This window comes from Bombina bombina, chromosome 3, assembly GCF_027579735.1.
Source record: "Bombina bombina isolate aBomBom1 chromosome 3, aBomBom1.pri, whole genome shotgun sequence".
In the NCBI taxonomy this organism is placed as follows: Eukaryota; Metazoa; Chordata; class Amphibia; order Anura; family Bombinatoridae; genus Bombina; species Bombina bombina.
Window position 1 is genome coordinate 428,550,520 of NC_069501.1, and position 72,089 is coordinate 428,622,608.

A 72,089-nucleotide genomic window follows, 5' to 3' on the forward strand; every position below is an offset into this window, starting at 1 on the left:
TTCTATTTAAGGCAGACTGACAGTTCAATCAGGGCTCTTGCATTGTGAGGTTTACTCCTGTGTTGGTGCTTCTAATCCTGTCTTACCTGCTTTAAACTTCCAGTCTTTTTGACCTTGGCTTGTGACGTGTCTTTGGTCAGTTTACCTGTCTACTCTTCCAGATTCTACAAAGGTATTTTGGCTGTACTCCTGGTTTTAACCTATAGCCTATCTAATGGACTCTATGTCAGGACTCTTAGTCTGCTTGCTTACAGTTAATAATGCTGCATGTTCATATGGATCCTGAAACCAAGTTCACTTGTTGTGATACTTGCGTATGCACAGCTGGTTTCAAAAACCAAGTTCCGTTGCTGTGATACTGGTGTATTCACAGCTTGTTCCTGAAACCAAGCACCCTTGCTATGATACTGGTGTATGCACAACTTGTTCCTGAAACCAAGTTCCCTTGTTGTGATACTGGCGTATGCACAGCTTGTTCCTGAAACCAAGTTCCCTTGCTGTGATACTGGCGTATACAAAGCTTGTTCAAGAAACCAAATTCCCTTGTTGTTATACTGGCATATGCACTGCTTGTTCCTGAAACCAAGTTCCCTTGCTGAGATATTGTGGTATGCACAGCTTGTTCCTGAAACCAAGTTCCCTTGTTGTGATACTGGCGTATGCACCGTTTGTTCCTGAAACCAAGTTCCCTTGCTTTGATATTGGCGAATGCACAGCTTGTTCCTGAAAACAAGTTCCCTTGCTCTGATACTGGTTAATGCTCAGCTTGATCCTAAAACCAAGTATCTCTACGGTTACCTGCATTCTGCCACTCTGTTTCAGTTTAATAAACATCCTAAACATATTCTGATTGTCTTGGGTCAATCTCCTTTTGTGTACTACTATGCCAAAAAAAAACAAAATCACAGAAGCCTGAACCTGGTACCTCAGTACAACAGTTCCCTATTTCAGAGCCACCTCCCGGGATTATGACACCCTGGATCAAGAAACTGACGACTGAGAAAATCCACTTCCCACTTGAACACCCCAGGGATGTGGACAGCTAAAATTATACAGCAATTGGCCTCTGCCCAAGAGAGAATTTAAAAACGCTACTCATGGCTAAAGGACTGCAAGTCCCACCTTGATGGTTGACATAAGCCACACGTGGGACATTGTCTGACTGGAACCAGAGAATAGATTATCGTTTCAAAAGGGGCCAAGCTTAAAGTTCTAAGATTTATAGGCAACCTTGAGTTCCAAGAAGCCCAAACTTCCTGTGCTGTCAGAGACCCCCAAACAACTCCCCATCCGGAAAGACTTGCATCTGCAGGGATCACAGACCAAATAGGAAGAGCAAAAGAAGCCCCCCGCAAAATAGGCTGGAGATCCAGCCACCAAGACAGAGACTGTGTTGTTTTGAAATCTAGAAATATCATCTGAGACAACAGAGTATGATCCCTGCACCACTGTCAAAGCATACAAATCTGAAGTGGTCTCATATGAAAACAAGCAAATGGAATAGCATCTGATACTACAATCAAAAGACCTAGAACCACCATACAAAGAGCAACAGTGAGAAACTGGAGATACTGATGATTTTTTTTTTTTTTTTTTTAATAAATTTTTATTGAGGTATTGAGCAATGACATAGAAACAGTATATATGTTCAAATACAAATCAGACTTGGGAGGAAAAACCAAAACAAAATCTCTTTACAATTCAAACGGAGAGAATAGGCTAGGTCAAAAGCATCAAGGTACCAATGTAATTGTTATAATTGCCATACCAAACCCACCTATATGTTAAGTGCCTGTGAATGAAGAGATAAACTGTACAAAATGGCGAGGCCACAAGTCTAGCACTGGGAGTATAAGTTCCGGCAGAAGTTACAAAAGTCTGACTAAAATGTGAATTGTAGAACATGTAACGTGGAATTAGAAATAAAACGTAGAGACTTGCGTCCGGTAGAGATCGCTAACTAGAACATATTATAAAGAAACATCATTTTATAACCTTTGGCTTAATAAAGGTGAGAATGGTCCCCAAATTACTGTAAAAACCATAAAGTAAGTTGTCTATTCAAAGCGAATCGTGGTAAGATGGGGGTGAGTGTCGTGGGTTTATTTTGGGGTGGGAGGGATTCAGCGGGCAAGAGCCACTCTGGTTAAAGAAAAAGGGGATGGGGGGGGCGTGTCCGGGTATTTGAGAGATACAGCTCAATTGTTATAGTATGGTTTAGATGGATCACAATTGAGCACATTATAAACTTGGTGGGACGGGCAACAGGGTGGTTGGGGGGCAGGTTCCTCATAGGATATCTATATCTACTCTTAGGCCATACCAAACTTATTAACTAAATATAAAGGAATTAGCATATAAAGGGATCATTATGTGGCCCAGGGGAAGATTGGTTGGAGGTTAGCCCCTAACACGACAGAGGAAAGAATACAGTTGATATTATATATTAGAGCTAGATAGTCATAAATAACAGTACAAAAACCATTGAGTGGTAAAATGTGTAGGGACATGCAGGGAAATACCTAGTAGTGGATAAGTTAAGCACTCTAGCTTGAGAATAGGGCAATGTAATGTCTGAAACCAGAGCATATATTAATGCCTAATAACATAAATGTGGGCTCTACAGTTTATATAAAGAGTAGGACTTGAAACTCTAGGGATTCCCACATATTGAGCACATGAAAAGCTACTCTGAGACCTGCATAACCATGACATTTGTGCTTTAGTTCTGGGCCGAGAGACAGTTATGAAGATAAAGAGATTATATGGACAAAAGCCACCAATAGAAAGCCAAAAGGCTACACTTGATAGCTAATACATTAAAAATTGAGCTAACTTCCATAACGTGGGCCTTATGTTAGGACAGAAAGGGTTTAAGCAATAATATAGGGAATACAATCTTTCTTTATAAGGCTATTAAGAGCATATAGTTCTATGAGAGCAGGGTTAAAAATCAGTGTAAAATTCAGAGCGAACAGTAACTCTAGAGTGCTTGGAAATAAACAACATCATATACGAAGGGGCAAACAATTCTAGCCACCCTCTAGTGGAAATTACTAAACTCAACGAATAAGCTAGAGAGTCCTATGTAAGTTAGATAGAGAATACTCAACCTTACTGTCTCCAGCATAGTTTAGAACTGTCTTATAAGCTGGAAATAGAGCTGACAGTGGCCCTTATACAAAATTATATTCCCACTTCAGTGTGCAAATAAATGATGCATAAAAATACAGTGTGAACCCTAGAGACCTATGATGTGTGCGCATGAAAAGCAAAACAATGGAGCCTACAGTTCTTATCTAACATTGAAAGCGAATAAATCTAATCATTGTCCGTTATGTACAGCATTAATAACCTTTTTGACTGAAAGGGTGATAATACAGAGGAGAAATCTCTTAAGGACATGAGAATTGCACAGGTTAATTAGATCTCATGAACAGGAGCATTTTTTGAACTGTAAATAACTCAAATTATCATAGTAGAGTATATAGATGCTCTAGGAGAAAGGATATTATGCTCTCAAGATCTTTGGATGAAAGATATATGGCATGTTCTGCAAGTTAAATGTTATAAAGTAGGTAGGGGGAGGCATCGCATATTTCTCTGGGTTGACTCCTTATAGAGAGAGTAGGGGGGCGCACATAATATACATATGGGATATCATTATAAATCACACAAATCATCTAGTAAGATATAAAACAAACGGTCAGTAACGTGGTGTATACTGTGCTCAGCTGGAAAATATAATACCCTGCAACATGCAAAGCAGACAATGAGTACACAAAGCATTAAACTGTATAAACTTTAACAGATACTAAGCTATTCTGTGGGTAATCCCATTAGTATGGAGAACATAAGGGAAAACTTTAGCGAAACAAAGTTTTTGTCGTAAGGGAGTGCTGCTACATGTCCCAGGACCAATGTTTAGGCCTTTAAAAGAAGGAGACTGGCTTGGTGTTTGCCTCGTGGAGACCTGTGGTATGGGAAGCTAACCATCATAAGTATGTCCCTTGTTATATAGACCTGTGATGTTGAAGCTTTCCCTGTACAAGCATATTCTCAAAATTAAAGGGTGTATGTCCTACTTGATCTCCAGTACAGAATGGGAGAGTTAGCTTAATGGTCATATGAATAAGTTCAGAGAGTGTGATGTAATATCGTATTTGACAGGACGTTCCTGGTTATTACAACTCTCAAAAGGAAGTACCTTGAGGTTCTAACCGATTCCCCTTCTGCAGCTGGTGAGGGACTCATTATGGTTGCGATCAGGCCTTTGATGAGAGGTTGCGAACAAGGAGACCCCAAGCCCCAAAAAACGACTATGGGGGGTAGTTATCAACGTGTCAACTTTCCTGCCTTCGCCGGCCCAATACGCCCGCCTAAGCTCGCCTCACATCGCCGCCGCGGACCTGAAAAAATTTGCCTAAGTTATCAAGTAAAGCTGTCAAAAAGCCGCGCACCAAGTACGGGGCGATGAGCAGCGGACTGTGAGAGTTATCACATCCGATCTCGCTGCTCTTCGGTTGTTTGACAGCTTTCTTGCTAGCCTGTCACTAAGCACTCACACTAAACTACACTGTTCTACCCCCTATACCGGCGTCCCCGGAGCCCCCAGCAACTAAATAAAGTTACTAACCCCTAAACCGCCGCTCCTAGACCCCGCCGCAAGTCTTATAAATGTATTAACCCCTAAACCGCCGCTCCCGGACACCGCTGCCACCTACATTATACCTAGTAACCCCTATCCTGCCCCCCCTATACCGTCGCCCTCTATAATAAAGTTATTAACCCCTATCCTGCTGATCCCGCACCTCGCCGCAAATAAATAGTTTAACCCCTAAACCGCCGCTCCCTGAACCCGCCGCAACCTATATTAAATGTATTAACCCCTATCCTGCCCCCCCTACACCGTCGCCACCTATAATAAATGTATTAACCCCTATCCTGCCCCCCCTACACCGTCGCCACCTATAATAAATTTATTAACCCCTATCCTGCCCCCCACTACACCGCCGCCACTGTAATAAAATTATTAACCCCTAAACCTAAGTCTAACACTAACCCTAACACCCCCCTAACTTAAATATTAATTAAATAAATCTAAATAAAATTTCTCTTATTAACTAAGTTAATCCTATTTAAAACTAAATACTTACCTTTAAAATAAACCCTAATATAGCTACAATATAAATAATAATTATATTGTAGCTATCTTAGGATTTATTTTTATTTTACAGGTACCTTTCAATTTATTTTAACTAGGTACAATAGCTATTAAATAGTTATTAACTATTTAATAGCTTACCTAGCTAAAATAAAGAGAAATTTACCTGTAAACTAAAAACTAACCTAAGTTACAATTACACCTAACACTACACTTTAATAAATTATTCCTATTTAAAATAAATACTTACCTGTAAAATAAACCCTAAGATAGCTACAATATAATTAATAATTACATTGTAGCTATCTTAGGATTTATATTTATTTTACAGGTAACTTTGTATTTATTTTAGCTAGTTAGAATAGTTATTAAATAGTTATTAACTATTTAATAACTACCTAGCTAAAAGAAATACAAAATTACCTGTAAAATAAATCCTAACCTAAGTTACAATTAAACCTAACACTACACTATCATTACATTAATTAAATAAATTAACTACGAATAACTACAATTAAATACAATTACATAAACTAACTAAAGTTACAAAAAATAAAAAAAATAAGTTACAAACATTTAAAAAAATATTACAACAATTTTAAGCTACTTACACCTAATCTAAGCCCCCTAAGAAAATAACAAACCCCCCAAAATAAAAAAAATGCCCTATCCTATTCTACATTAAAAAAGTTCAAAGCTCTTTTACCTTACCAGCCCTTAAAAGGGCCTTTTGTGGGGGCATGCCCCAAAGAATTCAGCTCTTTTGCCTGTAAAAGAAAAATACAACCCCCCCCCAACATTAAAACCCACCACCCACATACCCCTAATCTAACCCAAACCCCCCTTAAAATAACCTAACACTAATCCCCTGAAGATCATCCTACCTTGAGTCATCTTCACTCAACCGAGCAGCGATGGAACCGAAGAGGACATCCGGAGCGGCAGAAATGATCATCCAAGGGGCGCTGAAGAAATCTTCCATCCGATGAAGTGATCCTCCAAGCGGCGCTGAAGAAATCTTCCATCCGGGCGATGTTATCTTCCAAGAGGCGCTGAAGAAGTCTTCTATCCGGGCGAGGTCATCTTTCAAGCCGGGTCTTGAATCTTCATCCCGCCGACGCGGAACATCCTTCTTTCCCGACGGACTACCGACGAATGAAGGCTCCTTTAAGGGACATCATCCAAGATGGCGTCCCTTCAATTCCGATTGGCTGATAGGATTCTATCAGCCAATCGGAAATAAGGTAGGAAAAATCTGATTGGCTGATTGAATCAGCCAATCAGATTCAAGTTCAATCCGATTGGCTGATCCAATCAGCCAATCAGATTGAGCTCGCATTCTATTGGCTGATCGGAACAGCCGGACTGAGCCCGGCGGATCGAAGTTTATGTCACAAAATTCTACTTTTGCCGGTCTGTAGCCTTTGATAACTAAGGCGAATCAGCCTCGCCACAAATATGCTGCGGAATTCCAGCGTATTTGAGGTTGACGGCTTGATAACTACCCCCCGATGTCTCACCAAATCGGTAGACATATACCAGGTTTCAGTGACCGGTGCTTGTGCGAGTTTTAGAAGTAGAGTAGGCTGTAAACGCTGTTGTCTAGTTGAGCCGTCAAAATAAGTGGCTGTCAGTGAGCTTTGGTTGCCTGTCTTTAGAGTCTGAGGGTTTTTTGCCCACGGTGTATGGCGTGGAGCCTGAATGAACTGTACTGCGCTAAAGTCCGGTCCTGTCACGATTGGCTGTGTCGCAATAGGTACAAGTGAGGCTGCCGTAATCTCATGGCCCAAGCCTGCCTTAGATACCAGACCAATAGAGAGGAACTCTCGAAGATAAACCTCTTCGGTCCGCTTAGGGAACATGCTGGTCTGGGTGAGGGATCGGGTGTCAGCTGTTTCGGTCAGGTGCACTAGCGGTGAGTAACTTACGTCTTCTATCACCATAGAATGAGGTGTTGCTTGAGGGGTCCCATGGTCAGAACAACTAGGCATTCCGGTTCTCAGAAGGAGTATATGATGCGACAAGTCGGCAAATTGCAGGGCCATAGTCCGTTCTAATGCAGCAAAAGCCGGGATGACTTCCACCTCCATTTTGAAGAAATGTTGCATGTGCCTTTTTTTTTTTAAATGTCTCGTCTCTTTGCCTCCTCTTTCAGGAACATGAAAATGATTAGCTGATGTGCAGTTATTCCATTGACTAGTTGAAGTTATTTCTGTAATGCGATGTTAGTTGCGTTACGCCAAGTGACATGGGAGAGTTGGCGGTCAATACAAAGGCCGCAGTTGGAGTCTTGAATAGGCTAAAATAGAGCTCACCACATCGCTTAATTATATAAAATTAGTATTATCCAGGGCAGCACATGTTGGCATTACTTGTCCCTTGGATGTGAAGGTTTAAGGACGCATAGAGCCAGGATAATTAGCGGTTTATTGTAGTGTAATTGAGGAGCTTCCATTTTTCCCTTCTAGTATGGCTGCTGGCCGGACACGCCCCCCGATACTGATGATTTTGACAGGCTGAAATCAACTTCAGTCTCCTTTGATCTGTTAGAGATAATCTCATGGAGACGGAATCTATCTGGAACCCTAAAAACGTAACATTTATCTGAGGAACCAAAGGTCTCTTTAACAAATTGATCCTCCAACCATGTTGATGAAGAACCTACAAAGGTCTGTTGGTGAGAGATTCTGCTAAGTGTAAAGATGAAGCTAGTACCAAGATATCTTCCAGGTAAGGAAACACAGCTATTCCCTGACCTATGATGACAAACAAAAGAGCCCCCAGAACCTTTGTGAAGATCCTTGGAGCTGTATCCAAACCAAACGGAACAGCAGCAAACTAAAAATGTTAGTCTAGAAAAGCAAACCTCAGAAACTGAAAATTATCTTAGTTAATTGGTATATGGAGGTAAGCATCTTTTAAATCTGTTGTGGACATAAACTGCCCTTGTTGAATGAAAGGTAGAATGCACCGAATAGTCTCCATTTTGAGGGTTGTAACTTTTTCAGAGCCTTTAGATATTTGAATAAAATCCCTTACCCTGTTCCAGCAGAGGAACAGGAACCATCAGACCCATGGATTCCAGATCCAGGACTGAAAGAAGAAAAACCTGATCTTTCAGGAACCATCACACCCATGGATTCCAGATCTAGGACTGAAATAAGAAAAGCATGAGCATTCACAGGATTTTTCAGAACATTTGACAAAAGAAACCTTCCTCTGAGAGGTATTACCCTGAAAACTATCCGATAACCTTTGGAAATGATATTCAAAGTCCAAAAATATGACATATTCCAAAACCATGCCTCCTGAAAGAGACAACCTGCCCAATACTAGAGAATCTGGATTTGGGGCCATACCTTTATGGACTTGGAAGCAGGAGTAGACTTCTTGGCCTGCTTAGGACTGTTCCAATTATGAGCTTGGTTTCCAACCTGAGGGACCCTGCTTAGTTGAGGAGGAATTAAACTTTTGCTCCTAATCTGACAAAAGGAACTAAAACAATTAGAAGCCTTAAACTTAGCCTTAGATTTCTTATCTTAGGGAAGAAAAGCTCCCTTACCATCAGTAACAGCGGAAATAACAAAATGTAAATCTTCCCCAAACAATTTCTTTCCATAAAAAGAAATATTCAAGATTCTAGACTGCTTCAGCAGACCATAATTTTAACTATAAGGCTCGCATAGAAAGGACAGACAAGGACATGCTTTTAGCATTAATCCTAATTATATCCAAGATAGCATTTCCAATAAAGGAATTAGCACATTTAAGCAAACCCAAAAGGTTAAGAACATTTTCACTATCAGAATCCTCAGAAATCTGATCAGAAAGACTATCCAACCAAAATGAAGCAGCAGCAGAAATATTAGCAATAGCAATAGCTGGTTTGAAAAGATAACCTGCCTGCAGAAAAGTCCTACTATGAAAGGATTCAAGTTTCCTATCCAAAGGATCTTTAAAAGAAGTGCTATTCTCCAGAGGGATAATAATATGTTTAGCCAAAGTAGAAATGGCACCATCCACCTTAGGAACAGTTTCCCAAAGCTCAATATTGGAAGCAGGAAGAGGATACATTATTTTAAACTTTGCACAGTATCAGCCACTAAACAAATGGTAGCCCCCTCTTCAGTAACAGAAATTGATCTTAAACAAAAAGGAGGAAGAAGCAGGCTCTGAATCAGAGACAGGTCCCTGATCATAAGAAAAAAAACTCACCTTCAGAAACTCATTAGCCTCATGAGACACAGGAATATTGCTACTAGTAAAAGGCATATCTTGTACTGACCTTTTACATTTACTTGAAGGTGGAATGACTGCCAACATTTCAGACACTGTAGATTTAATAAATTCCTTAATGCCAGAAGCAATTTGAGCCAAACCTTCCTGTAATGAACAAACAGAAGGAGCAATAATACCTTTGGAAGCAAGTGCAGAATTAGATTGGTCTGAATGCATAAAAACATTTAGGCAGGACTCACATAACTATGAAAGAGGGTAAACCTCAGCCTGTTTACAATAAACTAAGTAGAAAGGTGTTAAGAAATAACAGCTTCCAAAAGAGGATAAGGGACAAATTCAGAAGATTCCATAATGAACAAACAAGAGTATACAATACCCACTCCTGGGATCACAGCTATAGCTGGAAGCACCCAAACGAATGCCAAATTTACAAAATGTCATAAAAAGCACAAAAATGAGCACACACACATGCACCCGTCGGCCCCCACCCGTGTGCCCTCAAACACCCACGAGCACACATGCGGGTTTCGATCATCCGCTAACTTTTTACTTTTAACATGTGATATGCGTGCTAACCCACCCATTTTAAAAGTTTACTTTGAGCGCAGTTAGCAGTTGGACCACTGTATTTACTATAATTTTAGTGTAACATTCCCTTTGTTACCATCCATGCAATACACTAATTTGAATAACTTTAAATCATCTACAGTGATTTTATTTGATGCTTCTTATTTTGTACTGTACATTGCCTCTGTTGTTCAGCTTTTCACATAAAATAGTCAATTAAAATGTCCAAATAGTTTTGCAGTAAAATAACTCTGTGACATTATTATTTTCCTTTGTAGATTCATGAACCCATATAACTGTCGTTTTTCTCTCATTCTATTCTTCAAACATATTTTTATTTCTTCTCTTATATTCATTAGATAATTTGAGCTTAATGTATTTTGGTGTCAGTTCTGACTCAGGAATAACTTCATTGGTATTTATGAATCACAGTATGACTCTCAAAGGCTGTATATTAATAATTCCACTGAATAATTGTCCGTCCCAATTCCACAAGGTTGTTCCGCATCTCTAGCATATCATTTGTGTGTTAGTACATTTGCTGGCTTCTATCCAGCCTCATCTTATAGACTTTACAGAGCAAATAAGAAATGTGATGAGTCAAACAGAATTTTTTTGCAATTGCTGTAATGAGATCCACATACCTATGGTTTTTGATGTAGATAAGTTGATCATGTTCCACTAGCAGGCTAATAATTGTATTGGCTTGGCTGATATTTCTTTCCCATTTTGCTTGGTTATAATACAATTATTTCAGCTAATTAAGGTCAAGATCATATGTAAGTCACTACAATTGAGCTGTATGAAAAGATCGAACAAGAGCAGAATTTATTTTACCAACTCCAATTTAGCATCTTGTTGATCGGTTCCCCTAATGCTTTAGCCAGTCCCACCACCATTCTGGCTCACCACCATGTAAAGGGACATTGTACTGTATTTTTACCTCCCCTTTAATGTGTTCCTAGTGATCCATTTTATCTGCTGGAATGTATTACATTGTCTACATATAGCTCTTTTACCTTTATGTTGTTTTTTTAATTAGATGTTTTTGCATTAGGAAAACACCACCTATGCTTAAAATATAAAGAGAGCGAGGAGAGAGGAGAGAGAGAGAGAGAGAGAGAGAGAGAGAGAGAGAGAGAGAGAGAGAGAGCGAGCGAGAGAGATGATAACAAGGTCTGCACTTACTACATTATTCCATTATTTTCAAGAACAATAATTTGTGGTTTTGATGCAGATAGATAGCTATTTCAAATACAAAAATAAACATAAATGTGCATTTCCCATGCATTTATTACTCTGCAGCAGGCATAAGAAGTAATTGGAAATGCATTTAGAGGAAACCCATTGTACAAATTCCATTTAATAACTTAACTGATCCACCATCATGATACCACTCCTCTATCCCAATTCCAACACAAAATACCTCCATTTAATCTAAGTCTCCCTACATGATAAGCTTTCCCCAAAGCAAGCCTCTAATATCTTAACCGCCACCACAAAATGACAAAAAATATTAGCGTAAAAATGACAAAATAATCTTCTCTTTAGCCTATACCCAGTCATCAAGTATCAGATCTTCTGCAGCTTCATGCTCACCAGTTATTTGGATTCCCCTTTTATACAGTGAAAATGGTGGCAATCCTGGTAGGTTAATCTGATTAACCAATCAAGGTTACAGATGGACAGGCCCACTGTCCCAGTCCACTATTCTAATTACTCAAGGCTCAAGACAAAAGATTTTAAGGCTGGTTTAACTACTAGTATATGTCTGTTTTTTCTTAAGAGATTAAATGCATAGTCTGGGATTAACATTCAACTCAAACTTTATTACCCCCAACCATTTGAATAAAAAAAACACAAACACAGATATTAAAGGAAAAGATCAGCATGGGTTGCGTTTATTAAAGGTCATATTAACCAATTGTTTGAACTGACTAAACTTTTTAGCTTTATAAATATACATTAAACATGGGGCAATTAAGTCCATACAAAATTTCTAAAGCTTAAGAGGTCAAGGCCCAGATTTAATAGTAACTGCAATGTAGCCATCCCGGGTGGCCCGCCCTAAGCAGTATTGAGGGCAATATAAGGAGCTCTCTAGGCCTGCCTACATGTAGAGAGGAGCACCCTAGGCCTCCACCTAGGGTGGGTTGCTTCTCTCTTCAGCCTGGCCATCACTGCGCCCCAAAAGTTGGTAAAAGGGCCTAGACCTCCCCCTAGAGCGTAATACACAGTACTCCTGACCATAAGTGGCATCAAGCGTAACTAACATTACCATGCATGGTGTTACGAAGGCTAGCTCGAATAACCCTATCCCTACAATGCTTCTACAGTAACCCTAAGGTAGCCGTATAGTTCAAGCCAACCAATGTCAATCGGCAGGGCCGGCGTTTGTGTAAGGCAGCCGCCTTAGGGCGCCCCCAGCAGGAGGGTGCTGGATCTGCCTGGCTGCCGGCACTGGCAAAGGACTGCTTAATGGTCAGTGGCACTGAAGGCAGCCGCAGACTTCCGTTTGCTTGCAAATCCTATCCTACATGTCCTTAGTTGTCTCAGCCAATCTCACTCAGACAACTAAGGACAGGTAGTAGGTAGGTGGGGACCGTAGGGTCAGTGGTCACATCACACCGGGGAATAATAGTAGTCAGTCTCAGTGGGTGGGATAATGGGATAATTGATAGGCAGCCGCACTCATCAGCTGTCAGGTGAGGAGAAGCGCCTCAGCATCATTGATAGCAGACCGCCACACCTGCTCCCGCTCTCTACCTAATCACTCTCCTGGCTGTACTCTGAGTGTGTCTCACAGACAGTCTCTGTGGTCTGCCGCCTGCATGATGCTAGTTTCTACGGACCCGGTACTGTCCTGCTGTGAGCTGCTGCTGCACACCATTTTGCGGCCAGTGGAGAGGACTGGGTTGCACTTTCCACAGTGTGACGGCTGCTACCCCCGGAAGTGCAGTACAGTAATCCTTGGCAGCATGACTTTTAGGGCTGCTCCTCATGAGTCTCAGATTCAGAAGGTAAAGGTAAGGTAAGGGTCCTGGGTTAACATTTACCTTGTGAAATAAGTTCTTGGTGTGTGTCTGTGCTGAATCGATAGCTGTCTGGTTAAAGATTCCTGAGTGTAGGGTTGTTAGAGTAGATACATTCACCTAGATTACGAGTTTTGCATTAGGTTTAAAAAGCAGCGTTGGCCGGTCCTAACGCTGCTTTTTAACGCCCGCTGGTATTCCGAGTCTTGCAGGTACAGGTGTACCGGTCACTTTTTTTTGGCCAGACTTGGAAATACCGCAAATCCACGTACGTAAATTCCGTATCCTCTTTTTTCAATGGGACTTGCATATCGCCAGTATTACGAGTCTGTCAAAAAGTGAGTGGTAGACCCTCTCCTGTCAAGACTGGTACCGCATTTTAAAGTCAGTAGTTAAGAGTTTTACACTACAAAGCCGTAGCGTAAAACTCTTAAAGGGACACTGTACCCAAATTTTTTCTTTTGTAATTCAGAAAGAGCATGCAATTTTAAGCAACTTTCTAATTTACTCCTATTATCAATTTTTCTTTGTTCTCTTGCTATCATTATTTGAAAAAGAAGGCATCTAAGCTTTTTTTTGGTTTCAGTACTCTGGACAGCACTTTTTTATTGGTGGATGAATTTATCCCCAATCAGCAAGGACAACCCAGGTTGTTTACCAAAAATGGGCCGGCATCTAAACTTACATTCTTGCATTTCAAATAAAGATACCAAGAGAATGAAGAAAATTTGATAATAGGAGTAAATTAGAAAGTTGCTTAAAATTTCATGCTCAATCTGAATCACGAAAGAAAAATTTTAGGTACAGTGTCCCTTTAACTAAAGTGCTGAAAAGTACACTAACACCCATAAACTACCTATTAACTCCTAAACCGAGGCCCTCCCGCATCGCAAACACTAAAATAAATTTTTTAACCCCTTATCTGCCGAACTGGACATCGCCGCCACTATAATAAATATATTAACCCCTAAACCGCCGCACTTCCACCTCGCAAACATTAGTTAAATATTATTAACCCCTAATCTGCCGTCCCTAACATCGCCGACACCTACCTACATTTACTAACCCCTAATCTGCCGCCCCCAACGTCGCCGCCACAATACTAAAGTTATTAACCCCTAAATCTAAGTTTAACCCTAACCCCCACTAACTTAAATATAATTAAAATAAATCTAAATAAAAATTACTATCATTAACTAAATTATTCCTATTTAAAACTAAATACTTACCTGTAAAATAAACCCTAAAATAGCTACAATATAACTAATAGTTACATTGTAGCTATGTTAGGGTTTATTTTTATTTTACAGGCAAGTTTGTATTTATTTTAACTAGGTAGAATAGTTACTAAATAGTTATTAACTATTTCATAACTACCTAGCTTAAATAAAGACAAATTGACCTGTAAAATAAAACCTAACCTGTCTTACACTAACATCTAACACTACACTATAATAAAATTATTTCCCTAAATTAAATACAATTAAATTAAATTATCTAAAGTACAAAAAAAAAACACAAAATTACAGAAAATAATAAACAAATTACAAGATTTTTAAACTAATTACACCTAATCTAATCCCACTAACAAAATAAAAAAGCCCCCCCCCCGGGCGAAGTGGTCCTCCAGACGGGCAGAAGTCTTCATCCAGTCAGCATCTTCTATCTTCATCCAATCAGCCAATAGGATTGAGCTCGCATTCTATTGGCTGATTGCATCAGCCAATAGGATTTTTTCTACCTTAATTCCGATTGGCTGATAGACTTCTATCAGCCAATCGTAATTGAAGGGACGCCATCTTGGATGACGTCATTTAAAGGAACCTTCATTCAGTGTTAGCCGTCGGATGAAGAGGATGCTCCGAGTCGGATGTCTTGAAGATGGACCCGCTCCGCGCCGGATGGATGAAGATAGAAGATGCCGTCTGGATGAAGACTTCTGCCCTTCTGGAGGACCACTTCGCCTGGCTTGGATGAAGACTTCTCCCGGCTTCGTTGAGGACTTCGGTCCGGTTGGATGAAGACTTCTCCTGGTAAGGTGATCTTCAAGGGGTTAGTGTTAGTTTTTTTAAGGGGGTATTGGGTGGGTTTTAGAGTAGGGTTGGTTGTGTGGGTGGTGGGTTTTAATGTTGGGGGATTTGTAATTTTTTTTACAGGTAAAAGAGCTGATTACTTTGGGGCAATGCCCTGCAAAAGGCCCTTTTAAGGGCTATTTGTAATTTAGTGTAGGGTAGGGCTTTTTTTATTTTGGGGGGGGCTTTTTTATTTTGTTAGGGGGATTAGATTAGGTGTAATTAGTTTAAAAATCTTGTAATTTGTTTATTATTTTCTGTAATTTAGTGTTTGTTTGTTTTTGTACTTTAGATAATTTAATTTAATTGTATTTAATTGTATTTAATTTAGAGAAATAACATAATTTATGTAAGAACTTACCTGATAAATTCATTTCTTTCATATTAGCAAGAGTCCATGAGCTAGTGACGTATGGGATATACATTCCTACCAGGAGGGGCAAAGTTTCCCAAACCTCAAAATGCCTATAAATACACCCCTCACCACACCCACAATTCAGTTTAACGAATAGCCAAGAAGTGGGGTGATAAAAAAGTGCGAAAGCATAAAAAATAAGGAATTGGAATAATTGTGCTTTATACAAAATCATAACCACCACAAAAAAAGGGCGGGCCTCATGGACTCTTGCTAATATGAAAGAAATGAATTTATCAGGTAAGTTCTTACATAAATTATGTTTTCTTTCATGTAATTAGCAAGAGTCCATGAGCTAGTGACGTATGGGATAATGATTACCCAAGATGTGGATCTTTCCACACAAGAGTCACTAGAGAGGGAGGGATAAAATAAAGACAGCCAATTCCTGCTGAAAATAATCCACACCCAAAATAAAGTTTAATGAAAAACATAAGCAGAAGATTCAAACTGAAACCGCTGCCTGAAGTACTTTTCTACCAAAAACTGCTTCAGAAGAAGAAAATACATCAAAATGGTAGAATTTAGTAAAAGTATGCAAAGAGGACCAAGTTGCTGCTTTGCAAATCTGATCAACCGAAGCTTCATTCCTAAACGCCCAGGAAGTAGAAACTGACCTAGTAGAATGAGCTGTAATCCTCTGAGGCGGAGTTTTACCCGACTCAACATAGGCAAGATGAATTAAAGATTTCAACCAAGATGCCAAAGAAATGGCAGAAGCTTTCTGGCCTTTTCTAGAACCGGAAAAGATAACAAATAGACTAGAAGTCTTTCGGAAAGACTTAGTAGCTTCAACACAATATTTCAAAGCTCTAACAACATCCAAAGAATGCAACGATTTCTCCTTAGAATTCTTAGGATTAGGACATAATGAAGGAACCACAATTTCTCTACTAATGTTGTTGGAATTCACAACTTTAGGTAAAAATTCAAAAGAAGTTCGCAACACCGCCTTATCCTGATGAAAAATCAGAAAAGGAGACTCACAAGAAAGAGCAGATAATTCAGAAACTCTTCTGGCAGAAGAGATGGCCAAAAGGAACAAAACTTTCCAAGAAAGTAATTTAATGTCCAATGAATGCATAGGTTCAAACGGAGGAGCTTGAAGAGCTCCCAGAACCAAATTCAAACTCCAAGGAGGAGAAATTGACTTAATGACAGGTTTTATACGAACCAAAGCTTGTACAAAACAATGAATATCAGGAAGAATAGCAATCTTTCTGTGAAAAAGAACAGAAAGAGCAGAGATTTGTCCTTTCAAGGAACTTGCGGACAAACCCTTATCTAAACCATCCTGAAGAAACTGTAAAATTCTCGGTATTCTAAAAGAATGCCAAGAAAAATGATGAGAAAGACACCAAGAAATATAAGTCTTCCAGACTCTATAATATATCTCTCTAGATACAGATTTACGAGCCTGTAACATAGTATTAATCACAGAGTCAGAGAAACCTCTTTGACCAAGAATCAAGCGTTCAATCTCCATACCTTTAAATTTAAGGATTTCAGATCCTGATGGAAAAAAGGACCTTGTGACAGAAGGTCTGGTCTTAACGGAAGAGTCCACGGTTGGCAAGAGGCCATCCGGACAAGATCCGCATACCAAAACCTGTGAGGCCATGCCGGAGCTACCAGCAGAACAAACGAGCATTCCTTCAGAATCTTGGAGATTACTCTTGGAAGAAGAACTAGAGGCGGAAAGATATAGGCAGGATGATACTTCCAAGGAAGTGATAATGCATCCACTGCCTCCGCCTGAGGATCCCGGGATCTGGACAGATACCTGGGAAGTTTCTTGTTTAGATGAGACGCCATCAGATCTATTTCTGGAAGTTCCCACATTTGAACAATCTGAAGAAATACCTCTGGGTGAAGAGACCATTCGCCCGGATGCAACGTTTGGCGACTGAGATAATACGCTTCCCAATTGTCTATACCTGGGATATGAACCGCAGAGATTAGACAGGAGCTGGATTCCGCCCAAACCAAAATTCGAGATACTTCTTTCATAGCCAGAGGACTGTGAGTCCCTCCTTGATGATTGATGTATGCCACAGTTGTGACATTGTCTGTCTGAAAACAAATGAACGATTCTCTCTTCAGAAGAGGCCAAAACTGAAGAGCTCTGAAAATTGCACGGAGTTCCAAAATATTGATCGGTAATCTCACCTCCTGAGATTCCCAAACTCCTTGTGCCGTCAGAGATCCCCACACAGCTCCCCAACCTGTGAGACTTGCATCTGTTGAAATTACAGTCCAGGTCGGAAGCACAAAAGAAGCCCCCTGAATTAAACGATGGTGATCTGTCCACCACGTTAGAGAGTGTCGAACAATCGGTTTTAAAGATATTAATTGAGATATCTTTGTGTAATCCTTGCACCATTGATTCAGCATACAGAGCTGAAGAGGTCGCATGTGAAAACGAGCAAAGGGGATCGCGTCCGATGCAGCAGTCATAAGACCTAGAATTTCCATGCATAAGGCTACCGAAGGGAATGATTGTGACTGAAGGTTTCGACAAGCTGCAATCAATTTTAGACGTCTCTTGTCTGTTAAAGACAGAGTCATGGACACTGAATCTATCTGGAAACCCAGAAAGGTTACCCTTGTCTGAGGAATCAATGAACTTTTTGGTAAATTGATCCTCCAACCATGATCTTGAAGAAACAACACAAGTCGATTCGTATGAGATTCTGCTAAATGTAAAGACTGAGCAAGTACCAAGATATCGTCCAAATAAGGAAATACCACAATACCCTGTTCTCTGATTACAGACAGAAGGGCACCGAGAACCTTTGTAAAAATTCTTGGAGCTGTAGCTAGGCCAAACGGCAGAGCCACAAACTGGTAATGCTTGTCCAGAAAAGAGAATCTCAGGAACTGATAATGATCTGGATGAATCGGAATATGCAGATATGCATCCTGTAAATCTATTGTGGACATATAATTCCCTTGCTGAATAAAAGGCAAGATAGTCCTTACAGTTACCATCTTGAACGTTGGTATCCTTACATAACGATTCAATATTTTTAGATCCAGAACTGGTCTGAAGGAATTCTCCTTCTTTGGTACAATGAAGAGATTTGAATAAAACCCCATCCCCTGTTCCGGAACTGGAACTGGCATAATTACTCCAGCCAACTCTAGATCTGAAACACAATTCAGAAATGCTTGAGCTTTCACTGGATTTACTGGGACACGGGAAAGAAAAAATCTCTTTGCAGGAGGTCTCATCTTGAAACCAATTCTGTACCCTTCTGAAACAATGTTCTGAATCCAAAGATTGTGAACAGAATTGATCCAAATTTCTTTGAAAAAACGTAACCTGCCCCCTACCAGCTGAGCTGGAATGAGGGCCGCACCTTCATGTGGACTTAGAAGCAGGCTTTGCCTTTCTGGCAGGCTTGGATTTATTCCAGACTGGAGATGGTTTCCAAACTGAAACTGCTCCTGAGGATGAAGGATCAGGCTTTTGTTCTTTGTTGAAACGAAAGGAACGAAAACGATTATTAGCCCTGTTTTTACCTTTAGATTTTTTATCCTGTGGTAAAAAAGTTCCTTTCCCACCAGTAACAGTTGAGATAATAGAATCCAACTGAGAACCAAATAATTTGTTACCCTGGAAAGAAATTGAAAGTAGAGTTGATTTAGAAGCCATATCAGCATTCCAAGTCTTAAGCCATAAAGCTCTTCTAGCTAAAATAGCTAGAGACATAAACCTGACATCAACTCTGATAATATCAAAAATAGCATCACAGATAAAATTATTAGCATGCTGAAGAAGAATAATAATATCATGAGAATCATGATCTGTTACTTGTTGCGCTAAAGTTTCCAACCAAAAAGTTGAAGCTGCAGCAACATCAGCCAATGATATAGCAGGTCTAAGAAGATTACCTGAACACAGATAAGCTTTTCTTAGAAAGGATTCAATTTTCCTATCTAAAGGATCCTTAAACGAAGTACCATCTGACGTAGGAATAGTAGTACGTTTAGCAAGGGTAGAAATAGCCCCATCAACTTTAGGGATTTTGTCCCAAAATTCTAATCTGTCAGACGGTACAGGATATAATTGCTTAAAACGTTTAGAAGGAGTAAATGAATTACCCAATTTATTCCATTCTTTGGAAATTACTGCAGAAATAGCATTAGGAACAGGAAAAACTTCTGGAATAACCACAGGAGATTTAAATACCTTATCTAAACGTTTAGAATTAGTATCAAGAGGACCAGAATCCTCTATTTCTAAAGCAATTAGTACTTCTTTAAGTAAAGAACGAATAAATTCCATTTTAAATAAATATGAAGATTTATCAGCATCAATCTCTGAAACAGAATCCTCTGAACCAGAAGAGTCATCAGAATCAGAATAATGATGTTCATTTAATTCATCTGTAGGGAGAGAAGTTTTAAAAGATTTTTTACGTTTACTAGAAGGAGAAATAACAGACATAGCCTTCTTGATGGATTCAGAAACAAAATCTCTTATGTTATCAGGAACATTCTGCACCTTAGATGTTGAAGGAACTGCAACAGGCAATGGTACTTTACTAAAGGAAATATTATCTGCATTAACAAGTTTGTCATGACAATTAATACAAACAACAGCCGGAGGAATAGCTACCAAAAGTTTACAGCAGATACACTTAGCTTTGGTAGATCCAGCACTAGACAGCGATTTTCCTGGAGTATCTTCTGACTCAGATGCAACGTGAGACATCTTGCAATATGTAAGAGAAAAAACAACATATAAAGCAAAATTGATCAAATTCCTTAAATGACAGTTTCAGGAATGGGAAAAAATGCCAAAGAACAAGCTTCTAGCAACCAGAAGCAATGAAAAATGAGACTTAAATAATGTGGAGACAAAAGCGACGCCCATATTTTTTAGCGCCTAAATGCTTTTGGCGCCAAAAATGATGCCACATCCGGAACGCCGACATTTTTGGCGCAAAATAACGTCAAAAAATGACGCAACTTCCGGCGACACGTATGACGTCGGAAACGGAAAAGAATTTTTGCGCCAAAAAAGTCCGCGCCAAAAATGACGCAATAAAATGAAGCATTTTCAGCCCCCGCGAGCCTAACAGCCCACAGGGAAAAAAAGAGTCAAATTTTTGAAGGTAAGAAAAAATGATTAATTCAAATGCATTATCCCAAATATGAAACTGACTGTCTGAAAAATAAGGAATGTTGAACATTCTGAGTCAAGGCAAATAAATGTTTGAATACATATATTTAGAACTTTATAAACAAAGTGCCCAACCAGCTTAGAGTGTCACAGAAAATAAGATTTACTTACCCCAGGACACTCATCTACATGTTTGTCGAAAGCCAAACCAGTACTGAAACGAGAATCAGCAGAGGTAATGGTATATATAAGAGTATATCGTCGATCTGAAAAGGGAGGTAAGAGATGAATCTCTACGACCGATAACAGAGAACCTATGAAATAGACCCCGTAGAAGGAGATCACTGCATTCAATAGGCAATACTCTCCTCACATCCCTCTGACATTCACTGCACGCTGAGAGGAAAACCGGGCTCCAACTTGCTGCGGAGCGCATATCAACGTAGAATCTAGCACAAACTTACTTCACCACCTCCATCGGAGGCAAAGTTTGTAAAACTGAATTGTGGGTGTGGTGAGGGGTGTATTTATAGGCATTTTGAGGTTTGGGAAACTTTGCCCCTCCTGGTAGGAATGTATATCCCATACGTCACTAGCTCATGGACTCTTGCTAATTACATGAAAGAAAATTTAATTATAGTGTAAAGTTAGGTTAGGTGTTAGTGTAACTTAGGTTAGGTTTTATTTTACAGGTCAATTTGTCTTTATTTTAGCTAGGTAGTTTATTAAATAGTTAATAACTATTTAGTAACTATTCTACCTAGTTAAAATAAATACAAACTTGCCTGTAAAATAAAAATAAAACCTAAGCTAGCTACAATGTAACTATTAGTTATATTGTAGCTAGCTTAGGGTTTATTTTACAGGTAAGTATTTAGTTTTAAATAGGAATAATTTAGTTAATGATAGGAATTTTATTTAGAATTATTTAAATTATATTTAAGTTAGGGGGGTTAGGGTTAGGGTTATACTTAGGTTTAGGGGTTAATAAATTTAGAATAGTGACGGCGACGTTGGGGGCGGCAGATTAGGGGTTAATAAGTATAATGTAGGTGTCTGCAATGTCGGGGGCGGCAGATTAGGGGTTAATAAGTATAATGTAGGTGTCCGCGATGTCAGGGGCGGCAGATTAGGGGTTAATAAGTATAATGTAGGTGGCGGCGATGTTGGAGCAGCAGATTAGGGGTTAATAAGTATAATGTAGGTGGCGGCGGTGTCCGGAGCGGCAGATTAGGGGTCAATAATATAATGCAGGTGTCGGTGATGTCGGGGGCAGCAGATTAGGGGTTAATAAGTGTAAGATTAGGGGTGTTTAGACTTGGGGTTCATGTTAGGGTCTTAGGGGTAGACATAAATTTTATTTCCCCATAGGAATCAATGGGGCTGCGTTAAGGAGTTTTACGCTGCTGATTTTTTTTCAGCCGGCTCTTCCCGTTGATTCCTATGGGGAAATCCCAAATGTTTTCTTACTGAAAATTGCAAACATACAACTCGATGTGTGCACAGTGTTGCTTCAAGTAGTGTTTTGTTTTGAAGCCAACATATTTGGGGGATTGATCCTGTCCCCTTTTAGTCCCTTTATGATTCCCTATTTCTTTCACCACAGATTATCTATACTAAGTACTTCCAGTTTTGGTTAACAGTAGTTATTAATGAAAATAAACTATGTTTAGCACAGTGCCGGTATGGTAGTATGATTGATATCCATTATATTGCATCATAATATATACAGGGTATATATAACACAGTATCTGTTTAAGGTAATTGTTAGAATTGTATGTTATGATAATTTCTTGTTCTGATGAGGGCGTCACACCAAATTGGCTTGACACTGACAGAGAATCACTGGACTATAGATTTAGTTTAAGGTACCCCCCCCCCCCCCCGTTAATTAAATACACTCAATTTTTTAACAGACAATTATTTTTGGGGGGTAATGGGATCTATATAATTTAAAAATAATTGATAAAATAGTTATGTGTCTATTTTACCACATCCCTATAACATTTTGTGAAGAAGCTGCACAAGGATGTTTTTTGTCAGTTTTTTTTTTGGGGGGGGGGGGTTGGCAAAACACATATATATTCGCCCGTGTAGCCTAAAATCCTTGCACCGCCCTGTCAATCGGTGAGGGAAGATGGGCAACTGCAGCAATCTTTAGCAGGAAGCAGAAAGAGGAATGGAGACTTCCTGCATCTCTTTTTAAACAAGCAGGTAAGACCAACCTCTACACATGCAACATTGTTGCTAAAACTCCTCATACACTCCCTACACAGCTTTCATTCCCATCCCCTCAAAGCATTAACCCTTAGTGTCGTTCAAAGCACAGGAAGGGATTTCCTCTTTCATTTTGTAACAGTATTTTTGTAATTATTTTAGATAGGGAATTTAGTTTATGTGGTGATAACTGTTATGAATGTAGGAGTGGATTGCTTGGAGGTTATCTTGTGGTGAACTTTAATAGCTATTTCCATAAGTTTAAAACTTAATGATTTTTATTTTACTCATACTTCTTTGTAACAATTTATTTTGATTTAATTTTTGTTTATATTTTTATTCTTGAAATTAAACATCAACCTGATGAAATCAATGAGATGTAAATGAGTTTATGTGCCCCAATACTTGATTGCATTTAGAAGTATCATTTGGTTGCCATAGGAGATATGTGTCAGGGTTTCATCCTGCTTTGTTTGTTATTTGCTGCTAGCTGCCATTTTACTTACCTCTCTCAGTGAATCTGAGTGTGTAACACTGCTCTCTCATCTGGGCACCCTTTTATGGCCAAACTGGTGAACATCATCAGTGTGAGACAGGTTGCAGTCCCAGGATTATGATGTCACACTTATTATTTAAAGGGCCTCTGTTCAGTATGTTTTTGCCCTTGCGTTGTCTTAGACTTTTTTGTTAGTACCTGTGTTCCAGTTTCTGTGTATTACCTGGCTTGTCTGACGACCCTTCTGGTTCCTGAATCTGGCTTATTCCTGACTCTGCTGTTTTCCTATTTCCTGATCCCGGCTTGTCTCACTACTCACTTTGGCTCCTGACTCGGCATGTCTGACTACCAGCTCTGGCTTTGACTACTGGCTTGTCATTTGGCTTGTGGAGTTTTTATTATTTTTTGTCATTAATAAAGGTGTGATTATCGTTGCACTTAACGTCTCCATCTGATTCCTGGTACCCTGTTATTAGGCAAGGGCAATGAATCCTGACGGTGCTAATAATTCACCTTTACCCACCCTCATTTCCAGGATGGATTAACAGGATCCCCGCTTGGATCAATTTGCACTAGCCCTGCAAACCCTTCTGACTCGCACTGCTTTGATTCAGCGTGTCCCACATTTTATGGCTGCTCCTGTTTCCGCTGCTGCACCTAGTCCTACCAGGAGCTTTTCTGGTTCTGCACCTCTACATCAGCGATATGGAGGCGATCCTAATCAGTGGGTTTTTGAACCAGGTGGGCATTTATTTTGAGATGTTACCTCAGGCGTTTCCCTCTGATAGAGCTAAGGTGGGATTTCTCATCTCATTACTCTCTGACACGGCTCTTGCTTTGCTAATCCTTGTTGGAAACGAATAAATCAGTGATTTCAAATTACCCTGAATTTGTGGCCTCCTTTTGAAGGGTATTTGATGTTCCAGTTCGCTCCTCCTCTGAGATCTGTTGCTCAGTACACCATTGAGTTCTGTATGCTTGCCGCAGAGGTAGGTTGGAACCGAAAGACGAAGTTGCTGCCAGCGATTTACCAGAGGATCTCGAGGCATTGGTGTCTTTTTTAATTCTAATTGACATCAGACTCAGAGAGAGGCCCTCTTTCAAGGAGCGCTTGCAGAAGCCTCCTGTTCCGTTGTCTCCTACGTGTTCGCTCCCACCCATGACTCCCTCTCCTCCCATGCCTTCTGGTCCCAAGTCACCAGGTAATGCTGAGCCAATGCAGTTTGGATTCACGCGTCTCTCCGTGGCGGAGAGGGTCTTTAGGAGGAGGGAAGGGCTCTGCCTCTATTGTGGGTTACAGGGCCACCTTTTAAAGTCTTGTCCTACACGGCCGGGAAACGCTCGCACCTAAGGTCCTGTTGGGAGCAGACCTTGGGTGGTTTATCCTCGTCCCCGTAACCGCTAAAGGAGAAACCTTTGGTCACGGTTGTCCTTTCCTGGGTGGACTCCTCCGTAGTCACCCAGGCTCTTGTTGACTCCGGTGCTGTGGGCTATTTCATTGACAGTGCTTTTGTATCAAAGCACTCCATTCCTGTATTGTCTCGGTCCATTCCGCTTGCTATTAAGGCCATTGATGGCAGGCCCCTTCAGCCTGCTCTCGTTACTCACAAAACCGCTCCATTATCCATGGCTGTTGGGGCTCTCCATTTTGAAACTCTCCAGTTCCAGGTGATAAACTCTCCACATTTTCTAGTTGTTCTGGGTTATCCCTGGCTCCAAAAGCACAATCCCAGTCTCGACTGGTGCAGGTCCGAAATTTTGTCATGGTCTCCACAATGTATTTCCACTTGTCTTTGAAAACCAGTCAAAGTCTTATGCACTTCTTCGGTATCTCAATTGCCAGAGGAGTACCGAGAGTTCCTAGACGTTTTTGACAAGGTGCGTGCCGGTACGTTGCCTCCTCACCGGTCTTACGATTGTGTCATAGACCTGCAACCCAGAGCCATTCCTCCTCTGGGCCGGGTTTACCCTCTGTCTGTTGCAGAGAATTGTGCTATGGAGGAGTATCTTGCCGATGCTCTGTCATGGGGAATCATCCGCAAATCCTGCTCTCCTGTAGGGGCTAGCTACTTCTTTGTGAAGAAAAAGGGTGGCGAGTTAAGACCATGCATCGATTATAGGGGTCTTAATCGTCTTACTATTAAAGGGACACTGAACCCAAATATTTTATTTCATGATTCAGATAGAGCATGCAATTTTAAGCAACTTTCTAATTTACTCCTATTATCATTTTTTTTTGTTCTCTTGCTATCTTTATTTGAAAAAGAAGACATCTAAGCTTTTTTTGGTTCAGAACTCTGGACAGCACTTTTTAATTGGTGGATTAATTTATCCACCAATAAGCAAGAACAACCCAGGTTGTTCACCAAAAATGGGCCGGCAACTAAACTTACATTCTTGCATTTCAAATAAAGATACCAAGAGAATGAAGAAAATTTGATAATATGAGTAAATTAGAAAGTTGCTTAAAATGTCATGCTGTATCTGAATCACAAATGAAAAAATTTGGGTTTAGTGTCCCTTTAAGAATGCTTACCCTATTCCGCTCATTACGGAACTTTTTGACTGCCTCAAGGGAGCTATGGTCTTTTCTAAACTTGATTTGAGAGGAGCGTACAGTCTTGTTAGGATCAAGGAGGGCCACAAATGGAAAACAGCATTTAACACCAGGAGCGGGCATTATGAATACCTTGTAATGCCCTTGGGCCTATGTAATGCTCCTGCTGTTTTTCAGGAATTTATAAATTTATTAATGTCCTACTAGATATGTTGCAACAGTGTGTTGTGGTGTACTTGGACGACATCCTCATACACTCACCCACACTTGAGGCTCATCGTTCTGATGTCACACGGGTACTTCAGAGACTACGTGAGAACGGCCTGTTTTGTAAACTCGAGAAATGTGAGTTCCATCAGACTCAAGTAACCTTCCTAGGCTATGTAATCTCTGTTGCAGAATTCTTCACGGATACTTGACAAGTTGTCTGCAGTTCTGCAGTGGCCTCGCCCAGTTGGTCTTCAGTCTATTCAATGTTTTTTGGGCTTCGACAATTACTATAGAAAGTTTATTAAAAACTTTTCTTCCTTGGTCAAACCTATCACAGACATGACCCATAAAGAGAATGATCCACTCCATTAGTCACCTACTGCCATTAAGGCCTTTGAGAGTCTTAAGACTGTCTTTGCTGCCGCTCCAGTTCTGGCTCATCCTAACCCTGTCCTGCCTTTCGTTCTTGAGGTCAATGTGTCTGAGACTGGAGTAGGTTCCCTCTTGTCTCAATGTCCTGATAGGTTGAAACATAACTTTTTCTTTCCCCATAAACATCAATGGGGCTGCGTTACAGAGCTTTTGTTTCCGCAATCGCAGGTGTTAGACTTTTTTTTTGCCGACTCTCCCCATTGATGTCTATGCAGAAATCGTGCATGAGCACGTCAAAGCAGCGCTTGTATTTCGGTGCGGTATTGAGCTCAACGCAACCATATCACCCGCACAAGCCTGCTTTTTTAAAACCTGTAATAGCAGCGCTATAGGGAGGTGAAATAAGGACGCTTTTGTGGCGCTCTGTAATTTCCCTATAGCGCTCAAAACTCGTAATCTAGCTGATTGTTTTTTAATAGCTAAACTCCTCCCATTTGGAGGAACCAATCTTGACATGTTTCTGGAGTAGACACAGCTAGCCATTGTCATTTTGTTAGTAAAACTTGCTTTGTTTTACAGTTCTTATCTTATTATCTCTGCTGATACAAATTAAGGACAGATACGTGGCAGGGTTAGGTTTGTGAAGCCTGTTATGTGCACTTTGATTTCTTAGAACTGGAAAACCTTCCGTTTTTAGACTTAAAGGGACATAAAACAAGTTGGGATAGAGACAACATATATATATATATATATATATATATATATATATATATATGTACTTTAATTACTTTACCTGCAAATTTATAATGCAGTTCCTCGCAATTAACCCTTTCCTTTCAATTTTGTACAGCTCTAGCTCCCCCCACACAATTCCTTATATGGCTGTATCTATCTCCACCTTTGCTTTGATAGAATACAAGACTTTAACACTAAGTTTCTGCTGGAGCATGCTTAGAAGTAAATAAGCTGCTGTTAACTCAGTTGAAATACAATGCCTGTGTTTCTGATGCTAAACACTGATACGGAGGGGTGGATCCGACTACACCAGACAGCATGGCTATGTTACTAAATTTGCTTATTTTTGAAAATTATTTTAAAATACTTACCAGCAATTTTTAAACTACTTTTTAATGCAAACTATTTTTACTTAATTAGCCCTTTTAGAATATGCACAGATCCCAACATGTTTTATGGCACTTTAAACTACTGGAAAAAATGGGGTAAAAATAAATAAAGTATATAATAATAAAATTGTTCTATTACACATAATTACACATTTTCTCTTCAATGGTAGCCTAGCCACTGTGTTTCCATTATTCCATTCATCACTAGCTAATTAATCCATATGGAGACAAATGCTCAGAGATGCAAATGATAAAGTTGCCACCTTCACAGAGAGCTTTGAACTCTAATAGTTCAGCACACTCTTTATGTTTACATTCACTTTATCCTGAGGGTCTTCTGTGTACATTTCCTACTGATCTCCTCCTAACTACAGATCCTGAATATGTATGCGTGCTGCCCTGCTGCTTTCTCCAGTAGTTAATTAACTGCTCTTTGGGATCAAGTAGTTTATTCTAAAATTATAAAACACCCAGGCAGGGGTGTGAGAACACCCTGGGGTGTCGCAGAGGGTAACGCAGAATTAGTGCTAAAGATGAAATTGTTCAAAAGTACTTGTGCTGTCTTTTGTTCCAGTGTTAAAGGGACATTAAACTATTGGTTACAATCAGTGCTAACCTCCTTAAAGGGACACTAAACCCAATTTTTTCTTTAATGATTCGGATAGAGCATGCAATTTTAAGCAACTTTCTAATTTACTCCTATTATCAATTTTTCTTTATTATCCTCCTATCTTTATTGAAAAAGCAGGAATTTAAAGCTTAAGAGCTGGCCCATTTTTGGTTGAGAACCTGGGTTATGCTTGCTTATTGGTTTGCTAAATGTAGCCACCAATAAGCAAGCAGTATCCATGGTGCTAAACCTAAAATGGGCTGGCTCCTAAGCTTTAAATTCCTACTTTTTAAATAAAGATAGCAAGAGAATGAAGAAAAATTGATAGTAAGAGTAAATTAGAAAGCTGCTTAAAATGACATGCTCTATCTGAATAACAAAAGAAAACATTTGGGTTTAGTATCTCTTTAAGGGAATACAGAGTGCAGGCTACACCAGTCTGCACATGTGCAAACAGAGTTTGTGCTGTATCTGAATATTAGTTTGTGATTGGTTAGCAGGGGTTCTTTTGTTCTGGGGGACAGGGAAATCAGTGAAAAGAATAAATATAAAACAATATACTCAGTATTCATTGCAAAATTATTGGTATATATGAAGGTTCATAATCATGTAGTTTACAGTTTGTGTATAATGTACCTTTAACCCATTTCAGAAGCCAGTTAGAAAAGCTCTGCTTCTTTACACTGGGCTGCCATCTTGTAGCATGCGTATTGATAGAAGCAGTAAGCTTACACATAGTGATGTTACTGGCTTTTAGAGAGCTGTACCTTGCACTTTGGATGATCTTGCACAATAAAATACAGAAGCTTTACATGTTTCTATTTTTAAACACAGTTGAAAACATAACGAAAAAATAAATAAAACAAATTAAGCGTGTTAGGACCAGTCAACAATGGGACACCTTGTAAGTTGGTGACTGGCTTAAGCAAAATATGGCCATAATGTGTGACTAAGATCACAATTTTAAAATATGAGCTTAGGTGAATCTTTGCAATATTTAAAATGTTTTGATAATATAGAAGTGGATGTGCGGCAATATTCTATTTTGTGTGTGTATGTGTATGTGTATATATATATATATATATATATATATATATAATGTCATTGGGAATAATATAGAAAAAATGCAACCACTACAAAAATGTACAGTTCCTGCTCTGTATTGCGCACTCTAAACTAAAGTGCATGATATGGCTTGTCAAAAAGACAACAGTATCACAGATCTGTGAATTCACGCTGCTTCTGTGTGCATGAAAACTTTAACTCCAAGATGGCCGCGTCCAGTGTGGAGATGAGGTTTCACTAACCAGCACTTGTAAAGAGTTAAAATAAGAAAATGGCTTAGAAGAGAGCTGCAGGCACAAGATTAAAAAAAAAAAAACCCTAGGGCATACTAAGTAGTAGCCAAAGTAAATTATTTGTGCCTAATAGTTTAACCTCTTCGCTACTGGGCATTTCAGAGAAAAACTTGCCCAAAGTACCGTAGAATTTTTAGCATTTTTCTTATCACTCTGTTCAAACAGAAATAGAGCCTCTGGGTTTTTTATATCCCACAGAAAACTATATATATTTTTAAAGTAGACGACCCAAGGTATTGATCTAGGCCCATTATGTTTATATAAGTATTTTTTCTCCACTTTAATTAAATTGGCCAAAAATTTACCAGATTTATCTCCTTGTGTATAAAATATTCCATTAGCTTTAATACATTGCTGACATGTTATTTTACAATAAGAATCTTGTTTTCTTTTATTATTATACTCTTTTCTATTTACCAAAGATGGGATTTTAAGATATTTATTATATGCTTTAATTAGTTTCCAATTGCTGATTCATTATCTTATTTAGCTTAGTCAGATAAGAGGTAATTTCCACTCCATTAAATCTTTCCACCAAACCAAGAAAGCTCAGGTGTTACCTTTATGTTGGCTATTTAATGGTTCATATTCATTCCATTTATGTTGTAAAAACTGCATACAATTTACATATTTTGCTAAATATCTTGGAAAGGAAAATGTTCCCAATCTCACTACTATAAATTCAAACTAAATCGGAGCATGATCTGAAAACATTATTTGAAAAATATTAACTTTTTTAACATTATCAATTAACCCTTTAGGGATAAGAAAAAAAATGTATCCTAGAGAAAGTATTATGGGTTTTGGAATTACACATAAAATCCTTTTTTTTTCTGGGTTTTGTAATCTCCAAATAATGTTTAAACAATTTAGTTTCTCTTTTTGCATGTGAGAACCTTATTTTCTTACTCATAGTAGCTTGAGGATCTTTAAAACTGTCCATATCAGAATATGGTGTCCAATTTAAATATCCCAATAATATTAACTTAAAGGGACACTAAACCCCAAATTTTTCTTTCATGATTCAGATAGAGCATGCAATTTTAAACAATTTTCTAATTTACTCTTATTATCAATTTTTCTTCGTTCTCTTGCTATCTTTATTTAAAAAGCAGGAATGTGATGCATAGGAGCTGGCCCATTTCTGGTTGAGAACCTGGGTTATGCTTGCTTATTGGTGGGTAAATGTAAGCCTCCAATAAGCAAACACACTGTCAGAAAAAAGGGTACGGTCAGGGTCCGTTTGTAAACACTTAGGGTACAACTGCTGTGTTTGTACCCTCAATGAATCATAATTACACCTTAAGGAACTAATATGTATCATTTAGCGGTAAATAAGGTACAAATATGTTTCCAACTGTCAAAGGGTCCATGTCTGTGCCATTTAATCCCCCCAAAAAGGTACAATCACTTGTGTGACTAAAAGGTTGAGGGGGATGGATGGTTCAAGGCTGCCAAACCGTGCAAGTCCATATAATTTGTACAGCTCAATTATTCATATTCACATAACTGTCATTCACCCAAAATAAATGCAACATACATGGTGTACAGCAAAATAATTATGTTCAACCTTTGGCCTCGCTTCCATTGAGTCGTTAAAAATGGAGCCGTAAGCTACTGAAGCGGCCGACAGCTAAAAGTAATTTACGGCTCCATTTTAGTACCAGGTTTCCATTGAAATATTTTGCGGATAGCGTGCAGTCGCTCTTTTCGTGTAGCTGTAAGTTAACGTTGTGTTAACGCTTCCATCTGATGTCGGATTTCTTGAAAATCAATTAGTTGCTAAGGTAACCCGACCTTACGCTATAGAATTTACGTTTAATGTCCGTGCTCCTTACCGGTGATCACCTCTCAAGAAAAATAAAGATACACTTATCCATATTTTTAATAATCAAATACTATTTTCTAATATAATTATATTTACCACTTCATTAATATAAGTAATATTTATTTCTGCCCTAGGCATAGGTCTAGTTTGCATTCTGTAGATATGTTCTTGCATATATTATTATATTTAAATATATACTGATATTTCTATTAGAATATAAGTTCAACTATTTCTATACATGAGACAACAATAAAAATTACTTAAAACAATTTATTTCTACATTAAAACACTTGCATTGTTTGCAAGTTTTATAATTTCAATAGAAAATAGGTCTCAAAAAGCACAATTTTCCTCTTTTACACCTAGTTGAGCTGGGTGTAATATTTCTCAATGTATCGACAGACTCCGACAGTGTATTAACGGTTAGCGCTTTCATTGGAAACCTGGTATAATTTATCGATTAACGGCTTCTATTACTTTCTATGGGACGCGAAGATCTTTTCGGCAGCCGAAGTCCGGCTGCCGATATTGAGGTATAACGCGCCATTGGAAACAGTCAATAAACGATATTGCTTCCGACAGCATATTTATCGGTTTGCGAGTGCACGCAAACTGAATTACGACTCAATGGAAGAGAGGCCTTAGTTGGTAATATGCAAGAAGTGGGCAAAGCAAAAAAATACTTAAAGGGACAGTCTACACCAGAATTGTTATTGTTTAAAAAGATGGATAATCCCTTTATTACCCATTCCACAGTTTTGCATAACCAACACAGTTATATTAATATATGTTTTTCCTCTGTGATTACCTTGTATCTAAGCCTCTGCAGACTGCCCCCTTATCTCAGTGCTTTTGACAGGCATGCAGTTTAGCCAATCAGTGCAGACTCCTAAATAACTACATGGGAGTGAGCATATTGTTATCTATATGACACAGATGAACTAGTACTGTTTAACTGTGAAAAACTTTCAAAATGCTGTGAGCTAAGAGGCGGTTTTCAACGATTTAGAAATCAGTTTGAGCCTACCTAGGTTTAGCTTTTGAAAAATACCACCAAGGGAACAAAGCAAATTTAGTGATAAAACATAATTTATGTAAGAACTTACCTGATAAATTAATTTCTTTCATATTGGCAAGAGTCCATGAGCTAGTGACGTATGGGATATACAATCCTACCAGGAGGGGCAAAGTTTCCCAAACCTCAAAATGCCTATAAATACACCCCTCACCACACCCACAATTCAGTTTAACGAATAGCCAAGTAGTGGGGTGATAAAGAAAGGAGTAAAAAGCATCAACAAAGGAATTTGGAATAATTGTGCTTTATACAAAAAATCATAACCACCATAAAAAGGGTGGGCCTCATGGACTCTTGCCAATATGAAAGAAATGAATTTATCAGGTAAGTTCTTACATAAATTATGTTTTCTTTCATGTAATTGGCAAGAGTCCATGAGCTAGTGACGTATGGGGTATCAAATACCCAAGATGTGGAACTCCACGCAAGAGTCACTAGAGAGGGAGGGATAAAAAAAAAACAACAGCCAAAAGCTGAAAAAATAACCCACAACCCAAATATAAGTTATTCTCATGAAGAAAAGAAAAACTTAAAACAGCAGCAGAAGAATCAAACTGAAACAGTTGCCTGAAGAACTTTTCTACCAAAAACTGCTTCAGAAGAAGCAAGTACATCAAAACGGTAGAATTTAGTAAATGTATGCAGAGGACCAAGTCGCTACTTTGCAAATCTGATCAACTGAAGCTTCATTCTTAAAAGCCCACGAAGTGGAGACTGATCTAGTAGAATGAGCTGTAATTCTCTGTGGTGGGGCTTGACCCAACTCCAAATAAGCTTGATGAATCAAAAGCTTTAACCAAGAGGCCAAGGAAATGGCAGAGGCCTTCTGACCTTTCCTAGGACCCGAAAATATAGTAAATAGACTAGAAGTCTTCCTGAAATCTTTAGTAGCTTCAATATAATATTTCAAAGCTCTTACCACATCCAAAGAATGTAAATATCGTTCCAAAGGATTCTTAGGATTAGGATACAAGGAAGGGACAACAATTTCTATACTAATGTTGTTAGAATTCACAACCTTAGGTAAAAATTTAAATGAAGTCCGCAAAACCGCCTTATCCTGATGAAAAATCAGAAAAGGAGATTCACAAAAAAGAGCAGATAGCTCAGAAACTCTTCTAGCAGAAGAGATAGCCAAAAGGAACAACACTTTCCAAGAAATTAGTTTAATATACAAAGAATGCATAGGCTCAAAAGGAGGAGCCTGTAACACCTTCAAAACCAAATTAAGACTCCAAGGAGGAGAAATTGATTTAATGACAGGCTTAATACGAACTAAAGCCTGTACAAAACAGTGAATATCAGGAAGATTAGCAATCTTTCTGTGAAATAAAACAGAAAGAGCAGAGATTTGTCCCTTCAATTAACTTGCAGACAAACCCCTATCCAAACCATCCTGGAGAAACTGTAAAATTCTAGGAATTCTAAAAGAATTCTAGAAGAATTACTGAGTCAGAGAAACCTCTATGATTTAATACTAAGCGTTCAATTTCCATACTTTCAAATTTAATGATTTGAGATCCTGATGGAAAAACGGACCTTGAGACAGTAGGTCTGGCCTTAACGGAAGTGGCCAAGGTTGGCAACTGGACATCCAAACAAGATCCGCATACCAAAACCTGTGGGGCCATGCTGGAGCCACCAGCAACACAAAAGATTGTTCTATGATGATCTTGGAGATCACTCTCGAAAGAAGAACTAGAGGCGGGAAGATATAAGAAGGTTGATAACACCAAGGAAGTGTCAGCGCATCCACTGCTTCCGCCTGAGAATCCCTGGGCCTGGACAGGTATCTGGGAAGTTTCTTGTTTAGATGAGAAGCCATCAGATCTATTTCTGGAAGACCCCACATCTGAACAATCTGAGAAAACACATCCTGATGGAGAGACCACTCTCCTGGATGTAAAGTCTGACGGCTGAGAAAATCCGCCTCCCAATTGTCTACACCTGGGATATGAACCGCAGAAATTAGACAGGAGCTGGATTCCGCCCAAACAAGTATCCGGGATACTTCTTTCATAGCTAGGGGACTGTGAGTCCCACCCTGATGATTGACATATGCCACTGTTGTGATATTGTCTGTCTGAAAACAAATGAACGGTTCTCTCTTCAACAGAGGCCAAAACTGAAGAGCTCTGAGAATTGCACGGAGTTCTAAAATATTGATTGGTAATCTCCCCTCTTGAGATTTCCAAACCCCTTGTGCTGTCAGAGATCCCCAGACAGCTCCCCAACCTGAAAGACTTGCATCTGTTGTGATCACAGTCCAGGTTGGCCGAACAAAGAGGCCCCTTGAACTAAAAGCTGGTGATTTAACCACCACACCAGAGAGTGTCGAACATTGGGATTTAAGGATATTAATTGTGATATCTTTGTATAATCCCAGCACCATTGATTCAGCATGCAAAGCTGGTGAGGTCTCATGTAAAAACGAGCAAAAGGAATCGCGTCCGATGCTGCAGTCATGAGACCTAAAACATCCATGCACATAGCCACTGAAGGGAATGACTGAGACTGAAGGTGCTAACATGCTGCAACCAATTTTAAACATCTCTTGTCTGTTAGAGACAGAGTCATGGACACTGAATCTATCTGGAAACCTAAAAAGGTGACCCTTGTCTGAGGAATCAAAAAACTTTTTGGTAAATTGATCCTCCAACCATGTTTTTGAAGAAACAACACAAGTTGATTTGTGTGAGATTCTGCAGAACGTAAAGACTGAGCTAGTACTAAGATATCGTCCAAATAAGGAAACACCGCAATACCCTGTTCTCTGATTACAGAGAGTAGGGCACCCAGAACCTTTGAAAAGATTCTTGGAGCTGTTGTTAGGCCAAATGGAAGAGCAACAAATTGGTAATGCTTGTCTAGAAAAGAGAATCTCAGGAACTGATAATGTTCTGGATGAATCGGAATATGAAGGTAAGCATCCTGCAAGTCTATTGTAGACATATAATGTCCTTGTTGAACAAAAGGCAGAATAGTCCTTATAGTCACCATCTTGAAAGTTGGTACTCTTACAAAACGATTCAAAATTTTCAGATCCAGAACTGATCTGAAAGAATTTTCTTTCTTTGGGACAATGAATAGATTTGAATAAAACCCCAGGTGTTGTTCCTGAAAAGGAACCGGCATAATTACCCCTGAAACCTCCAGATCTGAAACACACTTCAGGAAAGCCTGAGCTTTTACTGGATTCACTGGGATGCGTGAGAGAAAAAATCTTCTCACAGGAGGTCTTACTCTGAATCCTATTTGGTACCCCTGAGAGACAATGCTCTGAATCCATTGATTTTGGACAGAATTTGCCCAAACATCCATGAAAAACCTTAATCTGCCCCCTACCATCTGAACTGGAATGAGGGCCGCACCTTCATGCGGACTTAGGGGCTGACTTTGGTTTCTTGAAAGGCTTGGATTTATTCCAATTTGAGGAAGGCTTCCAATTGGAAACAGATTCCTTGGGGGAAGGATTAGGTTTTTGTTCCTTATTTTGATGAAAGGAACGAAAACGATTAGAAGCCTTAGATTTACCCTTAGGTTTTTTATCCTGAGGCAAAAAAACTCCTTTCCCCCCAGTAACAGTTGAAATAATAGAATACAACTGAGAACCAAATAAATTATTACCTTGGAAAGAAAGAGATAGTAATCTAGACTTAGATGTCACATCAGCATTCCAAGATTTAAGCCACAAAGCTCTTCTAGCTAAAATAGCTAAAGACATGGATCTAACATCAATTTTGATAATATCAAAAATGGCATCACAAATAAAATGATTAGCATGTTGCAGTAAGCGAACAATGCTAGATATGTCAGGATCCAATTCTTGTTGTGCTAAATTCTCCAACCAAAAAGTTGAAGCAGCTGCAACATCAGCCAAAGTAATTGCAGGCCTAAGAAGATGACCTGAATATAAATAGGCTTTCCTTATATAAGATTCAAGCTTCCTATCTAAAGGATCTTTAAAGGAAGTACTATCTTCCATAGGAATAGTGGTTCATTTAGCAAGAGTAGAAATAGCCCCATCAACCTCGGGGATCTTTTCCCAAAACTCTATTGCAATTGCTGGTAAAGGATACAATTTTTTAAACCTTGCAGAAGGATTAAAAGGAGTACCTGGCTTATTCCATTCCTTAGAAATCATTTTAGAAATAGCATCAGGAATAGGAAAAACCTCTGGAGTAACCACAGTAGGTTTAAAAACAGCATTTAAACGTTTACTGGTTTTAATATCAAGAGGACTAGCTTCCTCAATATCCAAATTAATTAACACTTCTTTTAACAAAGAATGCATATACTCTATTTTAAATAAATAAGTAGATTTGTCAGTGTCAATGTCTGAGGAAGGATCTTCTGAATCAGATAGATCCTCATCAGAGGTGGATAATTCATTATGTTGTCGGTCATTTGAAATTTCATCAACTTTATGAGAAGTTTTAAAAGACCTCTTACGCTTATTAGAAGGTGGAAATGCAGACAAAGCCTTCTGAATAGAATCAGAAACAAATTCTTTAAAATTCATAGGTATATCATGTACATTAGAAGTTGAAGGAACTGCAACTGGCAATGTACTATTGCAGATGGACACTCTATCTGCATGTAAAAGTTTATCATGACAACTAATACAAATGACATTAGGAGATATAATCTCCACAATTGTACAACAAATGCACTTAGCTTTGGTAGAACCGATGTCAGGCAGCAAAGTTCCAGCAGATACTTCTGAGGCAGGATCAGATTGAGACATCTTGCAAAATGTAAAAGAAAAAACAACATATAAAGCAAAATTATCAATTTCCTTATATGACAGTTTCAGGAATGGGAAAAAATGCAAATAGCATAGCCCTCTGACATAGAAAAAGGCAAGAGGCAAAAGCAATGGGGCAATAAATAATGAAAAAAGTTTGGCGCCAAGTATGACGCACAACGTAACTGAAATTTTTTTTGGCGCCAACCATGTCCGGAAATGACACACTCGCGTCACTAACGACGCAACCCTGTGTGAAACCCTGTGTCAACTAGAACGCCGGAAATGACAAACTTGCATCAACGGACGTGCCTTTCGCGCCAAAAAATTCTTGCGCCAAGAATGGCACAATAAAGTGTAGCATTTAGCGCACCCGCGAGCCTAAGACAGCCAGCAATTTGAAACAAGTAGTCAATTGAAAAAAAGACTAAACCCCAGGTAAGAAAAAATATTTCTCAATATTAACATTCCCAAATATGAAACTGACAATCTGCAAAAGGAAATACATGAACCTGACTCATGGCAAATATAAGTACAATACATATATTTAGAACTTTATATAAATGCATAAAGTGCCAAACCATAGCTGAGGTGTCTTAAGAAATAAAAACGTACATACCAAAAGACACCCATCCACATATAGCAGATAGCCAAACCAGTACTGAAACAGTTATGAGTAGAGGTAATGGTATATGAGAGTATATCGTCAATCTGAAAAGGGAGGTAGGAGATTAATCTCTACGACCGATAACAGAGAACCTATGAAATAGACCTCCGTTAGGAAAATCATTGCATTCAATAGGTAATACTCTCCACGTCCCTCTGACATTCGCTGTACTCTGAGAGGAATCGTGCTTCAAAATGTTGAGAAGCGCATGTCAACGTAGAAATCTTAGCACAAACTTACTTCACCACCTCCATAGGAGACAAAGTTTGTAAACCTGAATTGTGGGTGTGGTGAGGGGTGTATTTATAGGCATTTTGAGGTTTGGGAAACTTTGCCCCTCCTGGTAGGATTGTATATCCCATACGTCACTAGCTCATGGACTCTTGCCAATTACATGAAAGAAAAGTCAATTGGAAAGTTGTTTACATTTTCATGCCCTATCTGAATCATGAAAGTTTAATTTTGACTAGACTGTCCCTTTAATAACCCATATATTCAATGATACTGTGTTGCTGGTTCTAAATAGCAAACAAGCACTTAACATTTTAATGTTTATATTTAGAGCATCAAGATGTTAACCCTTAAACATAAAGCAAATGTATTAACTAAAATTACAAAGAAATTTTTTTTTAAACTCTATAAAATAAACAAGAGCTGTTTAAGAACCTGTTTTTAAAAGAAATAAAATAAAATTCAATGTATGGTTGTGAGTTTTATCGTTTACCCCTCCCCCGAATCCCCCTTCTTTTCGTTAGTTATATTTTATTATTATGTTGTTTTCTATATGTTTTCTATATATTTATGTTTTATGTGGCATGTCACCCTAAATTAAATGGGGTATTTTTAGAGTCTAGTACAGAGTGATACAAAACACATTGATTAGCCCTTTTTGGAACTGGTTGTTTAGCCTTGCTCAATCAGGTGGTTCTGCAGCAGTCTTTGAAATTGCTACATGGCTACAGTTAAGTAGATAAACTTTTTTTTAAAGCTGCAGTGTGGCTATTGTAATACTACCTGAAAAAGTACACATTAAATGAATGCATATTAGAAATATGTTATATAAAACATTTAATGGAACAACATTTGTAATATGCTGTGTTGAGTACAAATTTGCCATCACAAGGTACAAAGGGCTTATCACTGGGGCAGTACCCTTAAAAGGCCACATTTGCACCATTTTTTAAGGATACAATATGGTACCATAGGACTGAGGTCCAATCTAGTCACCAAAGGTACATATTTGCCTTTCAAAGGTACCATCTGCAAGGGTACCAATTTGTACCCATTTTAAAGGGTACAGCAGGTGTACCTTTGAGGGTACTGCCCCAGTGACAAGCCATTGTACCCCTAAAGGTACAATTTTTGCACATTTTTTCTGACAGTGCACTATCCATGGTGCTGAACCTAAAATGGGATGGCTGCTAAGATTTACATTTCTGCTTTTAAAATAAAGATAGCAAGAGAACGAAGAAAATTTGATAATAGGAGTAAATTAGAAAGTTGCTTAAAATTTCATGCTCTATCTGAATCATGAAAGAAAACAAAATTGGGTTCAGTGTCCCTTTAAGATTCATATGTGGAAGTAACATTTTGTACACTGTACCAAAATTCTAAATCCTATCTATTTGGACCATAAACATTACACAATACAAATCTCTGTTGCAATTCTACTCCCAAAATAACATTAATTCAGGGTTAACATCTTTAAACAATACTTTATACATAAGAACTTTCCTAAATTAGATCAAAACTCCCTTACTTCGCATACTATAATCAGTATAATATTTATCATCGATCCATCTAGCCTTCATTTCCTTAAACTCTTCTTTTTTAAGTATATTTCCTGGAGAAAAGCAATATCCACTCTCATTTTAGCTAGATTGTTTTTCACTTGATAAGAAATTAACTTAAAGGGACAGGAAACCCCCAAATTTTATTTCATAATTTGAATTTTAAACAACTTTAGAATTTACGTCTATTATCAGATTTGCTTCATTCTCTTGTTATCCTTTGATAAAGGAACAGTATTGGACTAATTTAGGAGCCGGGTCATTTTAGGTTTAGCACCCTGGATAGCACTTGCTTATTGGTGGCTACAGTTAGTGAATAAAGAAAGAAGCATGCAGGACAGATTACAACTGGGGCACTTCACAACCGTTTGGCATGGATCCTCATTTACATAACAGTGAACAGATGTCTTTGCTTTTTAAAATCGTGTCAAGCAGCCAGAAATGGGTGAATCAAGAAGATATTGAGCAACAAGAAAAACAATTGGCCAAGTGACACCTCCATCTACAAACAATTCTTTTTTTTTTTTTTTTTTATTTTTTTTATTTTATTAATGTAGAAAAACATGATACAACAATGAATAATAAGTTGCAGACAAAGAAAGAAAAAGAAAAATATTACATGAAATATTGTCACTAAGGTAACTAAGGATCTATATTTTTCTTCTGAGTCTTTAACACCAAGGTTAATTTAATTTAAAAGAGGCACGGGTGCCAAGATCAATTCAGCTTAATGGAGGAGAAAAGAAAGAGAAAAAAAAAAAAAAATTAAAAGGAAGTCCCCCCTCTCCGCCTCCCCCCCTCACATTTTTACGCAACTAATTTTTTGTATATATTCTACAAAACTAATATCTTGATAAAGAATGAAATCTTTCCACGTTTTTATAAAATTATTGTTCTTCTTATTTTCCATTCTATAGTCATAGGCTACTAGAATTACCTCATTTTTTAGCAGGTTTATTACTTTCTTAATAGAAGGTATTTTGGGAGTAATCCAATTATTAAACAAAAGTTTCCTAAGCACTAATATAGTCGTTAGGATACATTTTTCCTTATTTCCCCATTCCTTATTACCTAGTAGAAGAATTATAGATTTAATCGAAAAAGTTACTCTAAATCCAACCACAAGAGACAGATAATGGGCTACTTTTAGCCAAAACTGGTTCACCTTGGGACAGTCCCATAGTAAATGGGCTAGGTTTGGGTCAATATAAGAACATTTAACACACTGATTCTTCACTTTGGGGTTCCATTTGGCCACCCGTTGTGGTGTTAGGTAATCTTTATTAAATAACCTAAACTGGGTTTCCCTTAGATAAATTGATTGTGTTAATGATTGCACTCTTTTTAAGCTCCAAGAAAATTCGTCAAAGGGATCCGTAATATTTAGAATCTCCTTCCAGTGAAGGACTACCTGAAATATTTTATCTTTTCTCTCTGTTGTTTTCAATATTTTATAAAAATTAGAAAGTGATGGTTTTTCTGGTTTAATAAAATCTAATAAAGGATGTTCCAAAAAGCTATGTGGAGCCAGTTTTAGAGTTCTATAGGCATAATTTTTAACTTGAAGAAAATAGAATCCATGTTTATTTTGAACCCCTGGATTCTTTTGCTGAAATTCAAAAAAATTGTATAATCTCTTTGAGTTGGGGACAAAAAAATCATTAAGAGTAAGATCTTTAAATGGAGACCATTTTCTATAAATATTAACTGAGTTGCCTAGCGGAAAGAAAAGGTTCCCTTGAACAGGTAACCACTTAGAAAAACTAGTTGATTGGCCTAAGGATTTCATCACTTTCCTCCAAGATATTAAGATATCTTTATATAAAATATGGTTGGAGATTCCTTTCCCTAAGAGTTTATTTGGAGCATGGACTATAAATCCTGGGGCATGAGGAAAACATATATGTTCCTCGATTTCTTTATCCGATAGTTTAAATGATTGAAATAACCAGTCAATTGGAGTTCGAAGAATAGTAGCTAAGTTATATTTTTCCAGACTTGGTAAGTCTAGACCTCCCTTTGAATATTTCTGATATAATACGTCTAGTTTTATTCTTGGTTTTCGTCCACTCCAAAGAAAGTATCTCAAAGCCTGATTAAATCTCCACAGATCTCTCTTCTTAATTAGTAAAGGAAGCATTCTACATGGGTATAAAATTTTTGGAATTATGAACATTTTAAAACAGGTTTATCTTACCCGAGAGTGTAACCGGAAAGAGTGCCCAGCTCCTCAGTTTTTCCTTAGATTCCTGCAGAGCTGGGAGAATATTATCTTGGTACCAATGAACAGGATCCATAGAGAGTCTCAATCCCAAATACTCCAGCACCTCTGAATCAAGGAATTGATAATTGGTTTGTACATTTTTCTTATTTAACCAGATAACTTTTGATTTGGAAAAGTTAGTCTTATATCCTGATATAGCACTATATACATTTAAGAGATTTGTTACCCCATCAATAGATTCTCTTGGATTAGAGACAAAGAGAAGAAGATCATCTGCAAATAAAGAGATTTTTAGTACCGAATTACCTATGTTTATTCCTGGAAGTGTGTCTCTCAATCTAATGGCCAAAGGTTCCAATACTAAATTAAAGAGCAATGGGGAAAGTGGACACCCTTGACGGGTGCCTCTTGAGAGTGTAAAAGATTCTGTAGTATCGCCATTGATTAAAAGTGATGCCCTGGAGTCAGAGTATATCCTGTCAATGAAATTGACAAAGTTATCTCTAAATCCATAGCTCTTTAGGGCCCGGATCAGAAAAGGCCATTCCACTCTGTCGAAGGCCTTCTCTGCATCCAAGGATAGCAGGAAGGCCTCGGGCAGAGCGGAATTAGTGGTCTTAAAATAAGAAATTACCTGGAGAATTTTCCTTATATTTTTCTCAGATGTTCTACCAACTACGAAGCCGACTTGGTCAGAGTGGATTAACTTTGGTAGTATTAATTTTAATCGCTCTGCCACTATCTTCATTAAGATCTTGTAATCAAGATTCAGTAGCGATATAGGCCTATATGCAGTTACTTCCAAAAGATCTTTATTCGGTTTAGGAATTAGTACTATGTTAGCTATTTTAAAATCTTCTGTAATCTTAACATTGTCATCAAAATAAGAGCTGAGAAGATCTTTTAGAACTGGAACAATCTCATCCTTTAATATCCAATAGAACTCTAATGGCAAGTTATCTGGACCCGGAGCCTTACCTTTAGACATTGCAGTAATAACCTTAAGTATTTCCTGAGTCGTAATAGGTGCATTTAAATTCTCGCTTTCTTCATCTAAGATCTTAGGGAGAGCCGTGCCTTTGAGGAAAGTATCAATATCTTTTATTTGGGGATTTTGTGAAGAGTAAAGTTCAGAGTAATAGTTTTGAAAAGTACTAGCTATTTGTTTTTGGTCCAGGGTTATGATATTATTATTTTTAATAGCTACTATTGATTTCTTTTGGTCTTGCCTTTTAAAAATAGAGGCCAGTAATTTCCCTGTTTTGTTTCCGTACCTCTTAAATTTTGCTGCTCTTTTATATAGTGAGTCTTGTGCGTTTACCAGGAGATGTTGATCTCTTTCTTTTTTACTTGCGAAATATTTATTTCTATTAATTCTATTTGGTTTACTTAAATAGCATGCATAATCATTTTTTAAGTTATTTGATAACTCATTAAATCTTTTTGCTTGCTGTTTTTCAGGTTTGCCATATAAGAGATCATTTCTGCTTTGAGGTATAGTTTAGCTGTTTCCCAAAAAATGGGGACATTATTTCTACTATGTTTATTAAAATTGCAGAAGTCTTGCCATGCTTTAATTAAAAATACTTTAAATTTAGCAGAATTCATTAAGTATGTGGGAAAAAAAAAAAGAGTTAGATGTTCTTGTCTTTTTTAACTGAATTGTTAGGGTTACTGGAGCATGATCTGACAAAGTGGGTTCCAAGATAAGTGTTTTAGTAACTCTAGATACTAGTGTTTCGGATATTAAGAATATATCTAATCTAGAGAAGGTGTTATGGGTTTTGGAATAACAAGTAAATTCCCTAGAATTGGGGTTTAAATTCCTCCAGATATCAACCACATTTATTGTCTCCGAAAGCATTTTGAATATTTTTTTCTCGAATTTAAGATGATATTTGGTATACTTAGGATTTGATGTCTGTTCTCTTATTTTATTTCTATCTAGAAATGAATTTGGTGTGACATTAAAGTCACCAGTAATTATTAAATTATCTTGTGCATATTTAAGTAAAATCTTCACTAAATGGTTCCAAAATGTTTCATTTGGGTTGTTAGGACCATACAAGTTTAATATTAGATAGTTTTGTTGTTGAACCTTAATTCTAAGGAGCAAGTATCTTGCTTCTTTATCTTTTATTACTTTAAGTACCTCGTGTTCAAAATTTTTATGAATTAAAGTCATAACTCCTCTAGTCGCCTTTTTATAGGAAGAGAAGAAAGTTTCCACATAGCCCTGGACTTTAAATTTAGTATGTTCATGATCAGATAGATGCGTTTCTTGAAGACATATTATATCCATAGCCCGTTTATTCAAAAAGTTTGCTACAGCCTTTCTTTTAATTGGAGAATGTATACCTCCTACATTCCATGTAAGTATCCTAATTGTCTAAATAGTCTATTGGGACTTTATGTGTGGAGGGTGGGGCCGGAGAGGAAGGAGAAGAAGAAGAGGGAAGAAGAAGAGAAAAAGAGAACAAAAAAAAAGATAATTCTCTTTAAACTTAATACTAAATAAATATTTCAATCTATTCAATATAGCATTCCTATATAGACATTCCCTGTGACCGGGTTGTGTGATTCCACAATAATTATAACATTTAAGTGTAAAACATTTATAGATATTTTCTAATGAGACCAACGAGTGTTCAAAAAGAGAGAGCCTCTTCCCAGAGTCTTTAAAGCACAATAAACATCTCTCTTCTATAAATAAATCTTGTGTCAAAATTATGTAAGTCCATATAAACTTGTAAAAAGTGATTGAATATCTACACAACATTCTACATAAATAGTTAACTAGTGAATAAACAAAGACAGTAAGATGCAAAGTGCGAAAAACATAAAAATGAGTCATCCATATAATATATTTACACATCTCCACTGTGTTTATGAAAAAAGGAACAAAAAAAAAAAAACAAAAAAAAAAATTCTTAAACACCCTTTGCAAATTCTAAACCAAAGCAAAAGGAACAATAAAGTGGTAAATAGAGCCAAAAGTGACCTTTTTTTAAAAAAAAAACAAAAAAAAAAAACTATTTACCCCAATTGTTAACATTAGCTGAGTACCATGAGCAGGATGAAATATAGAAACTTAGGCTAGGGCATCTGAAAAAAGGAGAAGCTGAAATCCAGGCAGACTTTGAATGATTGGAAAGGGTTTGAAATCTTCACATACGAAAACTTAAAATAATTAATAATGAAGAAACTTCACAATTTAAAGATCACCTTACGCTGAATGATTATTACTTCTAGTAGGTCGAGGTGGGTTTTAGTGAAGTGTACAAAACTTTTGATTTTTTATGAACAAAGCTACGCTGCTGTGAAAATTAATCAACATAACAAAAGCTGGTGAGATGAGAAGGAAAACTACCACAAGCGTGCCTGCAGAGAGTATAGAATACACAAATAACGTGAGCATCCAAGAATAGTTAAATGATATGATAACTTTTCATTGGATACAGACACGTTTTGTACAGTGCTAGCATACTGTGAAGGCAATGACCTTGATTTCTATTTAAAGTAATATAAGTTAATGACTAAAAAGAATCTAGGTGAATTGTAATTCAAATACTCAATGAACTATGTTATCTCAATGAGATCAAACCTCCTATAATCCATTATAATTTGAAAACAGGAAATACCCTTCTTGTTGACAGGACGGCGTGTGGACAGATAAAAATAACAGACTTTGGTTTGTCAAAAATTATGGATAATAATAGTTATGGGGTAGATGAAATGGACTTGACTGCACAAGGGCAGAAACATATTGGTATCTTACCCTGAATGTTTTGTGGTGAGCAAGGAACCACCAAAAATCACAAGTAAGGTTAATTCTAAGACAAACAAAACAAAGGGCACTTCCTAGTGCAGCAAACTTGTACAATCTTTCTTGTGATGTATAGAATGGATGAATTATACTCACAGATTTGAGGGCACAACAATGTGCTAAACTCACATGCTGGGATATTTTAGTGTCCCAGCTCACTAAAACTCTCGCAACCTCCTTCCTGCAGGGTTTGACAGATGAGAAGCGACTCCAAAGTGTAAGCCAAAGTTTTTTAATAAAAATATACAAAATGTAGCATTAAAAACTGATAATTAAAAACAACAATAGTTGCAATATTAATTTAAGATATGGCTCATGACGATTGTTAATGTTAATGTTGTTGTTCTTTCTTTCTTTTTCTCCTTTTTTTTTCTCCTTTATTCGTTTTCTTTTTGCTTTCTTTCTTTGTCATCAACTATTTATGTACAAGAAACAGGTATAAACCCCAAAGACTGATAAACTCAATTTTGTACAATTCTATCCTGTTTTTATATACTGATTGTAACCACTTGATGAAAATAAAGCTTGTTTAAAATGGGGAAAAAAAGATATAACTTTCACAAAGTGAATAAATCCAACGCGTTTCTCAGCGTCTCCGCACGTTTTATTGTTCTGTGGTTCTTGTTTAAATGTTGCGAGCTATCTCAATTTTTCATTGTACATAAATTTACATTAGGAATATACAGGGGTGTATTATGGCCTAGGCCAACAAGGCCGGTGCCTAGGGTAGCAGAATTGTACTGTGTGCTGGCTTTTAGAGAGAGGATAGGGCAGTGAGCGATAAAGTGCAGGCTTTTACAGAGAAGACAAGGCACGTGCACTGATTAAGGTCGCTCTTCACAGGCAGTGCTCTTTTAAACCATTGCTTCATTTAGAGCTGCCAGCATTTTTGCAGTGGAAGCATTCTTGGTAAGAAACTTGCCCGGGGATAAACTTACAAAGTGAGGCTGGAGGAGAAGATCTTGTGCCGATATGCTGCCTCCCCTTGTCAGCTGTGGTGGATCTGCGAGCGCAGTGCTTATTGCAGGTCTTAGTAACTAACAGACTGGATGTGTATGTGCACTGTTTAGATCAGCTTGTGATGTATAATCATAAACTCTGATACCTAGCTTTCTCTGCATTCATGAACCCATGGAGTAAATAGTAAACGGACACTTAAAAGGTTTCATTACTTGAATGATGGCAATTACTGTATGCTGTTGCATGTGAAGGGCAGTGATTGTTTCAAAGTGTATTCTTCTTTCCCTCCCTTCCTCTTCTCTCTCTTCTTTCCCTTTCTCCCTCCCTTCCTCAACTCCCTTCCACCCTCAACTCCCTTTCTCCATCAACTCACTCCCTCCCTCCCTCCCTCAACTCCCTCCCTTCTTTCTTTCCCTCTGTCCCTCCCTCCTTTCTCTCAACTCCCTCCCTTGCTCCCATCTTTCACTCCATTCTTTCCCTCCCCTTTTCTCTTCTCCCTCCCCACTTTTCTCTTCTCTCTCTCTCTCCCTCCCTCCCTCCCTTTTTTCCCCTCTCCTTCTTTTCTCTCCCTTCTCTCAGGGTGAAAATGGTATGAGATGCATGCAATTCAACCCACCTGTATGCAAGTGCTTTGCTAGCCCATTTTCTTTTGAATTGTTATGAAAAAACAAACAAAGAAAACATTTTACACACTGACCCAAAAAAATGTTAATGGGAAAAAAGACCTACAATCTTTGAGGGGTTGGGGGGGGCAGCAGAATTTTGAGTGCCTAGGGCAGCACAAAACCTAAATACGTTACTGGGAATATAGGAGACACAAGCGCATCTACGATTAACAGTGGCTTCAAATTTTATTAAAACATATGCGCAAACAAATGCACTTACTAAAACAAACAAGCAATCTATCGTGTATCCACATCAAACTTGAGCCGTGCAGTCTCGACCGTCTCTCTTAGTGATCTGTATGAAACATATACAGCTCATACGGAAAAGCGAAGACAACACGCTGCACCATCCGATTTAAACCAAGGGCGTCACAGGAGACGGATCGATCCCAATACAAATAGTGGACACAAAAAAAGAGGCATCCCTTTCCTCGATAACAAAGGACTACTGAGTTCAAGTATTCTTTTATCCTGTTCACGGTGACTGTTATCCGTTTTGACCTGTCTTGACTTGATTCAATTTTATTTATATTATCGGGTTAGCATTTGCATTGACAGGTGATTCTTCTGCATAATATTTTACATTTTGTTCACATATTATATTTTTTTACCATTTCTAGCACCTAACTTAACAGCGCTTTTTGTTCTTCATTATTTCATAAATATACATTAACTGTCTCTTTACGATGTTGCTGAATCTGTAGAGAATGTAACCAAAACAGAAATAAACAATGAGAGTTGAAAAAAAAGAAAAGAAACGTTTTACATTACAATCTCAAACTGTTAAATGTCCAGGTAATATAGTAAAAAGTATGTGTGATTCAATGACAGGTAACCTAGAGCATTTGGATCACTGTGGTCCATCATTTTCTCAGGGGTGAAATTTCAAAATAACTCAATTCCCCTTGTGCAGGATTCTTCCTTCTTCCTTATTTTTACTGTTGCATTAATGTTTGTGTTGACCAGCTATGGATATTATTTTTATAGGGCATGAAATAATGACTCCAGTAGTAAAGGATGTGGGATTTGTTGTAACATGTCCACTAATTCAGGTAAGACCTGTAGCACTGACTGCTCAATATACTGGGATGGCATATTTTCATAATTGCTGTGTGTTTTTTTGCAACAAAATAATGGTGTGACATTACTGGTTAATTAAAGGCACATTGCACACTAAATACACACAATGTAAACAATAGCTGTAAAGATATATTAAAAGCAAAAATGTTGTTGGATATTACATAGTTGTATGTTTTAATTACTTTAGTTGTTTAAATATGTTGTAAACCTAGGTTTAAAAGTCTGTTCTCCTTATCTCATTTATATGTATACCCATTCCAGTTGCCAAGTTGTACCCCCAACTGTTGCTAAGTTGTACCCCCAACTGTGTTAAAACACATAGAGCTGGGAATTTCCCTCATTGGGATCCTAGTAATGCCAGTAACACACTAATTAGAGATTTTTAAAACTCCCTTATAAGTAATTTTGTCCCCTGTTGGTTGACAGTAACAAATGCAAATCAGCGATTTTGCACCTTTTTGATACCAGTGATAACACAGAGCAATATTTGAATCTGTAGTAACACAGATTAGTAACTTAAATTAAAAGTTATTTAACTAATTGAAGGCTAGATTACAAGTGGAGCACTATGCAGCACTTACACTTGTGCATAAACTTCGCTAGATGGAAGCTTTTTGCGTGCGTCGGGTAGCGCACGTATTACAAGTTGAAAGTAAAAAGTTTGCATGCAAGCAAAATCCATCACACGCTAACCAATTATCGCAACCACATTAACATATTCTCTCAATAAAAGTCAATGTAGAGCGCAGAAGAAAGAAACTTAACACTTGTTGCTCGTGCGCTAACCTGACAGGAGTAATAAATACTTCCCATTCCAATGTCCTTCACATACAGAAAATTGCAATTATTATTCTAAACACAGTATATATACACACACACAAAATAGAATATTGCCGCACATCCACTTCTATATTATCAAAACATTTTAAATATTGCAAAGATTCACCTAAGCTCATATTTTAAAATTGTGATCTTAGTCACACAATATGACCATATTTTGCTTAAGCCAGTCACCAACTTACAAGGTGTTCCAATGTTGACTGGTCCTAACATGCTTACCAACAGCTTTATACATTAAAGTATTGCAGATAAATTTTATGTAAAAGCTTCCATTTCCAGAACGCCGCTCCTTGCTCTAGTGAGCGGGTCTGGTTTTTCCACAGCGCATCGCGGCAACGCTGTCTAGTCATAGTGTGCCCGGTCGCGCCATTAAAATAAATGTAGCTCGCTCCCACTCTGGTCTAGTAGCAGGAGCGAGCTACATTCATTTTAATGGCGCGACCGGGCACACTGTGACTAGACAGTGTTGCCGCGATGCACTGTGGAAAAACCAGACCCGCTCAGTAGAGCAAGGAGCGGCGTTCTGGAAAAGAGAGCTTTTACATAAAATGTATCTGCAATACTTTAATGTATAATGCTGCCGGTAAGCTAATGTTATATAATTCTGCACTATGTGCAGAATTATATAACATTAGTTTGTAAGTTTACTGCCCCTTTAACATTATTAGAATAATAGACATATATTTTAATAATAAAAATTTAATTTTTTCTATGTGAAGAACATTGGAATGTAAAATATGCGTATTTTGCACTTTAGATCTAACACAGTGTAATTTTTTTTTTAATCATTTTTATCAGATAGTGTTTATATGAGTGTAACTACTCTTAAGTGTTTTTATGTTGTGTTTTATGCAACTTTTTTTCTTTCCCTACACTTTACGCAATCTCTCAAGTCCTGCTAATCCGATGAGCATAAATCACGATTGCGCTTGAGTTTTTTTACTTTTAACTCGTAATATGCACGCTATTTCCGTTGCCTGCCAAAAGCCGGCAAAATAAAAAAAGGCAAAATTTAGCAAGCCACTTGTAATCTAGCCCTTAGTAGCTAGTAAAACAACCTAATCAATGGGACATTAAACACTTTGAGATGGTAATATAAAATGATAAATTGTATCTATAACAAAAAGTCTGCAATATACTTTCATTATTTATTTTGTCCTCTTTTCCTGTAATTTCATTCTGAAATTGTGAGCATTTCACTTCCAGTTAGAAATAGAAGTGAAGAACACTGTTATATTCCACACAGCGATTGGCTGCACACTCTAGTGACCTATTTATAACTGTGCCCTAATTGGCCACAGCAGAGAAGGTAACCTATGTTACAACATGGTAGCTCCCATTGATTTATAGACACTAAGGGCGAGATTACACATGTGGCACAGGTTTCAGTGCAACTGCTGAAACCCGTGTCGCCCGTAAGTTCACCTCGCACATTGGGTGAATCACATATACGGCGCAGGCAGTTCATATACTGCCGTAAGTCGGATAAACTGGCGTTGTTCAGAAATGTGTGGAAATAGACAATTCTGGAGTCGCCAGTGATTTACGTCAGTTTATAACCTGCCGACGCCTAAGTAAAAAACAAAAAAAATGTTACATCGCCCGTAAAAGTCTAACCCGCCTCCCAAAAATAAACCGACACCTCAAAACCCCTATATCCGTAATCCCCCCACATCGCAAAAAAATAATAAAATGTATTAACCTATATATGTAATAAAAAAATAATAAAATGTATTAGCTGTCATCCCCCCACAACGCAATATACCTAATAAATGTATTAACCCCTAATCCGCCATCCCCCCACATCGCAAAGTATCTAATTACACTATTTACCCCCAATCTGCCATCCCCCCACATCGCAAACTACCTAATAAATGTATTAACCCCTAATCGGCCAACCCCCACACCGCAAAGAACTAATCTAATCACTAAGCCCCCAAACCTAACACCACCTAAGTTAACCCCAATTACAAAAATAAAAAAAGACTACCTTACTAATAAATTAATTAAAATTGACCAAAATAATAAAATCCTAACTTAAAATTAAAATAAATAATCATAACATTACATAAAAAAAACTAAGATTAAATTAAAAAAATCTAATATTAGCATGTCAGTGTATATAAAGTATTATGCGTGTACGTGAATACAGCAAGATTTACAACTCACAGTTATGACACCTCTTCTCCTGTCACCGGTAGCCTGATCGAATGTTCTGCCTTAAGCACTCAGACCCAGCACCTCTGAACACAATCCCGGTGCTCACTGCTCTCCAGCTCCGCCTCCACCTAGCCTCTGACACCCTGCAAACCGCCCAAGGAGTTCCAAAGTTGCGACAATACTCAAAAAAAAAAACAAAGGGGCAGGGGACAGAGCAAAATGTAAAAACTTAACGTTTAATAAAAGATAAAAGGATATCATTCCAGATACATCACTGTAAAAACGCCGGTGTAGCAGCAGTCTTACGCGTTTCAGCTATCGCCTTACTCATAGACCGTGCTAAACCTGGCACAATTGGCTTTTTAAAAAGAATTCTATATGATTACATCATTAACAACACCGGTAAGAAAAATGTAACCTTGTTAATCCCCCCTTATCTAACACTAAACTACCAATAGCCCTTAAAATTGCCATTTGTTGGACATTGCCCTAAAGCAAACAGCTCTTTCACCTAAATAAAGTACAAATTACCCACTAAAAGTAAAAAAACACCCCCCACCCAACCCCCCAAAATAAAAAACCTAACTCTAAAAAAACTAAGATACCCATTGCCCCTAAAGGGGCATTTGTATGGGCATTGCCCTTAAAAGGGCAATGAGCTCTTTTGATGCCTATTAAAATAGGTATCATCATTCCTGAAGTCCGGCGGTGAAGGTCTTCTTCCAGGCTGCTCCATCTTTATCCAGCGCAGGGACATCTTTTTTCTTCATCCAGAGCGGAGAGCTACTGAAAACCTATTGGCTGTTAAAATCAGCCAATATGATTTCAGTAGCTCTTATCCTATTGGCTGATTTGAAAATTTCAGCCATTAGGAATGCAAGATACCCTAAATATAAAACGGGTACCTTGCATTCAATCTTAAGTGTGCGGTGACGATCGAATGAAGAGGATCCTCCACGCTAGATGTCTCTGTGGCCGCTGTTCCTGCTCCGTCACCGCCTCTGCTCCGCGTCGCCTTCGCTCCAGATGAAGAAAGAAGATGTCCCTGCGCTGGATGAAGATGGAGCCGCCTTGAAGAAGATCTTCACCGCCTGACTTTAGGAATGGTGAGTACCTATTTTGGGGTTAGACATAGGTTTTTGTTTTTTGGGTGGGGTTTTTTTTAGATTAGGGATTTTTTATTTTAATGGGCAGCAAAATAACTGATTGCCCTTTTAAGGGCAATGCCAAACAAATGCCCCTTTAGGGGCAATGGGTAGCTTAGGTTTTTTTGAGTTAGGTTTTTTTTTTATTTTGGGGGGTTGGGTGGCTGGGGGGGGTTTACGTTTAAGGGGTAATTTGTGCTTTATTTAGGTAAAAGAGATGTTTGCTTTAGGGCAATGCTCTTACAAAAGGCCCTTTTAAGGGCTATTGGTAGTTTAGTGTTAGATTAGGGTTTTTTTTATTTTGGGGTGGCTTTTTTATTTTTATAGGGGTATTAGATTAGGTTTAATTTTTTTTATTTTGGATAATTTTGTTTATTTTTTTCTGTAATTTTAGATTTTTTTGTAATATTAGATTTATTTATTTTATTTAATCTTATTTTTTTTTTAATGTAATGTTAAGATTTTTTATTTTAATTGTAAGTGTGATGAGAGTGGGAAGTGATGTCACCAGATTGGAGGCGGGGCTTAGGTCCGTTTGTCTGTGTCGCAGTTAGTTAGTGAGATCAATGCTACCAGATGTATATTCCCATGCTCTACAATAAAATAGAGTTGTACCATCTTTGCTGTGTCCTGCATCTCATGACATGGTGTCAGAAGTTCGTAGAAATAGAGTTCAGAACAGCGCCTAGATCTGTTTACCTGCTGCACTATAAAGGACCCCCTAATAAGGTCCTGGGGAGTTAAACAGTACAAAGAATTATAGGAGCGCCAATAAAGGCTAGAGTAAACTACAGGTACCTTAATATAGATTACATAAAACAATATCACCAATTAGATGAATCCAATAAGTTTAAAAACAGTATCCCCAATTTAGATGAATCGAATAAGTTCAAAAATATAACAAAAGAAATGAGTAAAATATATCCTTTTAATAGTACACACTAATTTAAAATCACAGTAGATTAATACCACCTGATCAGATAACTTCACTGATCACGACTTTATTCTTAACGTGGGGGTCACTGATAGCATAAGAAAACTACTATTCTGGTTTGTTACAGCCAATTGAAGCGACTCTGTGTAAGCCTAAAAAGTGCATAAAAATAATATGTGATGGTGAATTGAAATATAAAAATAATATTAGTTCTTAGGTGGGTGTACAATATACACGCAAATATGTGAGAAAAAAGAGAAAAAACAAATATATTCACTTGTGAGAAAAATATGTACCAATAGATGTGTACCAAAAAATGTGTACAAAAAATATAAAAAAATATATATACCAAAGAATATATATAATACGATCTAATACCAGTATGATCTGTAAAAATCAAAAATAAAATGTGAATCACATATGTGTCAGAAAGACAAGGTGGATAACTAGAGCTGTCCTTAGCTGTTATATCTAAGAACCAGGTCTGGTTATGTCAGAAGCTGTTAGTTTCTTAAACAAATTTCTGAATGCTATAACTGTCAAAAGCTGTAAGTATCCTAAACAAATTCCTAAATGCTATAAATATCAAAATACAATATCTGCCAACATCTAGGAAAGACAAAAAAGAAGATAAAAAAAAGATAAAAAATGGGTAATAATAAAACGATGTTTTGACAATAATAAAACCCAATTTTGTGGGAGAACAACAAAAAATAAAAAATTAAAAAGCAAAGTCCATAGTCCAATAAATGACTAATCCAAATGACAGCCAAATGATGAAGATACTTCTTAGGTCCAAAGGTCTCCGGAAACCTGTGGAAAAAATAAAGTGCACTAAACAAAGGGCTTAAGGGGACTGAGCCTAACAGGTAATGGACTCACCCAATAAGCTGATCCTGGTGATATATGAGCCTCACAAATCTCTCCAATGTCGACGCGTTTCGGCCCTGTGATGGGGCCTTTTTCAAGACAATAGTGAGGCTCAATTGAAACTGACCTTAAATAATATTGATTTACAAAATTGGCGCCAAGATGCTAGAAAAAGTGCGCCAAAAATTCGCGCTCGCGAAACCGGAAGTGGCCGAGACCGGAAGTGACGTATTAGTCACATGGTTTGACCGGAAGTGGCTGCGGACGGAAGTGACATTGTGGTTCTTACCGGTATTACCGCCAGCTCCATCTTTGAAATGGGCATATGCAGGCAAATGTGGGCAATTTATCCCAATAATAGTATCTATTAGGGATATTATATTAAAAATATCTATTAGGGATATTATATTAAAAAATTCTTACTCTGTAGATTTTTATCAGAAAAATGTTATAAAAAATGTTATAAAAAATGTTATCAAATGATCTATAGGGAAAAAAACGCTCTGTTTTAAATGAAACATAGCAGTATTGGGATCTGAATTATGATTATTAAAAATAATATATAATATAATAACAGAGAAGAAGTAAGAGTGTCTCTAGTCCTACTAAAGTATGATAATTTTTAATATACAATTTTGATTTTAGGCTCATATACTACCAGGATTTACAAAAGTTGCATAGTTAAAATCACATAATCCATGCTTAAAATAATTATGACTGTACAAATATATTCGGATATAGTTTTAGTGGTAAAAGAGTGGGGGAACCATTATTGTTGGGACAGACGAATTTAGGGTAGAACAAAAAAAGTGTATCTAGTACATTTAGATTTCATAACTAAAAATTCTTATATACAGGGACATTTCGGGATTAGCTAATAGAAGGAATCCAAACAAGGTCTTGGAACACTTATAATTACTACAATTACTAACATCTTGGAAAGAACCCTAAAGGAACTAGCATATAAATTCGTGATGGATGTTGTCTCTAGGTAGTCAATAACGCTATTAATCACAATGTCTAGAGTTAACTGATAGGACACATCTAAGGGGGTCTTAGATCTGGAAACCAACAATACACAACTCATGACGGGGTGTTAGGGTGGAAATGGTGGTGGGAAGTACTAAATCTGAAACAAGTGCTACCTCTGGGGTAACAATGGGAGTGGTCAAAATAGATGTACTATTTCAAAGTTGGCATTTAACCCTCTAGGGTAGATGCAGTCCATTTTGAAAATCCATTCTGATTCTTTTTTGAGTAGTTTGGACTCAATGTTACCTCCTCTCCAATCTTTGGTCAATTTGTGAATCCCCATATATCTCAGACTCTTACTACTACCTCCATGTGCCTCAAAAAAGTGTTTGTATAGAGGTACATCAGTTTTTTTCCACTTTATTTGAAGTAGATGTTCACGGATCCTGTCCTTCAACTTGCGGGTGGTCTGACCTATGTATTGTAGACCACATCCACATTCAATCAGGTAGATAACGCATTGGTCCGTGCATCTAATAGTTTGTCTGATCTTAAATAATTCCTGAGAGATTTTTGACTTGCAGGTGTCTTTCTTCAATCCATGAGTGCAGGCCTTGCATCGATGACACGGGAAAAAACCTTGTAACCTCATCCCCATGACTCCCAAAGTGTTATTATTTCTTTTATTTTTGGGCACACTGGGAGCCAGGATGGACTTCAGATTCTCTGTTTTTCTGTAAATAAAACTGGGATATGTGGGGAGGTGTTCACCCAAGATGTCATCATCCCTCAAAAGGTGCCAGTGTCTTCTTATTATATCTTCAATCCTTTTCTTATCCTCACTATATGTAGTGATGAAGGGGATTTTCAGATTCCCACTCTCTTCCATCGATGTATTCTTTTTCGGTTTGTAAGTCAGAAGAGTGTCTCTTTTTATAGCACTGATTTCTTTGATGGTGTTATTGATAAGGCCTTCCTCGTAGCCCCTTTCCAAAAACCTATTCTTTAATGTCATCGATTGTTCCATCCACTTTTCTTCGCTTGAGCAGTTCTTTCTTATTCTCATTAGCTGTCCCTTCGGTATGTTGTCAATCCATTTTTTATGGTGGCAGCTGGTTTGGTGGATGTAGTTGTTAGAGTCCACTTCTTTGAAGTGGGTAGATGTTTCGATTTTCCCATTGATGACCTGGATGTTTAGGTCAAGGAAGGTTATGGAGTTCTTACTTGTGAAGTTTGTGAATTTGAGATTTAATTCATTTAGATTCATGACCTCTAGGGTGTGTTTCAGATCATTTTCATTCCCTCTCCATATAATTAGGAGGTCATCTATGTAACGTTTGTAGAGGACCAGATCCGCGCTAGCTGGGCAGGATTCCCAAAATCCTAAAATATTTTGGGAATCCTGCCCAGCTAGCGCGGATCTGGTCCTCTACAAACGTTACATAGATGACCTCCTAATTATATGGAGAGGGAATGAAAATGATCTGAAACACACCCTAGAGGTCATGAATCTAAATGAATTAAATCTCAAATTCACAAACTTCACAAGTAAGAACTCCATAACCTTCCTTGACCTAAACATCCAGGTCATCAATGGGAAAATCGAAACATCTACCCACTTCAAAGAAGTGGACTCTAACAACTACATCCACCAAACCAGCTGCCACCATAAAAAATGGATTGACAACATACCGAAGGGACAGCTAATGAGAATAAGAAAGAACTGCTCAAGCGAAGAAAAGTGGATGGAACAATCGATGACATTAAAGAATAGGTTTTTGGAAAGGGGCTACGAGGAAGGCCTTATCAATAACACCATCAAAGAAATCAGTGCTATAAAAAGAGACACTCTTCTGACTTACAAACCGAAAAAGAATACATCGATGGAAGAGAGTGGGAATCTGAAAATCCCCTTCATCACTACATATAGTGAGGATAAGAAAAGGATTGAAGATATAATAAGAAGACACTGGCACCTTTTGAGGGATGATGACATCTTGGGTGAACACCTCCCCACATATCCCAGTTTTATTTACAGAAAAACAGAGAATCTGAAGTCCATCCTGGCTCCCAGTGTGCCCAAAAATAAAAGAAATAATAACACTTTGGGAGTCATGGGGATGAGGTTACAAGGTTTTTTCCCGTGTCATCGATGCAAGGCCTGCACTCATGGATTGAAGAAAGACACCTGCAAGTCAAAAATCTCTCAGGAATTATTTAAGATCAGACAAACTATTAGATGCACGGACCAATGCGTTATCTACCTGATTGAATGTGGATGTGGTCTACAATACATAGGTCAGACCACCCGCAAGTTGAAGGACAGGATCCGTGAACATCTACTTCAAATAAAGTGGAAAAAAACTGATGTACCTCTATACAAACACTTTTTTGAGGCACATGGAGGTAGTAGTAAGAGTCTGAGATATATGGGGATTCACAAATTGACCAAAGATTGGAGAGGAGGTAACATTGAGTCCAAACTACTCAAAAAAGAATCAGAATGGATTTTCAAAATGGACTGCATCTACCCTAGAGGGTTAAATGCCAACTTTGAAATAGTACATCTATTTTGACCACTCCCATTGTTACCCCAGAGGTAGCACTTGTTTCAGATTTAGTACTTCCCACCACCATTTCCACCCTAACACCCCGTCATGAGTTGTGTATTGTTGGTTTCCAGATCTAAGACCCCCTTAGATGTGTCCTATCAGTTAACTCTAGACATTGTGATTAATAGCGTTATTGACTACCTAGAGACAACATCCATCACGAATTTATATGCTAGTTCCTTTAGGGTTCTTTCCAAGATGTTAGTAATTGTAGTAATTATAAGTGTTCCAAGACCTTGTTTGGATTCCTTCTATTAGCTAATCCCGAAATGTCCCTGTATATAAGAATTTTTAGTTATGAAATCTAAATGTACTAGATACACTTTTTTTGTTCTACCCTAAATTCGTCTGTCCCAACAATAATGGTTCCCCCACTCTTTTACCACTAAAACTATATCCGAATATATTTGTACAGTCATAATTATTTTAAGCATGGATTATGTGATTTTAACTATGCAACTTTTGTAAATCCTGGTAGTATATGAGCCTAAAATCAAAATTGTATATTAAAAATTATCATACTTTAGTAGGACTAGAGACACTCTTACTTCTTCTCTGTTATTATATTATATATTATTTTTAATAATCATAATTCAGATCCCAATACTGCTATGTTTCATTTAAAACAGAGCGTTTTTTCCCTATAGATCATTTGATAACATTTTTTATAACATTTTTTATAACATTTTTCTGATAAAAATCTACAGAGTAAGAATTTTTTAATATAATATCCCTAATAGATATTTTTAATATAATATCCCTAATAGATACTATTATTGGGATAAATTGCCCACATTTGCCTGCATATGCCCATTTCAAAGATGGAGCTGGCGGTAATACCGGTAAGAACCACAATGTCACTTCCGTCCGCAGCCACTTCCGGTCAAACCATGTGACTAATACGTCACTTCCGGTCTCGGCCACTTCCGGTTTCGCGAGCGCGAATTTTTGGCGCACTTTTTCTAGCATCTTGGCGCCAATTTTGTAAATCAATATTATTTAAGGTCAGTTTCAATTGAGCCTCACTATTGTCTTGAAAAAGGCCCCATCACAGGGCCGAAACGCGTCGACATTGGAGAGATTTGTGAGGCTCATATATCACCAGGATCAGCTTATTGGGTGAGTCCATTACCTGTTAGGCTCAGTCCCCTTAAGCCCTTTGTTTAGTGCACTTTATTTTTTCCACAGGTTTCCGGAGACCTTTGGACCTAAGAAGTATCTTCATCATTTGGCTGTCATTTGGATTAGTCATTTATTGGACTATGGACTTTGCTTTTTAATTTTTTATTTTTTGTTGTTCTCCCACAAAATTGGGTTTTATTATTGTCAAAACATCGTTTTATTATTACCCATTTTTTATCTTTTTTTTATCTTCTTTTTTGTCTTTCCTAGATGTTGGCAGATATTGTATTTTGATATTTATAGCATTTAGGAATTTGTTTAGGATACTTACAGCTTTTGACAGTTATAGCATTCAGAAATTTGTTTAAGAAACTAACAGCTTCTGACATAACCAGACCTGGTTCTTAGATATAACAGCTAAGGACAGCTCTAGTTATCCACCTTGTCTTTCTGACACATATGTGATTCACATTTTATTTTTGATTTTTACAGATCATACTGGTATTAGATCGTATTATATATATTCTTTGGTATATATATTTTTTTATATTTTTTGTACACATTTTTTGGTACACATCTATTGGTACATATTTTTCTCACAAGTGAATATATTTGTTTTTTCTCTTTTTTCTCACATATTTGCGTGTATATTGTACACCCACCTAAGAACTAATATTATTTTTATATTTCAATTCACCATCACATATTATTTTTATGCACTTTTTAGGCTTACACAGAGTCGCTTCAATTGGCTGTAACAAACCAGAATAGTAGTTTTCTTATGCTATCAGTGACCCCCACGTTAAGAATAAAGTCGTGATCAGTGAAGTTATCTGATCAGGTGGTATTAATCTACTGTGATTTTAAATTAGTGTGTACTATTAAAAGGATATATTTTACTCATTTCTTTTGTTATATTTTTGAACTTATTCGATTCATCTAAATTGGGGATACTGTTTTTAAACTTATTGGATTCATCTAATTGGTGATATTGTTTTATGTAATCTATATTAAGGTACCTGTAGTTTAGTCTAGCCTTTATTGGCGCTCCTATAATTCTTTGTATTGTAATGGTGTCAGAAGTTCTTGCCTGCGCTTCTGTTCGATCGATGACAATGTCAAAGTTTACCCCACCTGAGCCTTTTGATTTCTCTCAGCTTGCAGCTTGGCCCACATGGCGTCAGCGCTTTCAGCGCTTCAGGATTGCTTCCAAGCTGGACAAGGAGAGTGGTGAAGTACAAGTTAATTCTCTTTTATACTCTATGGGGAAAGATGTGGAGCCAGTGTTCAATGCTTTTACTTTCCAAGAAGGGGAAGAATTTGACTTTGAAATAGTTATGAATAAACTCAGTGCCCACTTTGTGCCCAAAAGAAATGTGGTTCATGAAAGGGCTTGTTTTCACAAACGTGCTCAGCGTGTGGGAGAATCTGTGGAGTCATTTGTGCGCAGCCTGTATGAACTAGCTGAATTCTGTGAGTTTGGTGTTGCTAAAAAAGAGCAAATCAGAGACAGAATAGTTATTGGAATTGCATATGCTGAAGTCTCACTGAAGCTACAGTTAGAGTCTGATTTAACATTAGATGGGGCTATTAGGAGGATGGCCCGCCAGAGTGAACTGGTGAAAAAGGAAAGTGCTGATCTGAGGTCTGAGAGTATTGTAGATGAAGTGCAGTAGTTCAGGAGAGCTGCTAGTGAAAGGCACAGTGTGAGCGGTAGACCTAAGATAACAGATAGGCCTAGAAGTGGATGGGCGCAGCATGCCCGATGCACACGGTGCAACTGTGCCCATAATCAGAGTGTCATATGCCCTGCTAAAGACAAAAGATGTAGAAAATGTAACAGGATGGGCCATTTTGAAGTGGTGTGTAAGACTGAATATATTAAGGAGATGCAGGTGGATAGCGACCAAGAGGGTCAAGAAGTTTCCTTTGTGGGGTCTGTTGTTGAACGGCCAGGTTCAGAAGATTATTGGAGGGTTACTCTTACTGTAATGGGACCCAAAGTTGCCTTTAAGATTGACACAGGAGCAGACTTCACAGTAATGTATCTTGCAGCGTTCATAAAACTGCCTCGACAGCCCCAGCTGGCGAAAGTTACAACAAAAGTCCATAGTCCTGGTGGCCGCATTGATTGTGTGGAGAAATTTCTTGCCAGCTGCAAGTACAAGCAAAGGAAATTCAACATGTGGGTGCATGTGATTAGAGGTCAGTGTGTTAACAACTTATTGAGCAGAAAAGCAGCCTGTGGTTTGGGCCTAGTAGCCAGAGTGAATGAGATCACAGAAGATATGTTTGGTGAATTGGGCCTACTGAATTGCAACCCAGTCCGTATATCACTTAAAGGTGACACAGTCCCATACAGCATTACTACTCCCCGTAGAATTCCGTTCCCGCTCATGCCTCAAGTGGAGAAGGAGCTTCTGCGTATGAAGAATATGGGGGTTATTGAAGAGGTTGTTGAAGCAACTGACTGGTGTGCCCCCATTGTGCCTGTTGCGAAGAAAAACGGGAAGGTACGCATCTGCGTAGACTTGAAAAGGCTGAATGAGGCGGTGAAGAGAGAGAGATATGTGCTGCCGACACTTGAAGACATAGCTCCGAAACTGGCGGGGGCAAAGTTATTCTCTACATTGGATGCTTCTAGTGGCTTCTGGCAGATACCTCTAGATCCAAAGTGCCGCAAACTGACTACCTTCATTACACCAGTAGGTCGGTTTTGTTTTTGCAGACTCCCCTTCGGGATATCCTCTGCCCCTGAAATCTTCCAAAGAGAAATGAGTTCTCTCCTAAGAGACCACGTGGGCATGGCAGTCGTCATGGAGGAGATCTTAGTGTATGGGTCTACATTGAAGGAACATGATCAGCGATTGAGCTGTGTGCTACAGACTATTAGAGTCCGGGCTGAAGCTAAACAAAGAGAAATGCCATTTTGGGAAAGCTGAGTTATGTTACTTTGGGCATATCATCAATGGGGATGGCATCAAGCCAGACCCCGAGAAAATGTGTGCTATTGAGCAGATGAAAAATCCTTCTGATGTACATGAGCTGAGACAAATATTGGGCCTTGTAAATTATGTGGGTAGGTTCCTCCCAGATTTATCCACAATACTACACCCTATCACAGAGTTGCTAAAGAAAGATGTTGCCTGGGTCTGGGGACCTTCACAGGAAGAATCTTTTATGCAGGTCAAGTCTCTGCTGGGGTCTGCTCCAGTGTTGGGGTTCTACGACCCTTCCAAAAAGACTGTGGTTAGTGCTGATGTGAGCAGTTATGGGTTAGGGGCCGCCCTCCTGCAGCTGAATGAAAACAAACTACAGCCCATCGCCTACTGTTCCCGTACACTGACGGCTGCTGAGTCAAAATACGCCCAAATTGAGAAAGAGTGCCTGGCTGCAGTTTGGGCCTGTGAGCGCTTTCAGCGTTACCTAGTGGGTTTAGAGAAATTTAATCTGGAGACTGATCATAAACCGCTAGTCCCTCTAATCAACTCCTATGATATTGACAAAACACCCCTAAGATGCCAGAGACTTCTAATGAGGCTGCTCAGATTCAACGTTCAGGCAGTGCATGTGCCGGGGAAAGAACTGGTTGTGGCAGATACACTATCCAGGCTCCCGCTGGCTGCTGCTGAAGAGTCTTCAATGGAATCAGATGTGAAAGTGTATGTAGATTCAGTTCTGGCCTCCAAATCCATTTCTTCAGGGAAGCTAGAACAAATAAATAAAGAGACATATTTAGATACAGACCTTCAAGAAGTTATAAAATACATAAAAGAAGGTTGGCCCGAGAGTCGGGCAGCCTGGATGTCTTTAAGTTCTTACCAGTCAGAAAGGTCACAGCTCACAGAGCTGGATAGGTTGGTGCTGTTCCAGGACCACATTGTTATTCCTGTTAGCATGCGGCAGGAGATGTTAAACAGGATTCACGATGGCCACTTAGGCATTACAAAGTGCAGAGAAAGGGCAGCTACGGCTGTATGGTGGCCTGGGATCAGTTCCAACATTGCAAGCCATGTGTCTAAATGTGCCTTTTGCCGGGAACGCCGGCCTACTCAGAGAAGGGAGCCTTTGATTTCTACTCCGCTGCCTGCAGGCCCGTGGCAGAAAATAGCTGCTGATTTGTGCGAACTGCATGGGAACAATTTCCTAGTTGTGATCGACTACTATTTCAGGTATTTGGAAATTGTACCTTTGAATGAAATCACAAGTCAAGCCGTTATCACTCGTCTCAAGAGCTTGTTCACCCGGTGGGGCATACCAATGGAGTTGGTGAGTGACAATGGAATGCAGTTCGTTTCCACAGAGTTCAGTTCTTTCAGCAGGGAATATGATTTTATACATTCCACGTCAAGTCCACATTACCCACAGGCCAACGGAATGGCTGAAAGGGCAGTTCAAACAACAAAATTCATTTTGAAGCAATCTGAGCCGTACCTGGCCCTCTTGTCCAATAGGGCGACTCCTATTCAAGCCACGGGGTTTAGCCCGGCACAGCTGATGCTAGGACGCCAGATTCGCACCACCTTACCCTCTGTGGGTGTCTTCCAGCCAACTAGCTCTATTCCTCGGGACGAAGTCCTTAGGAGGGATGAAGAGGCAAAAAGGGGCTATCGATTCTTCTAAGACAGGAGACATTCTGTGAGGCCCTTGCAGGAGCTGAATGCAGGGCAAAGTGTCAGAATTAAACTGGATGATGAGAAGAAATGGAAGACGCCTGCTACGGTAAAAGGTCTTTTGTAGTCTTTACTGATGGAGGGACAGTCACACGTCAAAATTGAAAACATCTTCAGCCTGTACCTGAGAGTTTGGAACTGGATGCCTCAGTACCACCGCCGGTGGGATCCCCTGTTTTAAGAGGGGTGCCTTCCCCTCAGCAAGATCACAGCGGGGATATGTCTTTGCCTCCAGCGGACTCTCAATCACCTTCTTCTGTATCAGAGGACAGTTCATGTAGAGTTACATCAAGCGGAAGAGTGGTGAAACTTCCAGCCCGATATCGGGATTAACTTTAGTTAGAACAGTGACCGGAAGTATGGGCAGAATAATCCCATGGTCACTGTGGGGGGTAGTCTACCCTGATGATCAAGTCAGGATGTAATTCATGTTGTTTATAGTTACTGTAACTTGTTATGTGTTCCATACTATACAAAACTGTTGTTGTATACCTTGTTATTTGTTATATTCAAATGAAAAAAAATTGTATGCTTTGTCCTTTAAAAAGGTGTAAGATGTGATGAGAGTGGGAAGTGATGTCACCAGATTGGGGGCGGGGCTTAGGTCCGTTTGTCTGTATCGCAGTTAGTGAGATCAATGCTACCAGATGTATATTCCCATGCTCTATAATAAAATAGAGTTGTACCATCTTTGCTGTGTCCTGCATCTCATGACAGTAAGTTAGGATTTTTTTTATTTTTGTAATTTTTTATTAATTTTTTAGTAAGGTAGTCTTTTTTATTTTATGTAATTGGGGTTAACTTAGGGGTTAATTAGATATATTGCATTGTGGGGGTTGGCGGTTTAGGGGTTAATAGTGTAATTAGGTAGATTGCATTGTGGGGGGTTGGCGGTTTAGGGGTTAATACTTTATTTAGCTTATATGCGTTGTGGGTGAATGGCGGTTTGGTGGTTAATAACTGTATTAGATTGTGATGTGGGTGAATGGTGGAATAGGGGTTAATGTCTTTATTATGTACTTTGCGATGTGGGGGTTGGCAGATTAGGGGTTAATACATTTATTTGGTAGTTTGCTTTTTGGGGGGATGGCGGATTAGGGGTTAATAGTGTAATTAGGTATATTGCATTGGGGGGGTTGGCGGTTTAGGGGTTAATACTTTAATTAGCTTATTTGCGTTGTGGGTGAATGGCGGTTTGGTGGTTAATAACTGTATTAGTTAGATTGTGATGTGGGTGAATGGTGGAATAGGGGTTAATGTCTTTATTATGTACTTTGCGATGTGGGGGTTGGCAGATTAGGGGTTAATACTTTTTATTTAGTTATTGCGGTGGAGGGAAAGGCGGTTGACAAGTTGATATTGTACATGCTTTAGGTGTTTATTAAGATTTCCAGGGAGTTACGGTGCATACATAACTATATACTGTATGTGTGGCAAGGTGAAAATGGAGTAAAATTTCTTAATTTTCACAGCATAAATCTTGCGATGCCAGTTCTATGTTAGTTTATGAGGGGAAAAATAGTGGCCGACAGGTGAAATATACCTGCCGCATAAAAACAGCTGATGCCGGCTTTTGCGGGCGACGCCGCATATGTAATCTCGCCCTAAAACTTTACATTTATTTTGTCAATATTTAAACCGCTAATTAAACTTTAAAAAATACTTCTACATGTTATTCTCAGAATAATCTTTTCTTTGAATGCATCATTCTATCTAGCATTTATTTAGTGTTTAATGTACATTTAAAGAGACATTAGTCATTGTTTAATTTGCTGTATGTCAAAAGGGGAATTTTAGAATTATTATACTTTTCTTTTTGTTTTTTATGGATACATATACACAAATGCACATACACACATATTATAATAAAACAAATATATGCAATTTACTGGTTATTCTACATACTACACAATGATTACACACATCACTGCAGGATATCATCTACATCTGGCCTCTGATTGGCTATAGCAGAGGAGAATAAGTAAAACATATATAAGTTTTCAAAGGGTGTACTCTAAACATCTATAAAATTGCTTAAAGGGACATTATACACTCATTTTTTCTTTGCATAAATGTTTTGTAGATAATCTATTTATATAGCCCATAAAGTTTTTTTTTTAAATTAATGTATAGTTTTGCTTATTTTTAAATAACATTGCTCTGATTTTCAGACTCCTAACCAAGCCCCAAAGTTTTATGTGAATACGCTCGACTACCTACTCCAGCTTGCTCCTGTTTGTGTAAAGGGTCTTTTCATATGCAAAAGAAGGGGGAGGCGGGGAGTGTCTTATTTGCCACTTGCAGTGGGCTTTCCAGCTACCTTTTCAACAGAGCCAAACTGACGGCTTCTAAGTAAGTTTTTAAACAGTTTTATACTGGATTTTTATATCAGTATCTGTGCATATTATTCTTTATAGTAGTGTCTATTACATGCAGTTATATGAAAATGAGTGTATACTGTCCCTTTAAGGACACAGAAACAAGTCAGGGTAGGAAGTCTTTATAAAGCAACATAGACACTCCCTTGGGGCACCACCATTCAGAGAGGTGTCTTCCTGGAAGACCAAGTGATAAAACTTTGCAACATAAACAGTACAGCTAAACAGGAACTGCTGTGAGGAATTTATAGATGCAGACATTGCAGTAGTGAATATTTTAGTGGTGAAATCAATGGATAGAAATAGATTTAAACGTTCTGGAGCATCTAATTAACCTGTGCATAGGGACACCTGTGAATCTAGCCCTTCCTGTAGAGATATTTCTGCCTACAGACTCACAAATTTCGCACTATTACAACACTTTGATTATAATTTTGAAAATCACAAAAGATGAAAGGCAGATGTATTTTCTCCATACCGTAAAGTGCGTGAGCACAATGTTATCTATAAGGCACACATGAACTAATGCCATCTAGCTTAGGAAAACTCTCAGATAAGAGGCGGCCTTCAAGGGCTTAGAAATTAGTATATGAGCCTACCTAGGTCTAGCTTTCAACAAAGAATACCAAGAAAACAAAGCACATTTGATGATAAAAGGGAATTGGAAAGTTGTTTAAAATTACATGCCCTACCTGAATCATGAAAAGTTTACTTTTGACTAGACTGTCCCTTTAAATTTACATATTAAAGAAAGTCATTTCATGTTCAAGATTGCATGAGTATTTGAACTAAAAGTTAAGTTAATCACATGCACAGACGATTTATAAACTTCCATTCAAATTATTCTATGTAGGAATGACGACACGCCAGGCCAGAACTAGAATAATGGAACACAGCAGAAACATCAAAAATGCTCGCAAAGACCTGGAAAAAAACAGACAAATAACTAGTGTGGCAAAACACTTTTTCCATAAACACAACAGCAATGACTCCTTACTCAAATTTGCAGTGTTACAAAAAGCCACCCTTGGTATTAGAGGGGGCAATTTAGAACAAACACTATTGAAAATGGAGTGCAAATGGATACACCTATTAAATAGTGTTAAACCAAATGGACTCAACGATCACAACAATTATTATGTGTATCTGTAAATGAATTTCAGTACTCCACATCTCATAACTATACTTCCTAAGTAGACGGAAACAAAATGTGTCTCAAAAGAATCATTACAAAAAAAGTTTTTTCACTTTAGAGTTATTAAAATATATTCTATATATACAGCATATTTTGGGTAACCCAGAATCATCTATTCAGTTAGCAACTTCAAGCAATTCTCACGTTCAGGGTGTCACCAGTAATTTATGTTCACATTACCATACACTAAAAGGTAACTTAATAATATTTAACATTGGGTGTTTAAAATAATAGCACTAGATAGTTTCCAACCGAATATTCTCACTGGGGGAACCAATATTTCCAATATTATTCACATCACTTATTCCTTCTTTTTTTAATCTAAACCCAATTAATCACAGTAACACAGTAGTTTGTAGAAGAAGATCACACTAGCACATAAAAAAATTAAAATAAGCGTTTGTGCACCAAAAAAGTTTTATATTTTATTTACACAGTTTTTTCACTTATCACTCTCATAATTCATGGTATTCATAACTTTGCACAATATGATATAAACTTTACACTTATTGTACTCAATCAACGTACAATAGATTAATGGCACTATTTTTCAATTGTCAGCAGCGTCCAAGTTTAAATGACTGTGCTGTCCATCATCACAGAAATATGTTATGTACTGGTATATATGGTACAAGAAGGAAACATAAAAGGAATGCATTTTATAGCTCATTCTTTATTTAGTGATCTTTTAATGATTATTATAATTTCTTTTTTCATTCAATTTTGATTTTTGTGGGTCCATTCAGATGTACTAACACATAATCTATAGTATAATATGATTCATCATTTATAAAGCGTGCCCATCAAGTGCATGTCTGCATTAGGATAAACCTGCTGCATTCTCATTCGATTAGACATAAGTAAATTCGGTAACTATTTCTAACAGTATAATAACTCACATGATTCACACATGGTTAAAATATTGACGTAGTATCCGTTACTTTTATCAGTGACAATCTCGATACAAGTACTTTAATTTTGTTTCCATTTGGGCTTGCACACGATCAATTTCCCATTTCATTTGGGATGATTGACATGATCCTTAGCCTATGCGCAACGTAAGTTGCGACCCAATCAGGACTCTGTATTCGGCAAAACACCGGCTATAAAATACCGGATGTTAGTCGGCCCGCGTAACCCCTCTGAGGAAGCGTTAGTGAAACGCCGCGTCAGGGGTCTCCTCTATTTTTAACTGGCCTCACTAGTTGCTAAATATTTAAAAATAACAGCATGTTGAAAAACTTATAATTAGAAAACGTAGTACTAGTTGTTGAACGTAAGGTGCTAACGCTTATTACGGCTAATTATAGGGTGGTGTTGTTACTTAGCAGGCACGTTTTTTCCTTGCAAAATATAGCATATACAGTAAACATAAGTTAATATAATTCAGACTAGGTACTTGATCTTTAGCGAACAGTTGGTACGAGGGTTCATGCAGTGGAAACTGTTTATAGCCTCAGGTGTCAGCCTTTCTCTGGCTGAATTAAATGGCTAACTACAAACGCTTCTAAGAACCAGCTGTTTAATTAAAAGCATAACATACTAAGCTACACAGTGCTTCAGACAATAAGAATATAATCTGTATATGATCGCAATATAAGGAATCTCACTTTTTTATTATACAGAAGCAACTTAATCGGTAGCATTGTACAGCAAGAGGTGTTCACATATACTGGTTCTTTGTAGAAAATACATAGTATACCCTGTAAGGCTAAGATCACTCCCCAGGCAGTATCCCATAAATATAAAGTTATAAGACTAAAAGAAGCTATATCATAACTTATGACACTTTACAAAGGAGACAGCCTTTAAATAAAACGTCTCATCTTCAGATAACTGTTCGAGTACCTACTTGTTACTGTTAGGCGACACAATAAATAACTTTAAGGAACAAGATTGTTATATCTATCTAGTGCCGGCTGCCACCCTAGTCAGTACTTACACTTGAAGCACCTACATATATTAGCAGTTTTAGATTGCTAAGTCCAAAGTGCAACAATACAAAGTAAATATATTTTTTACAATATATAGAGTCTAAATCATATATATGAGAAAAACTAATACAGATACTATTGTAAGAAATCAGGACTAAGAGACTATAGGTCTCCACACCAGCTCTTGAGAATAATCTCAGTTACAATCTACTGCTCTAAGTATTACTAGTTCTACTTTTGTAGCACAATCACAATATGCTGTTTTTTCACGTAGCACAGTGAGAGTGTTTTTAAATTTCTAGGGCAGTATTATCATCCACTTAAGCTGTCTTTTTAAATGAATGATCAATAAAAGTTAAATTTTAACGTACAATACTTCTCAAGTCGTTCAAGGCACAGTAATTCAATTACAATATTGAAATAAAAGTTATAACAGTGCATAGAAGCATTCTTTTTTCTAATGACTAATCTGCCTCAACAGCAGTTGTAGTCATAAACAGTATTAAATTGCAGTAGTGAATATTTAGTGGTGAAATCAATGGATAGAAATAGATTTAAACGTTCTGGAGCATCTAATTAACCTGTGCATAGGGACACCTGTGAATCTAGCCCTTCCTGTAGAGATATTTCTGCCTACAGACTCACAAATTTCGCACTATTACAACACTTTGATTATAATTTTGAAAATCACAAAAGATGAAAGGCAGATGTATTTTCTCCATACCGTAAATTGTGTGAGCACAATGTTATCTATAAGGCACACATGAACTAATGCCATCTAGCTTAGGAAAACTCTCAGATAAGAGGCGGCCTTCAAGGGCTTAGAAATTAGTATATGAGCCTACCTAGGTCTAGCTTTCAACAAAGAATACCAAGAAAACAAAGCACATTTGATGATAAAAGGGAATTGGAAAGTTGTTTAAAATTACATGCCCTACCTGAATCATGAAAAGTTTACTTTTGACTAGACTGTCCCTTTAAATTTACATATTAAAGAAAGTCCTTTCATGTTCAAGATTGCATGAGTATTTGAACTAAAAGTTAAGTTAATCACATGCACAGACGATTTATAAACTTCCATTCAAACAACGATGTCACTCTTAAACACATGCACAAATGCATGAATAAGGATCTGTCCACAGCAACTATGGACACGATTGCATTGATAGTGACGTCAGTACATACGGCCCGAATAACAAAGAATTGTGTAAGTACATGTGCACTTGACCAGGAAGAGCCGACGCATCTACAACCCAAGTTGCCCACTGTGGGATTGGAAATGGGATGAATTACAAGCAATCATTGAGGCGAATGGAAGAAACAAAAATACAAGGGATTTTATTTTGATTGAATCCTGCTTTGATGGATTAAAAATATTTGCCTTTCATATCCCTTTAAATACAGAATCATTGAATGATCAACAAATGCATAATAACAGGACAATGCAATTGCTCTTACTCTGAAAATCAATTAAGGAAACATTTTTAAGTTTAAATACATGCGTATATACAAAGTCTGCACAGTTAGATAATAGAAGCATATTGAACCTTTTTTTGTTTTTTGTTCTTTTAAAGATTGAGTGGTCTATTTCAGTGTTTATCAACCGCGGTCCTCAAGTACCCCCAACAGTCCAGCTTTTCATTATAGCTGAACTAGAGTACAGGTGAAATAATCAGTTGATGGGTAAGAGCACCTTGGCCTTAACCGATTGGTTGTGCATCAGGTGACCTCACAGAGGCACGGACCAATCAGATCATGCATTAACGCCCGAGGGCAGATACGCTTCAGAGAGTTCTGTTCTAATCAGAGCCTCGGGCACTGCAACCGCTTCTGGGAACCTAACCATGGGTCCCACAACGTGCTTTTAAAGGTTCTCTGACAGACTGGACTGTTATCCAACGGACATTTGTCTGTCAGATTATTATCCGTCGCACACGCATTCTGTCCGAGAACCTTTAAAAGCACATTGTGGGGGGTAGTTAGGTTCCCAGAGGCATTTGCGGCCCTGAGGCTCTGATTAGAACAGACCTCACTGGAGTGTATCTGTCCTCGGGTGGGGGTGCATGATCAGATTGGTCTGTGTCTCTTTGAGGTCACTAGATGCACAACCAATTGCATAAGGCTTTGGGTTTGTCGCTACAGCCTCGTGTGAGAGTAAGTTGGTTACCATGGTTACTAATCAGCTGATTATTTCACCTGTTCTCTTGTTCAGCTATAATGAAAACCTGGACTGTTGGGGGTACTTTAGGACCACGGTTGAGAAATACTGGTCTATTATAGAAGTTTAATTTTCACTAGTGTCCTTTTAAAAAAAAATAAAACCTGAAGCGAAAATACAGAGAGGAGGATTTATTTAAAGGGACTAAACCCAAAAATGTTTAATAATTTAGTTAGAGGATACAAATTCTAAGAAAGTTTCCAGTTTACTTCTATTATCAAATGTACTTAATTCTCATGGTATTCATTATTAAAGAGAATATGTAGGTAGGTAGTATGAACTATATGGCAGTAATTTAGCAAGAATGCTTTTGAACACTGGGCTGAAACCGTTTTTTTACCACAATGTATAATACTTTTAAAACATTCTTGCGAAACTGCTGCTAAATAGTGCTTCAGAGACGTGCACACTCATGAGCCTACTTACCTGCTGACAACAAAGTAAATTTAGTAATCTTGAAATAAATAAATTGAGTTTCATGTCCTTTAAGCATAATGAAACAAGGGTATGGTCCCGGAAATTCTCTCTCTTATACACACTCCAGCTGTGACTTCATAGGTAACAAGAAAAAGTGGGGATAAGGTAATACAAAAATAATATAACCTAA

At 38.0% G+C, this 72,089-nt stretch overlaps 1 pseudogene; it reads left to right on the forward strand.

Annotated features, from left to right (window-relative positions):
* Positions 1-12,948: 12,948 nt before the first annotated feature.
* On the forward strand, positions 12,949-55,059 carry LOC128652375 (serine/threonine-protein kinase tousled-like 1; annotated as a pseudogene).
* Positions 55,060-72,089: the final 17,030 nt, after the last annotated feature.